Source organism: Helianthus annuus, chromosome 3 (assembly GCF_002127325.2).
Source record: "Helianthus annuus cultivar XRQ/B chromosome 3, HanXRQr2.0-SUNRISE, whole genome shotgun sequence".
In the NCBI taxonomy this organism is placed as follows: Eukaryota; Viridiplantae; Streptophyta; class Magnoliopsida; order Asterales; family Asteraceae; genus Helianthus; species Helianthus annuus.
Genome location: NC_035435.2, coordinates 146,955,268 through 147,027,356, shown reverse-complemented (window position 1 = coordinate 147,027,356; position 72,089 = coordinate 146,955,268). Strand labels below are relative to the sequence as shown.

The window sequence follows — 72,089 nt, the reverse complement described above, 5'->3', positions numbered from 1 at the left end:
GACATCGGGCGGGTCAAAAGTTGGATCCATATGATGCGATGAACCCAATGGGTAACCCAACGTGCCATCCTGGTGAGGCGGAGGAAATTTCTCACTTTTGCTTTTTGCATTTGCGTGTGTAATTAACCGTCGTCTCTGCAAAATAACACATTCAAGATATGATTAATTTAAGAAAATGAGACAAATAAACATTTATATAACGGTAAAAGTAGTTTCGTAATTCGCATACATCAATGTTTACTTGGAGCTCAGCATTGGCTTCGGGAGCAGGCATAGCCCTTGCATGTCTTTCACGCGTGCGACTCTTCTTCGCTCCGTCAGCATTGCTTCTACCAGCAGCTCTCAATCTACCAAAATAATATTCAACCAACTAATTAATTATTTTTTATTTATTATGGTTTGTTGGATGCTTTTACATAAACCGAACGTTCATGAACAGCTCGTGAACCTGTTCAGCGGGAAGTTCGTTTATTTAATAAACGTACGAACATGAACACAATTTTTTGTTCATTTAATTAAACGAATGAACCTGAACACACGTTTTGTTCGTTCATTTATGTTCATGAACGTCCGTTTATGTCCGTTTATTTACATTTGTTCGTATGTGTTCGTTTCAATTTAAATACATAAGTAGTTATGTTTATTAAAATATTAAACATAAAATGAACTTTCTAACTACTTATATAAATATAACAAAATGATAATTGGTTTTCTAGTAATAAAAAAGGTTTTTTCAATGGAATTTATCGTAGTTAAGCACTAATCTATATAAAAAATTGCTTTATGATCGTTTATGTTTAGTGAATAGTGTTCATTTATGTTTCTTCAATTATGTTCAACTGTGTTGTTTATTGTTTGTTAAATTATGTACATTTAAGTTTGTTTATGTTTGTTCACATTCATTTACTGTTTGTTTAGGTTTTAAATGAACGAACATAAACGAACACGAACATGCCCATTTTCTTAATAAACGAACATGAACAAAAAAAAGTGTTCGATCATATATTCGTGTTCGGTTAAAGTTAAATGAACAAACACGAACATCCCTTTGTTCATGTTCGTTCAGTTCATTTACAGGCCTACTTTTACATTACCTTCTAGCTTCTTCATCACGTAATTTTGCATCCATCTCCTTGGTAGGTGGATATTTAGGAAGGCTTGAAGGATCACACGCATAAGGCTTTGTCGTAAAGAACTGTATAAAAATAAATTATGTTACATTCGTTTCAAGAATTCAAATTGATAATTAATGAAAATGTCTTACTTCACTTCTCAAAGCAGCTGTTGCGGTTTGACGATCTGCAGGATCGATTGCAAGAAGGGTATCAATCAATGGCAATGATGATGGTGGGAAATTTTTAAACGTTTCTGCTATGCATCGTTTATACGCCTGTTGCGGCTTAAAAATGGTGGCATGTGGCAACTTTGACTTTTTCCAATATTCGTCAGAAGGTGAACCACATAGCTTAAAAATCTTGTGAAGCTGCTCTACCTGATTGCAAAAAATACGAATGACAAAAAAAAAAAAAAAAAAAAAAAAAAAAAAAAAAACTCAAAAACCACAATTTAAAAAAAATTACAAAAATTGCAATTTACGTCCTTTAAGTGTAATTTTGTTACTTAAAGGACAACGCCTGCAATTAAGCTCAAACTTAAAGGACGTAAATTGCAATTTACTCAAAAAAATTGAATTACCTCGGTACGACCAGGCATAATAGGCTTTCCGGCCAATAACTCTGCTAAAATGCACCCTGCGCTCCATAAGTCAACACCGACACCATAATCGGTGGCTCCAAGAAGCAGCTCGGGTGGTCGGTACCACAATGTAACCACCCGGCTAGTCATCGGCTGCTTATGGTTAGGATCAAAAAACGACGCCAGCCCGAAATCAGCTATCTTCAAACTCCCACCATTGTCAAGTAAAAGATTTGACCCTTTTATATCCCGATGCAACACATGTCGAGTGTGACAGTGTTCCAGCCCAGATAACAATTGATGCATATAACACTTGACCTAAAATATTCATAAACGTATTACACACAAAAAAAAAAAAAGATATATCCATTAAATAATTTTGAAAAAAAAAATATTATTAACTGACCTGAGGTTCGGTGAACTTGATTGTAGGACTAGCAGCAAGTCCAGCTAAATCGTGTTCCATGTATTCAAAAACGAGATATAAACTACAAGACATTCTTGATGTCACCAGGCCTTCCAATTTTACAACATTTGGATGATCTAAACGGCGTAATATTAGAATCTCTCGGGCCATGAATTTTACACTTTCGGGCTCTAAATTGTCGAACCGAACCTTTTTTAATGCGACTATTTTTCCTGTCATCGTGTCTTTAGCTTTGTACACGTTGCTGTACGTGCCTTGCCCAATCTAAACATCACAATTTACAAACCGCAACATTAGTATTATTTGATCATTACAAAATCAAAGTTTAAACAACTGTAAAAGTAATGAACTATATTTTAACTGAATCTTGTAATTACAATGGAGGAAAGAAACCGAAAACAAACCCTAGAAAAACCTAACTCGAGCCCGTGTGCTAAAGACAAATAAACCATAATTATGCAATACTAATAATCTATTAGTCACGAGTACTTACCTTGTTGATTTTCTCAAAAGTATCCGCGCGCCGAGGGATCCAACCGTTGATCGCCTCACCAGCAACAGCCGACAGCCAAGCGGGCCAACCGGCAGCCACCTGTTCACCATGAATATTCTTACTAGGATTGCTCAACCTAGGGTTCGGTTTCGACCGCCTTCTCTCACCTCTAGACCTCACACTCCCATCTTTCCCCACTTTTTCGACCGCCCCATTTTGCGCTTCACCGCCGGGTCCACCGCCATTGTTTCCGCCATCAACGTTTGCCGTCGAAGCCCTCTCTCTCCTTCCAGACTCAACATTTGCATCCCTGTCTCTCTCTCTTCTTTTATCAGCTACAAGTTCAGAACTTGGTGGCCCAGAAGATGAAATCTCTTTCCCAAACACACAACCCATCTATTATCCCAAACTTTATAAACCCTAACCCTCATTTCTCATGACATTTCCAGTTAGTTTCAGCTCTCACACACCCTGAAAAACAAAAACATATATGTATATATATCAAATCAAGAAAACCCAAGAAACCAATGATTTGGGGGGAAAATATTACCAACAACAGAGTGGAATTCAGGAGCAATAAATGAAGAATAATAATGGGGTTTTGGTAAAGATGATGAAGAACAAAGCTTTATTTCTCTTTTTTGCCCAAGAAAGCAGGGGCAGCAATGATTCAGAGGGTCAAACATGAACAAAAACAAAAGGGGAATAAATAAAACAAGAAACTTTAATTTGTGCTTTATGAAACAAGGTTGATTGAAGGAGATCTAAAAGAGGGGGTTGTTTGTAACTTACTGATGAGTGAATCTGTAGAAACAGATGTTGATCTGTGCTGCTCAATCACTCAAATCGGAATATGCGGTTTTTCAAGATTTTCTTCTGTAAAGTTTTCTTCACCAACCCTGTAAAAAAAACTTGAAATGATACCTAAACCCTCCACCTTTTTAGTCTCCATTTTACCTCAATTATTTTTTCTATAAAAAAAAAAAAAAAAATTGGAGTTAATTACACAAATGGGTTGTGTGGTTTATACATAGTTTCGTCTTTGGGTACTAAATTTTTTTTAACAGGTTTAGGTTTTATGGTTTCACTTTTGTAACACATTTGGGTACTAACACCAAAATTAGTTAATTAATGACTAAAATACCTTTGCATTTTTTTTAAGTTTATCAATTTAACACATTTGGATACTAACAACTAATTTTATTTAAGTTTAAATCAATTTTACAAAATCTTTTTATTTTTTTTATTTTCATCTTTTTATTATATCTCTTAATTAACATAAAGTCTATTAACTTTTTTTTATTTTCATATTTTTATTAAATTTCTTATTTAACATAAAATCTACTTGTTACACCAGTATTTTTTTAAATAGATTTTTTAAATAAAATCTACTAGCTATATAGTTTTATGTAAATTAAATTGCTTACTCGTTTTAAATAATGTAAACCTTACTCGTTTTCAATTTTGGATATATATGATTGATAATAATAATAATAATAATAATAATAATAATAATAATAATAAATATCTTTCATGTAAAAAAAATTAAGCCATTTTTAACTCGTTTTTTTTTTTATTTACATTTTACTATTTTAGAAAGATATTTAATTTATATAAAATCTACTAGTTGCATCAGTAAAATCTACTAGCTATATAGTTTTATGTAAATTAAATATCTTTTTTACAAAAAAAAACGAGTTAAAAAAAAGGCTTAATTTTTTTTAATTTTATCTAAAATACCTAGCTATATAGTTTTATCTAAAATACCTAGCTATATAGTTTTATGTAAATTAAATATCTTTCTAAAATAGTAAAATGTAAATGAACAAAAAACCGAGTTAAAAAAAGGCTTAAATTTTTTTACATGAAAGATATTTATTATTATCAATCATTTCAATCCAAAATTGAAAACAAGTAATGTTTACATTATTTAAAACGAGTAAGAAATTTAATTTACATAAAGCTAATAGCTAGTAGATTTTATTTAAAAAAAATCTATTTAAAAAAAAATACTGGTGTAACAAGTAGATTTTATGTTAAATAAGAAATTTAATAAAAATATGAAAATAAAAATAAATAAATAGATTTTATGTTAATTAAGAGATATAATAAAAAGATGAAAATAAAAAAAATAAATAGATTGTGTAAAATTGATTTAGACTTAAATAAAATTAGGTGTTAGTACCCAAATGTGTTACATTGATAAACTTAAAAAAATGCAAGGGTATTTTAGTCATTAATTAACTAATTTTGGTGTTAGTACCCAAATGTGTTACAAAATTGAAACCATAAAACCTAAACCTGTTAAAAAAAAGTTAGTATCCAAAGGCGAAATTAGGTATAAACCACAGGACCCATTTGTGTAATTAACTCAAAATTTTGAAAACATGATGAAGGGATGGAAAAAAACCGATTTTATCTTGGCTCACACACCCCTATAATGTTATCTTCGTATCCCTAATGTATGGGGGCCATATAATCTTACACGGCTCGTATAAAATTTTGTTGCACAAAAATAAATGCAATTGAATGTTTTTTTTTGTATACGGATCGTATAACATTATACGAGCCATATACAGTTGTATCGAGTAATATAATGTTATACGGCCAAATGTGTTTATTTTGTGAGGTTTTGGGTTTTTATGATCTGTATACGAGCCTTATAATATTAGACGACCCGTAAATAAGGTTTTTTTGTGTAAAACCAAAAAAACCGTTTAATAAGTTTTAGTAATTCTTTATATAGCGTTTTCAGTTTGGAAAAATGAGCGAATAGATATCATAGGCAACCTAAATCCACGAATTCAAAAATGAGCGAATAGATATCATAGTCAACCTAAATCCACGAATTCATGCATCTTATATTTATCAACGATGTTCTGATATCGAGTTATACGTTCCTTGGTAAAGTTTTCCCAGCTCCCTACCGATGTATGGTGTGTGGGTTGTCGCCAGAACCATGCCGATGTCCGTCTGTTAACTACCGGATGGAGAACTTTCTTGAACCTAAAAAAGCTTGTTGTTGGTTATTCCATCGTGTTAATGCGAGCAGATAACGGTGAATTTTACGTCGGAATTAGACATGCTAAAAGAGCGGGAATCGGTGGGAATAAGTTGATTAACAGAGGATTCATCGCTTATAAGTTGGTTTACGGGAACCGTTTCTAGCTAGGGTTTGTTGGGTTGTTTGTAGCTAGGGTTCAGAATGTTTGAAGTTTTATTATAAACACCTTTGTGAAAGTTATCAACTTTTGGGTCAAGTGAAGCAATGAATGGAGGAATATATTTTACTTATTTTATGTTTAATTAATATATGAAGCATATTATATAAGTTCTTAGATGGTGCTTGTAAGGTTTAATTGTTTTGAATCCCAACGCTTCTCCTTGCATTCCTCATCATTTTCTGAATTCAAGTTCATTAAGAAGTAATGACTGCTGACTAATTGCAAGATTGTTTGTTGGGCTTCCAATGCTCACACAGAGTGACAGACAACGCTGATCTGGAATTGGAGAACCGTTGTGGGTGGTAGTTACTCAGTCCTCTTCCGCCTTGGTAGGTGTTACCATATCATGTCGCCTTGATAGTTGTTACCATATCCATTATCCCCTTGGCAGTTGTTACCATATCATGTCGCCTTGGTAGTTGTTACCATATCCATTATAAGATATTACCATCTGTTATTATCAACACCTATTTTTTAAAGAGATAATGATTAGACCAATGATTAATTATAATTCCCCTAATATCAGGCACATGGTTTACCGTGGAATGCATTCTTAAGCTTGATAGCAGCTATTGCATTTGTAAACTTTACAAAAGCAAACCCAACATTGAATCAACTCCTACAATCCCAAAAGGATCTGAATAACCGATACAACCCATTTATATCGAGTTATAATTTTTTTTGGTCGTTTAGCATATTATACGATTATTTTTTGATTGTATATGGTCTATATACAATCTGTATTAATTTTTATCTACTCGTATACTCAATACACAAGCAATGTTTTATGTCTTGTATACGGGTCGTATAACGTTATACAACCCATATACAATTAACCAACTTTTTTTCTTTTTTTTTTAATTTAATGTATGTGGAATTGACGAAAACGCAGTAACGTTGAGGATTTAGAACTACGAACTTTGTTTGAGTTAGTTAATATTACACCAATATTATAATGTTTTGACTATTTAATGTTTCTTGATTTGGGTTTACAAAATGTTTTGACTGTTTAATGTTTCTTGATTATGGTTTACAGTCTCCTTCCAAGTTGTTCCTTTGACTTTATTTGACCATTTGCGATAAAATAACTCATTATGTATAACCAAAGACAAATATTCAAACTCTTACGTGATGTCACAACACTATCCGCTCAACATTCCTCTGAAACACGTATCCATGATCCTTGCCTCATCAAATCACAAGGGTGCTTAGATTATGATACAAACAGTATGCCGTTTGTAGTTGGTACTAATCCCAACAACTTTGAATTTCAAATCATGTGGAAAACTAATGTATCTATGTTTGTTTGCAATCGTGTTTCCACATCGAAACGTAAGGTTATATTACTAGTTTTTTTTTTTTTTGAGAATATTTTTCCTTCATATAACCAGAAAACTTGCTAAGTTACATCAAAACAGAAGGTAGACTAGCAACAACCAGAAAACTAGTTTAAATTATTTTTCAGTTTAGACAGTATACTTTTTGCACCGAAAGTCAAAATTTTTAAAACATTGTTAAATTACACAAAACAAATAAAAATATTATCTATAATTTCAAAAACTTAAATCGTTTATTGTGTGATAATCGTATAATATAATTTTTAATATCGTATATTGTTGAGATTAAAAAAAAGATACTCGTATTGACATGTTACACAACCGTTGACCTGTTTAGGGTGTTCGGTGTGGTGTCGGCAAAGGGTGCGGCAAAGGGTGTTGTCGCGCGGCAAACACCGCCGCCAACCTTTTGCCGACGCGGTATGATGAATGGATCGGGGAAGGCATGTCGCTGCGGTGAAGGGGAGGAAGGAGAGAGATATGGTTGCGGTGAAGGGAGGAAGGAGAGAGAGGGTAGTGTGGGGTGGGGTTCATTCCAATCTCAACCAATCGCACCTTTTTCCTTTTATTTTTGAGTAAACTTCCTTTTTGCTCCCTATGGTTTGGTCACTTTAACGGTTTTGCCTCAAACCTTTCAAAATAGCCATTTTACTCCCTGATCTTTGAAGGCCTTCATGATTTTGCTCCCTGCCCCTAACTCCATCCAAAGTATTCGTTAAGTAAAAGGGCATTTCAGTAATTTTATAAATGTAAGTATTAAATTATTTGTTATTAATTCCTAAAATCAATTTGTTTATTGATAAATCTATTTTTGTCTGTTATGTATCATCAAACCCATTCTTCATTCAAAAAAGAAAATCAAACCACCAGTACATCACCATTCATCACCTACAACCTATCCCTTCCCTCTGCTGCTAATCGACTACCACCACTGCCATTTCCACCAAACCGCCATCACCATTACCACCAGCCCGCCACCGCCATCACCACCAGTCCTCAACCACCATCGCAAACTCCACAGATCTGGCCACCACCACAACCTTGGTTCGAAACCCTAGATCCAGTTGAGAGGCTGCCACCGGCGCATTCATCTGTTTTGGTGAAACTGTTGGCAGATCAGACGCATTCATCTATAAGAATCTCCTCACGTTTTCATCAATTTTGTTGAATTTCTACAATTTTATATGTTCATATCGCAATGCTCGTTGAAGTTAGATCTAGATTACATTCGTCGTTGATTTTAGTTCGTTTTTCTGGATCGGTGTTTCGATTAGGACTTTGAATGTTGTTTAGGCTTGATTTGGAAGTTTAATTCGGAAAATGTGAGGTTATTAGGTTAGGTTTATTGTGAATTTATGAGAGTTTGTGAAGATTTAGCATAGGAAACGAATGTAATGATTTGAGCTCCGTTTTGGTGAGTGTATAGAGTAGAAATTTGTTTAGATGCGAGTTATTCGGATGAAATTGTTAGATATGAGTTTGAGGAATGTATCGTCTTATTCGTGGAGTTATTGTGTGAAATTAGATGGTGTTTCATTGGCAAATAGCTGATTGATGTATTGTGATTTTCATTAGTGTTGCAGGCCTGAAGCAAGTATACATTATTTAAGACGTGTTTTAGCGTGAAAACAATAATATTGCAGGATAATCCTGTATGTTAAGAGAGAGAAGATGAAACTGTATTGTTATTATATATATAAGGGTTAATGGATTTAAACACCCTCAACTATTGCCATTTGGCCGCTGGCACTGTCAACTTTGACTTTGGCTTACACCACTCTTAACTTGACACATTGTTTGTCATGACACCCCCTCGTTAAATAATCACTAACCTGGTTAGTAAAATTAGCCTACGTGTCAATTTAAGCTGATGTGACATGTATGACGTGTCATACATGATCTAATGTGGAACATTACCCATGATCATCATTAAAAAAATAAAACAAAAGAAAATTAAAAAAGAATAAAAATATATAAACCAATCTGCACTCAATTTCCGATTCATATAATAAACTTGCTGAAAACCAATTGTAACACCCTTACCAATATTTAACGGTTTTCTTATAAATTAAGACTAAAAATGTGTATTTATGATTACACATACTAATGAAAATACGGGTTTATTTAAATCTTTACTTAGCATTGAAACAATACAACAAAATGTGATTTAATTCGTTGTTCAACACAACAACGTAATAACGTGCGGAAGCTTAAACTTGATCGTGTTCGGTTCTTCGTTAAGCTTGATCATCCTCCGGTACTGTAAATATACCTACAATCCATAAAACATGAATTGAATCAGTCATACGTAGTTTAAAACGTGTCAAAACGAATCTCGGAAGCGGAACTGATTAAAATACAAATTTTTCGACGAAGCTGGGTTCCGTCGCGCCACGCGCCGGCGCCATGTTGCTCTCTCGCGTGGCGCCGGGGAGGCACTTTTCCAGCAAGTCTGCAACTGGGACCTGCATTTTCACCTATGCCAGTTTTTACGGAAACGACCATAACTTCTTCGTTATTGATCCGTTTTATGCGATTCTTTTTCCTACGCGTTCGTAATTTAATTCTCCATCTAATGGAGTTAAAATTCAACATTCAAACTAATAAAATTCTAAATCTTTAAGCGTTCGGCTTATTATTTAAAATCAATATTTTGACCCGCTTGTATTTAAGACCTCCAAACTTGTTTCTAGATAATCACAAATCATAAACCAAAGTATTTAACTCAAAATCTCTGTCTTGGATTCATAACTTTTGTGAATTACGTGGCAAACACCCAAGTTACGCGCGTAATTCATTTTGATCCGTTTAGGGGATCTTTTATGCATTTTGGTCTATAACTAGCTCTTTTCTTTTCATACTTTATAATTCCACATCTAAATATCTGCCTATGTTCCACCACAACTATTTTTGTGGTGGATTTAGCATAACTAACCTATTATCCCAAATTTACCCATCGGTTGGTCATTTTACGCAAATGACCATTTTTGTGCATTTGACCCACGAATGTGTATTCCTATAACTTTTATTCATATTTAATGATTCCATAATCTTAATGCAAGTTCCTAAACAACCCCTATGGGTCGTTTGCCCAATATACCCTTCAAGGGTGTTTTGGTCAACTTTAGTCCCTCACTTTACGACGAAGGACTTCCGCTAAATATTTGATCAAGAATTGTATGTTTAACTAAAAGCTTATTTATGCGTACCTGATGTGTGTAAAATGCAACATATAAATTACATCAAATGAGGCATAAAACTAACCCTTTTTAAGTACTAATGTTGGGAAAAGTTTATTTTTGTCTTCCTTTTGTATTTTCAGGATTAAATGAGCTCAAATTAACAAAAGAAGCAAAAAGACAGCTAAATCTAACATAAATACAAGAAAGGGAACAAAAGTGGACTGCCTGACCCCTCGACAACATCCTCCCAAGCAAAACAGAGAAGGCAGAAGACTGAACACGCCCCGTGCTCAGCGAGCACGGGGTCGTGCCCAAGAAGCAGCATAAAAGGCAAACCTGTAGAAGCTTCTATTGCTCACCACGGGGCCGTGCCCAGTGAACACGGGGGTGTGGCCAAAATACTACAGGCGCATTAATTGTAATTGCGAATTACAATTAATGAAGAGAGATAGTGTCAGACGGGCACGGGGCCGTGCCCAGGCTTCTGTTCAGCCTATAAATAGGAGTGCTTGGAGCCATTGCAACTCATCCCTTGGCACACCACCTCTCTCACACTTCATCCACCACCCACCACCATCACAACACCATCATCCACCACCATCATCCATTGTCCATCATAGAGTGTGTGAGTCGTCTCGGGATCCAAGATTGATCGTAAGAGTTCTTGACAATCAAGGCCATGTTTGCCTAAGTCTCTTACATCACTTGGTGAAGACAAGTGTTTAGTATAATACTTTTTATTTTTAATCTTTTGCACTTCTTAATTGGTTTTGTATTAATGACTTTAATAACTAGTTTCTTATGTTGAAGGTGATTCTTCCTTATCGTTTGTCCGTGGTATCTTGGCATTATTTTACTGTCTATATAAAATAAAAGATTTTCACCATTCATATCTCCACGGTCTATATGGATGTATGTTGGCTACCTGGTCGGGGGTTAAAGGAACGGTTTGGTAAGGGTCTTGCCCTTGTTCAGCGTTTAGAGGTCCTGCAAGGGACCTGGGTCAAATTTAGTAGGACCTCCTTCAATAACCAAAGGTATTGGATGGCGGGGGTCCAAACTCTTTGATCCCCTCATAAGTTAACTACTATTAATACTATAACCCGGCTATTTAGGATTGTATCCCTGCTGACTCAGACTACTTAGTCGAGGGTAACGTCACCTCCAAAAGAGGGGCCTACCATAATTTTCATTAATAACTTAATTAATTATCTTTCAATAATCCGACCCTTTAGGATTGTATCCTTGCTGACTCAAACTACTGGGTTGAGGGTAACGTCGCCTTCAAAAGAGGGGCCTACTACAATAACTAAGATAATCTCTTAAACAAGTGCAAAAGTGCGAAAATAATCAAAGGTTATACTAACACACGAGTCGGATCCAAGTGATTCATCTTGTCTATCTGTTTTTATTTTTATCTTATTTTTCAGCATTTAGTTAGTTTTATTTTTTTTAGTTTAAAATCTTTTTCTAACATTTTGATTTGATTAGACGTTGAGGATAAACCGGTAATAAAAGCTCTTGTGTCCTTGGACGACCTCGGTATCTTACCAACACTATACTAGGTCCACGATGGGTGCACTTGCCCATATGTGTGTTTAGTGTTAGTAAATATCGTGTTTTATAAATTTAAAACTTGGCTAAATTGTAAAAATGGCTTAAAATATATACCTAAAATAATATACACACTTACGCACATCAGTACCTGGCTCGGGTCAAAGTATTGACCCGTTTACATAACTTTTGCTTTAAATCTTTCTATTTAAAGCAACGCAAGCTTATGTTATTTCTTGTGACTACAAAACTAAATAAGCGATTGTCAAATGTTATTGTCAAATGTTATTGTCAAATGGTGTTAACAACACCATTTGACCCATTTAGTCTAATTGACCATTTGTCCCTATGAGATGGTATTTAATTACCATTTCATCCCTTTAAACCTACCCCGATTTTCCCTTGAACTCGTTTTACTTAAAACCGTTTTTATTTATTCGTCATTAGATGACTAATTTACCATTTTACCCCTTTTACCATAATTCATGATTTCTTACCATTTTCCCTCGTTCTGACTCTCATTGAATCGTGTTGGAACATCATATACCAACCACTTAGTAGCATTCATATACAATACTTGTATTTAAGTAATTTGTAAATAATGTAAATGGGCGTAAGCTTTACTTACCTCGCATCCAAATTACGCTTTTCTTTTCCTTCTTAAATTCGTTTAACCCGCTTCCTTCCCCAAGCTTCCACCTAGCTTGTTACGCGTCAAACTATCATCATCGTTTTCAAGGTGGTTAGTTAAATCATAATTTAAGACGATTATTCCACCTTATGCATTTTATATCCAAAATTATCATTCATCGTTTTCCAGGTCAGTTTGACTTTTTAAGAGTCAAACGCCCATTCGTGTATGAAATGCATAATCAAATCCATCAACTAGTTTAGGCATTCCTTAATTATCCGGTAGGCGTTATCTCTTGGCCACCGTTTTAACCAATGTTCTAACCAAATTTATTATATTTTCAACACTCTAACTAGTTCAAGCGATTATCATGACTAGTTTATTCATTCATTTTTGCAAGAACTAAGGGTTCTCCTTTATAAGTGAGACCCGTTTCATCATACTATTTAGCATCCATCCGAACCCTTAATAAAATCAAGTTTCTTCATATGATCTAGTATATAACACAATTTCATTTATCTATTTATATGAACAAAATTACCAATTTCATCACTACATTCAAGACCCATTTCGAATCATGTATGGTTAAGTTCTCAAACTTGAAATTTGTTTAAGTACCTTGCTTTTACTATCGAATATGATGATTCTAATCACTAGTTAGGCACTAACATCATCATATTACAAAACCCACTTAGCTCATGCTTGATTAGTTGACTAATCACTAGTTTATGGCACAAATTCAACAAGTTTGCACCTAGGGTTTTGTTTCTAGTCTTATACTCACATCAATTTCACTAAAACATTAAATTTTCATACAAGAATCTCATTCATACATGATTATCAAAATCTCAAAATGTCACCAAATCATAAATTTCGACATACCTTATGATTCCCTTGACTTGGTGATCGTTTATATACTTTCAAATCCGAATTTGGCCTTCGATTGATCCTTTAATTTGAAGATTTGGAGGAAACTAGGGTTTCACCCTCTTTTGTCTCCTGGAGATCGATGCACACACACACACACACTAAGTGTGTGTTATGTTAATAATTTTATTAATTAAAATTCTTGTTTCCTTTTTACGGTTTTGGTCCCTCAAGTTTAACTCTAATTATTTGGAGCTACAACTCCATGTTTTGTTACTTATTTACACTTTACTAACTAGGTTAATCACTCCTAGTTAACTTAGTGGGTTTGGGGAAATCATGACCCGTTTCATTTTAAGTTCCGTTAACTCGGGCCTTTTATGAACTTTATTTCCTCAAAGCTTTTATTCTCTTTTATCTAATATTAGGTTTATTTATTTAAATCCTAATATTTACCGGGTTAATCTTTACCACTAACGGCATTTTACCCGCTCTTTAGTATTAACATGGTTTAATTACCAATCCCGATTTCGGGGTGTTACAAGTCTACCCCCCTTAAAGAGGTTTCGTCCCCGAAACCTTCTTTATGTAGTCCGTTGATTAAACTAAACGAACTTAACTTCGTTTTCAAGGTTTTCCTTATTTTCGGTCTATAGTTATCATTTGTATTGACGTGTGCGTCTTTCATGTGTATGGCCTCATGGGCCGTAACTTTTATCATGTATTTCTTATCTTTGGCGTCTATTTGACCAAGTTGTCATTTGATCACCCGGTCACTAAATCTTTCAATATGTTTACTTCACGCTAATCTTATATTGATGAGCGCTTTACATAGTTTCTAACCTTATTTTGACTCCGATTGGTTTTATCGGCTAGACTAATTAGTCGCCTTCACTTCATACCCCGTCACCCGGGTATACTATTTTTCCATCATCGGCTTTATATGTGTTTAAGATTTTCTAAATCACCTCATACCACTTATCTTTTGTTAAAACGTTGCTTTTGACTAAAAACTAAATTTTCTAGTTTACGTTTCCTCTTTGTCTTACATTTTTCTCTCATTTCTAGGAATGTTACTTCCGAGGATCCATTCCTTTCCGTTATTATTTAATGCGGGGAATTATAACTAATTCCCACGCTTAACCCATATGACCCGTAGGTTCTTTCACTTAGCCTCGTAGGCTGTTTATTTATATCTTCACAATTTTACCCCTTTTAAGGTGAGACCCCTACAATTCGTTTCTTTCTATTTGTAACCCGAAGGTCTTTTTGGTCCTGTTAGACTTTAACACTACTTATAATCTCGTAGGTTATGATGATCCTGTAGACCATCTTTTATTCGAGTCTTTATTCAACTGTATATATATATATATATATATATATTTATGGTGTCAAGGTACCCCTTTTTTGTTTAGAGTCATTTATTTCCGCTTTTGTATTTCATTTTACCTAGACCGTAGTCTAAAGCTACATTCGTTTTTCTTTTGAATTATTCTTCCGACTCTATGACTTCTCCGTCATTTACACGTCGGTTTGTTCTTCGCTTACCGTTATCCGATTCATACCTATATTTTTTACAGCCCGTCACCCGGGTTCTCTATCTTAATGTTTTTAACTCTCCAGTTTCCCTGGTTTACGCTATTCCTTTTTATGCTTACCCTTAACCCTTTATATAGATTTGTTAACGTCTCGCGCTTTTATTTATTTGGTTTGCGCTTACTTACGTTAGCAAGCGTTATTCTTTGTTTAATGGCTATTTTGAAAGGTTTGGGGCAAAACCGTTAAAGTGACCAAACCACAGGGAACAAAACAGAAGTTTACTCTTTATTTTTTTTAAAGTTTACCACTTCAACAAATGTCTAAACCATTGCCAACACTTTTCACCAAAGTTTAAACTCTTTTCACTGATTGACGTAGCACACTCTGATTGGTTGATTTTTTAGTTTGCCACTCTTAAGTGTTTAACCACTCCTTACACCCTCATGACTAATAGTTTACCATTTTGATTTCTTAAAAACGAAGTAGTATAAATAAAATTAAGATATCTAAAGTCATATTTGGAATTGACATTGACATACTTGAATAGAAAGAAAACCAAACACTGAAACAAGTGGACCAACAAGCTCGACTTTTCAAAAGCAAAAGGATCAAAAATCAACCACTAGCCCAGACCATTTACACATTGTGCGGGTCCTTCTCGGGTCAACCCACAAAACAAAGTTGAATTTACCCGATTACCCGAATCATCACACTTTCCAGCTTTGAATTTGGCAGCAATTTGCCCATTTTATTCCTTAAAATCCTACTACATATGTCAAAACATACATTCAGAATTGACCATTGAAAAAACATAAAGTGGGGGCTCAAAAAACATATAGAATATGTACCAGCCATGTCACCCGGCACAAAATAACAAATGATATAAAATATATAAATAAATAAAAAATAACAATCCACGTAAATTTCATTTTATTTTTTCCCGCTTGCGGTGTGCGCATATAATGCATATATATGTTGATGTTTGGGTGACAAAAGTGAAATAACACTAATTTTAACGTTATTTTACTACTGTCATGAAAATAAGGGCATGTTTAGCTAAGCTTATTTAAGTTAAAAAGGACTTTTGGGAAAAGTACTTATTGACTTATGACTTTTTGAAAAGGAGTTTAAAAAAAAAAAGTGTTTGGATTAGCTTATGGGGTGGGAAAAGCCAATAAGTTGTTTTTTAAAAAGTGTTTGGCTTAGCTTATTGATGTAAAATGACTAAAAGCTAATAAGTCAATAAGTTAGTTCAAAAAGTCACAACATTCTAACTTTTCAAAAATGATTTTTTGATGACTTTTTCTCCTTCTTAAAAAGTCATTTTAAAAAGGACTTTTACATTTGCCAAACACTAAAACTCCTTATTGGCTTTTTGATTAAGTCAACAAGTTGGTTGGAAAAGCTTAGCCAAACATGCCCTAACATTAAAAGCGGGGACGGTTAATCATGTATAATGTGGTGGCATTGATATCCGAAAGACACGGGGCACTAATTGGTCTGACCCGATTGCTGAATGATATGTGTCTTAGGTCCATGGCTTGATGCAAAGCTACTATGGATCCGGGAGTCTCATTGGAAGTAGCCTCTTTATTTCTACGGAGTAGCCTTTTTATTCTTACGGAGGTTGTCTACATCTTGCCCTTCTCAGACCCTATCTTAGCTTTGCTATTGGTGAGATTTACCGAGTATGATGTTGATGATGATATATAACATTTGTGGGCAGCTTTCTTGTTTGGTTTTATCACTTTCAACTATCGGGTATTGACCGCTGCTACACTCAACTATTACTTTGACTCTCACCACTCCCAACTTAACATTTTGTGTGTTGTGTCACTCTGGTTGAGTGATTTTTGGCTCTCCTTTTGTCTTTTAAAAGAAGATTCACCTACAATCATTAGTAATTCACAAAGTGTTAGCCTAATATCACCAATATCGAGTACATTTCGTTATAAATTCAAGTTGGTTTACGTTTTGGAGTAAACTTTTATTAGTAATGAGTCAAGTCAAATATAATACGTTTTCGTGCTTATTTTTATTTGCGTTTTCAGTTGGTCTGAGTTTTGACATAAATTTTGTTCAGAAACGAGTCGAGTAAAATATTTGACGGTATAAATTCGAGTTACTTTAAGTTTTGATGTCGTCGCAATGCATGACAGGCCAAAATATGAGTTAAATTAATGTTTAGTGTCATGATAAACAGTGAGTTAATAATATTTTATTATTATTATTATTATTATTATTATTATTAAAACTGTTTATGTTTTTTATTATTTTAATATTATAAGTAATTTTGAGCAATTTATAACTTACGATATTCTATAAAATTCTGAATACGTCCTTGCTATGTGTCTATTTTTGTCTACTCTCGATATAATTTTTTTCGAAACCCAGGCGTGAGTAGTAATGTACAAGTAATACAAGCACAAATTTACATTTTATCAAAGCTATCTTACATTTAGTTTGTTTTTTATATTTTTTATAAATTGACGTTTACCATTTTCGTTATTCTAATAACATAATGTAATGCTTTAAAAATTTTTAGGATACCGTTGTGACATGCTTAATTTTATCTACGTTTTGACAAAATATTTGTTCAAAATCAAACGGATCAAATATGATTTAGAGTTGTTATTTTTTCTCATGACGAACCGAACTGACATCATCTGAACAACTTCAGTAGTATTCGTTTTTATGGTTTTTGAGATATAATTATTATTATTATTATTATTATTATTATTATTCTCTTTCAGTTGCTATATATGTAAACATTTTATTATTTAGGTTAGCTAGAATATATGTGAAACCAGTGGCAGACCCATGATTTAGTTTCTGAGGTTAATCAGGGGATTTGACCGAACTTTTAAGGAGGACGATTGAGATTTTTACTTAGGGGCTGTTTGGCTAAGCTTTTCAAAATGACTTATTTGCTTATTTGCCTTCTGAAAAGCAAATAAGCAAATAAGTCATTTTGAAAAGCTCCATTTTAAAGCTTTTCAAAACAGCTTATTGACTTATTTGCTTTTCAGAAAAGCAAATAAGCAAATAAGTCATTTTGAAAAGCTTAGCCAAACAGCCCCTTAAAGTTACAATTTTTTTTTTTTTTTTTTTTTTTTTGTGAAGTAGTAAGTAAAGGTCCGCCCATGCGGGGAACTACTAGTAAGAAATAAGAAATAATAACACAATAGTAAATGTCTTTATTATTATTATTATACCTAAGGATCTGGTGACAAGTCTAAGTCTGAATCTTGAGGCTTTGGAGAGGGCCCTTGGCCTTGAAGGAAGGAACTTTTATCATCACCAACAAGCTCACCAGTTAGTTAATTGGTTGCTTTACACAAGTTTAATTAGATGAAATATATTTCCTTTCTCTTGCTGACATTTCTGTAAAAAATAAAAATTATTATATAACTAGTTGATAAGCAAGCCTCTTTCATGACAGGTTGTTGCACAATATAATTCATGAGCTTTTTTTAACAAAAGTTGACTAAATAAAGTCAAGTTGGAACTATGCCATAGCATTCAAGTCTTCAAATACACCATTGACTTCTTTTTAAACTTTTGTTTTGGCGTTGACTTGGGAAACAACAACTGCATCTAGATGTTCACCTCCATGGTAAGTAGAAGATCATGGGAGTTTATTTTGATTTTCATCAATAAAACTTCTCATCATATGCAGACATAACAATTGTGATCCCTAACCTGCAATTTATGAACTAAAAATATAACATAAGTTCATTAAAATGAAAAATGGAATAAATTTCGATTTGCTACGTAACGCAGAGTAACACAGTCACAGTCATTGATTCCTTCCTTTCAAAAAATGTAATAAATTAACATAGATTTTATAGATAAACAGGGCCGGCCCTGAGAATTCATGTACCATGTTCGAGCTCGAAAAAACGTGCCCTTAGGCCTTAACGAAATTGGGTATTGGGCTCACTAAAGGTCTAAACCTAATGCCAATGGGCTAATAACTAATCTAAACCATAAAAATAGTTTTGTAAGTGGGCCTTTGTTGGTGTTTGTTTGGGTATACCCTATTAATTTATTTATTTTTACCTACACATATCGGAGTTTTTTAAAAAATAATGTGCCCTTCGAAATATCAGACCCTGGCCGGTGGTCCTCCCCGCCCACCTTTAGAGCAGGCCATGTAGATAAATCACAAATTTAGAACCTAAACCGAAACAAATATATGAATCTGAATGTACATGCACTTAAACAAAATCAACTCTTTGCTTACTAATATCCAGACAGACATGGCATGACAAACAACTTCTACGAAAATCCTCCTTTTGAAGACAATTATTGTGCATTTTTGTACAAATCAAAAGGCTATTTCCAGAACCACATGATTACCTCCATTCATCTTATTAGACTGATTATCAATATCGCTACTATTAACTTTCAAAAGATCAACTTTCAACGAATCATTTCCCCACTGAACCACCCATACTGTTGTTATCTGACCCATTATTCTACATAGTTTCAAACATCCTTTTGACTTAACTGTGTCATCACACTCGGGTATTAATCTAAATTACCACAAAAGAATCAAACAATACCTTGACATCAACCGCAAAGTGCTCTGAAGAAAAGGATGTGTCATGTGTGTATCAAAACAATGATTCATCACCGCTACGCCGACAACAATTTCCCCACCTCCGTCATCTCGGTAACCCTAACAAATCGCTCATCATAGTTCACATTAAAAATACAAACAACACGTTTCATACAAATCGAATAAAAAAACGAAAAACCACAAAGTTCCCTGGCGCAATAGCATCTTATAATTTGATGTTATTTGGTTTAATATTCATTTATGAAACCCAGATTACATAAAGTCTCCCTTGCAACTAGCATGGACAAATTTGTCAAAAAGATTCCCTTACAAACTTCAACACTACGCAACCACTGTTTCCTCGTGCTTACCACTCCACACAAACACAGGCGGCGCGTCTAACCACGTCCGGCAGATCCGCCGCCCTGCTCCACTCTTCCTCGCCGGAATCATAAACCAACACCAACGCTTCTTTAACACCTCTAGTGCTCCGCCCACTCCTCCTCAACAAATCATCAATACAACCCATTATTTGTATCAACACAACCATCTCCCCCACCCCTACACAACCAAACCTCACCGTCCCATCCAGCCGAATTTGCATCGGCAGCGGCGGACTCTTCAACCTACGCCACTCTCCAAACCCCACGCCGCGGCTTCCGTTAAACCTCCAAAACGAAAGCTCAACCGCGTGGCTAGCGAGAATGTAAATATAATCCCCCGCGGAGCATGCGGCCACCATGCATCCTCCGCCAGGGACTGCACGGCTCCTCAGCCACCTACGGGCCTCTACGTCATACAAGTCCATGGAGCTAGCGTACACGTGCGCGCCACTCCCCGTAGAGGCGCGTGGGATATTGTGAGGCGTGCCGCCTACTTTTAATCCACCAATCACGTACAACACCCCATCTACAGCCGCACCAATGCAGCCATACCGCATCCTCGGCGCGTGGGACACCACTCTCCAGGAGTTCGTTTTCGGGTCGTACTCCTCAACTGCCGCCGAGCGTGTAGATCCGCCCGCAGCGTAGATTTTTCCGGCAACAACCGCAAGCGCGAATTTCTTCCTCATGACGGACATTTTGGATCTGGGTGTGACCGACCCGGTCCACGCGTCACACCGGAGCACCGTCGTTTTACCGATAATGTAGATCCAGTGGCCAATCGCCGCGAGGCGAGCGTGTGAAGACATCACGGGTGAAACGACGTCGTCGTCGTAGTTATTAAACTTTAAAGTAGTTGTCTTCCAGCGACTATCATGTCCTAGTTTATAATTGGCGGCAAACAAGCCGGAATCGGAAAAGGAGACGACAAATACGGCTAAATGGAGAAGGCGGCGGCAGCGGCGGAGGTGGTAGAATTGGGAGGATTGGATTAAGTCCGACCAGCGACGGCAGACAGAGGAAATTGAGGGTAGGGATGATTGATCGACACAGGAAAGAATCTCAAGAAGGACGTCGTTTGGGAGAGAGGATATTGTGGTGGTGGTTGGCGGTGGCGGAGAGAAATGAAGGGATGGATCTGGTCGTGTGTCCGGGAAACATGATTTCATTAGCCATGAGAAGTGCCGAGAATTGCAGTTGTCGTCGGATGATGACATTGTTACATATTAACATTCAACAAGGAGTAGGAGTAGAAACAAAAACATGGATTGGATTGGATAATCAATCACTTCACTTTTGTTCTTATTTATTACTAGTACCAATACCAATAAAGGGCTTGTTTCTTCAAGAGGGGTAAAAAAGTCAAACATATGTTTGTTTAATGTTTTTTTTTTTTTTTTTGTAGGATTTAATTTAATTTAAAAATATGTTCAATATTCTTTCGTATAATCAAGAAAATAAATCAGCCTCTTAGGGGTTGTTAAAACTTGAGAGTTAAAACTATGAGTTTAAATAAGATGTAAATAGAAAGAGAAATTTAGAAGAACCTAAAACAATAGAATAGAATTACACATGGTTAGATATTAGAATAACATAATAGTTATTGTGGCCAAGCATGTCTATAACTCTATATCATTCATTACACCACACCCTGAAATATGAGTAACATTCAAACTAAAGCAAAACATATTGAAAAGGGATGATGATGATAAACATTTGCAAAGATGTCAGCGTATTGTGAGCATGATGGAACGGATGCTGGCCTATCGCTATTTTCTCACGGACAAAGTAGATACCAATCACAACATGTTTTGTGCATTTGTTGTACGAAAGGCAAACGAGGTTGACATGTAAATAGCAATTAAACATTAATAACTCCCTCAAGTGGATGATACATAGTTGCAGTATAGTGTGACTCTCAAGAATCATGCATATATACATTAAAAAGAGAAACGATAGAGAGGGAACGGGAGAGAGAGAGAGGGATAGCGATAGAGGTAAAAAATCAAAAAGAGAAGTAGGTCCATGGGATCCGTGGCAACAGCCACGTTCATCACGCACCAGCCCTGTGGGGGGTGGTGTTCGTGTGCCTCCACCTCCATGACCCTCCCCCGCTCCCCACACCTAGCAGCCTTAGAAGAGAAAACTTCCCCAAATAAAAGGATGTAATATTGCGGGCCTAAAACAAAGGCTTGCGAGTTGATCATAGGGGTGTTTTTAATGGTAAGGTTTGGTGTATTTGACACCAATGTTTGTATATTTTTCTACTTTAAAAAGGAACCTAAACCTTAGTCCTTTAGGATACCATGGAGCATATCTATATTTATATTCTATAAAACTTTACATATTAACACAAAGAATATTATCAACACGAAGAGCGAACTACTCGTGGACTTACGTGGGTATCCTCCCAGTAAGCTCAAGTGTCATTTTCCAACAAAAACCGAGGTAAATGACCTAAATTCACACATCTTAAATCAATTTAACGATATAGAAAACAAAACAAAACAAAAAAGCCTTAACCTTATCAAAATTTAATACGTTACAAACACCATGACTTCTAAACAATCATCGTTGCAAAAAACGACTTTTCTTTCCAATCACATTGAAATCCAAGTTGGAAAATATTGACACAAAACAGTTACAAAGTCGGAATAGTTTTCTGGCAATATGTACTATGTATAGGTACAACAAACACTCTAAATTTTTTACCATCGATTAGCTTGATTCATTAGAAGCAGTTTTTAGTTGATCATCTACTTCTTCTGTAGTAGAAGTAAGCGGGCGGATTGGCTTCTTGAACTGCACCAAGATCATCGTCATGTTGTCACATCCCTCTCCCATAGATGTTGATGGTGCCAAACATCTATCAAACACTTTCTCACATATGGTTGAAAGTTTATTTTCCTGCAAATGTTTTACGGTTATAACTTCACAGTTTATAACAACTGTAATAATGTCAAAACCTATGCAGTTAATGCGGTAATATATCGGATATCGCTCAAGGTCTGATATTTGAGATATCGGTTATCTCGGTGAGATGGTGGGATATCGGTAATTTTAGTACCATGCAGAATTTACATATAGCAATTTAACACCAACAATTCAGTGATATATGGGTGATATCGGTCAAATATCAGTGATATATCGGTCAATATCGCCGATAATATCGGTACCGATATTTTACATGGGGACCAATAACCGATATTAACTGCATAGGTCAAAACGCAAGACTTAAGAGTTAAGACCAGATTTTAAAGGGGTGTTTGGATCAAGATATCATCATCATCATACTCAGTATATCCCACCAATAGCAAAGCTAAGGTAGGGTCTGAGGAGGGTAAGATGTAGACAGCCTTACCTCTACCCCGTAGGAATAGAGAGACTGCTTCCAGTGAGACCTTTGGATCAAGATAATTAGATGTAATTTAAAGGGCAACATGAGTTATCTCAAACTTACTGATATCAATTGCTCATGGATAAAATCCACCAACTCTTGGCTTGACATGCAATCCCTGAACACATGAAAGTAAAATAATGTAGTAATGATCCAAAAAGATTAAGAAAGAATAATTGCATGGCATAAATTATAGTGCCACTTCATATAAACCCTTACCAGATACCATCACATGCCAGCACAATAAACTCATCATCCTCACATAGCTCAAGCTAACAAAAAATAAAAATGCATGTCAAATAAAAATAATCCATAAAAAGTTGCATATTTAGTGTGCAGAGGGACTTACAGTGTTGACATCAGGATTAGCTGTTACCATCTGTTTTTCAGGTGACAAAAACTTGTTCTGTTTAAATTCCATGTCACCTGCACAACCATAGCTACAATATTAAAAAACAATTAATAAGATGAACCAATCTATCTATCTCTCTTTGTCTCACACACACATAGGCTTGTAAACGAACTGAACGTTCATGAACTGTTCGTGAACTCGTTCGGCGGGAAGTTCGTTTATTTAATAAATGAGCGAACAGGAACACAATCTTCTATTCATTTAATTAAATGAACGAACATGAATACATGTTTTGTTCGTTTATTTACTTTTGTTTATGTTCATTCATTTATCTTTGTTCGTTTATGTTAGTTTCAATTTAAATACATAAGTAGTTATATTTATATAAATGTTAAACATAAAAGGAACTTTCTACTACTTATCTAAATATAACTAATTGGTAATTGGACTTTTTTCGTAATAAAATGGGTTTTCCAATGGAAGTTATGGTAATTAATCACAAATTTATATAAAAAACATACTTTATGTTCATTTACGTTTAGTCAAATATGTTCATTTGTGTTCATTTATGTTTGTTCAACTATGTTTATTTGTGTCGTTTATTGTTTGTTCAATTATGTGCATTTACGTTCATGAATTGTTCGTTTAGGTTTTAAACGAACTAACATAAACGATCACGAACATGACCATTTTCTTAAAAAACGAACATGAACAAAAAAAATGTGTTCGGTTATATGTTCATGTTTGTTCAGTTCATTTCACAGTCAAAATAGATAGAATACCAATAGCTCTTGTAAGATTGAGACTGCCATTAACTCGTCCTGCATGAATGAATCCACCGGCTTTCAATATCCTATCCCTCTCAACCTCGAGCCCGGGCTTGTGATCTCTAGAAAGATTGTATGCCTGTAAAAATAGAAACAACAATGAGTAAATTTTTATTTTTAATCTACTAATAGCATACACGATATTTGAAGTAGACAAAAGAAAAAATAATCTTTTGATTAATAATACTATTACCTCTCCCTTTCTAGAAATTACACAACGAGAATCGCCAGCATTTGCAACAATGAGTTGATTGTTCCTCATGATTGCAACGCATGCTGTACATCCAGATGTCGGTCCTGCGAAATCGGAATGAGGCCCCTGTGAGGAATCAAAGAATTCAAAGACAATTCACGTTAAACCAGTAATAATAGAAGTAAAGAACTATAAATAGATAAATACAATTACTAAGATATCAGTACCTCCTCAAAAGCCCAGTCATCAACCTTATTACTTGCTTCACCTCTTGGAGACCAAATGAGACCCTCAATCACGCCTGTCAACTTGTTGAATTTATCTCCTAAAATAGATAACTCCCTCCATCCCCTTTGTCCACGCATCATTTCGTCCATTCTGCATCACACAACAAGATTAAGTTACAAGCTATAAGTTAACCACATACATACACCAAACGAATCATAATATATTTACAACGTATTTAAAAGAACCTTGTAAACGACTTTTGTACAGAAGTTTCAATATCACCACTAGAATATGCTTCATGCTTGACCACTTGTCGATGAAGATACTTCGCACAAAATTTAGCAACAACTTTACCTGATGTTAACATAGACAATTAATCCTTAAACCGTTAATACAACATTTGAAATATTTGTTGAGATATAACTACCATAACTTGATGGGTACTTAATAATTTATGATCCAAGTATCATCATCATACTCAGTAAATCCCACCAATAGCAAAGCTAAGGTAGGGTCTGAGGAGGGTAGATGTAGACAGCCTTACCTCTACCCCGTAGGAATAGAGAGGCTGCTTCCACTGAGACCCCCGGCTCGATTGTAGTTTTGTATCAAGCCTTGGACCTAAGACACATAACACTCAAACAATCGGGACAGAGACTGATTGGTGCATGTACCCCCGTGTCTTTCAGCTATCAACGTATCCAACATAGAATTTGAAAACGATAAAAGTTTTTAGTAAGCACCTCCATGGCCATCATATACACCAAAGAAAGATGTAGTGGAGTCAAGATCAGGAACTGCAGCATGCTACAAAACACAACCAAAAAGCCAATTGAAAACTATCAACATAAAAACTTCTAGTGACATTTTCTTGTCAGTTTCAATAATGTATACATTCAGAATTGATCACATGGATATAAATACACCTACAACATATAAACATATCGAAATGAAGTATTCTTGTTAACTGTTAAAATCAGTATCTACTCACAGAATCTTCCATGGTTGCACGCCAGCCTTGCATCGACGATAAACCGTATCGAACCCTCTCATTCTCACCATCTTCAGACTGCTTATCTGTTTTAGGAGTACTGAGATATGTACCCATGTTTTACCTATAATATAACCACAACACAATGGAGTTAAAGATCTTTAAAAGTAAAACCCCTTGTCAGTTTAATTAAAGATCAAGCTAAAGATGCTTTAAAACAAAAGATGATCAATTAACTGCAAACATTCTTGTTTCCATTTATAAAAAAAAAACAAACAACTCAATTACAAAAAAGGTCAAACATGGTCAACAAATGAATAGTTTCATATATGAAAATCGAACATCCATATATTCGAATCATGAAAAACAAAAAATTCCCCAAATTTCTATTTAAACCTAATTAACAAAATTCAAATTCAGAATTCGAAGAAGATCGATTGAACATTAACGGTGTGTGTATATATATCTAAAACAAGATCGTACTAGTTGAACTGATCCAGATTTACAGTGAAAGTTTGGGATATGAACTTACTGGAGATTGGATTGAAAGTTGAAGAATATTAAAAAGGCAGATTGGAGTGAAAGTTGAAAAAAAAAAAAAAAGAAAGAAATGAAATGAAGGGAAGGTACAAGAGTGTTGAAAAGTTGGTGGTACGGCTGGCGTGATGGGAGTGACATTTGTAGTTATCCATGGGATCCGGTTGACTTGGGGTCAAACTTTCAAACCACGAGCCATGGTTAAGGTTAAGTGAACCATGGGTTGGGACAGGCGGACTTGGGTTCTTCAACACATGTCGGTTCAAGTACGGACTTGGGTTGGGGAGAGAAATTTATAACTTTTGTAAGAGTTAAATTTCAATTTAGTCCCTATGGTTTAGGTCATTTTGTCATTTTAGTCTAAAAGTTTGAAATGTTGTCATTTTTATCCACTGAGTTAACTTTATCTATTTTTTCTGTTAACGAGAAGAGCAATTCGGTCATTTTATATGTAATTATATTAACTAGAAGGACAATTTGGCCATATAAAAGGACCGAATTGCCCTTCTCATTAACTTAAAAAATGGATGAAGTTAACCTAGTGGACTAAAATGATAACGTTTGAAACTATTTGGACTAAAATGACAACGTTTCAAACCTTTGTACTAAACTGCCAAAAGGGTCAAACCACAGGGACGAAAATGACATTTAACTCTTTGTAAAATTTTAAAAATTGTTTAGGTTTTAATATTTTGTACCAATAGTTTTGTTGTATTTATTTGTACAATAATAGTTTATTATAATAAGTAGTTTGACTGTAAAAAATAAATGTAAAAAGAAAGGTAACGATATTTTGTGATGAATGACTTGCATGACAAAAGTTTGTGGGTGGGATTTTGAAGGTGTTGGTGACGTATAAGTTGATTAGACGTGGTTTTTTTTATAAGTAACCACTAGGGCTGTTCTAAAACTCACGGCTCGTAGCTTGCTCGAATCTCGCTCGGATTTAGCTCGGAAAAAGCTCGCTCGATTTGGCTCGGCTTAAAAATGAGCCGAGCCGGCTCAGCTCGGTTAGAAAGTGAGCTAGCTCGGCTCGGCTCGTAACGAGCCGAGCTGGCTCGGTTCGGCTCGCTTTGTAGCTCGGCTCGGTTTAGCTCGAATTATTTTACTTATAATAAGTTTTAATTTTATATACATTATAATATATTACAAAAAAACTGATTATTATTTACATGTATATAGGTTTGTAATTTGATATTTATGGCATATTTAAAGATTGATTACCATACTAATGAACTAATATTGTATTTTATTGAAATTAAAACTTATTTTGCGTTGTTAAACTTGATTTTGGTTTGAATTGTATTAGGTTGTACTTATTTTGAATATATTCTTTTAAATTATTGAATAATATTTTACGCTATTAAATTTTAAGAGGTATATATTAGTTTTTTTTATAAAATCGAGCCAAACCAAGCCGAGCCGAGCTAGCTCGGTTTAAAACCAAGCCGAGCCCGAGCTTAGATTTTCAGCTCGGTTTCAAATCCGAGCCGAGCCGAGCCAGCTCGGTTTATAATCGAGCCGAGCCCGAGCTTGGCCTGGCTCGGCTCGGCTCGGCTCATGAACAGCCCTAGTAACCACATGTTGGCTTAAATTAGACCGTATAATTCAATAGTTTCGTTCAACTACCTTTTCAGTAAACTACTTGTCCATCCTCAACGTATTTGGTCGAATTCAATCTCTTTGAATACATCATTTACAACTAGGGTGGTTCACGAGCTGATCCGAGTCAAGCCAGGGCAAGCTCTGGCCCGGCTCAGCTCGGATTTGAAACCGAGCTGAAAATCTTAGCTCAAGCTCGGCTTGGTTTTTAACCGAGCCAGCTCGGTTCGGTTTGACTCGAATTTAAAAATAAATATTAATATATACCTTTAAAAATTCAATAGTCAAAGATATAATTCAAAATGAGTTATCCAAAATAAGTTCTAACCTTCTAAATTACAAGCCAAAGTCAATTCAATCAAATAAGAAATATGTTTCAAATTTTAACAAAATATAATACAAGTTTATTGACATCCTAATCAACCCCCAAATATATTAAGATATCTAACTACATACCTAAATATCTGTGAATAACCAATTTTCTATAGTATGTTATATGTATATTAAAATAAAGCATATTAAAAGTAAAATATTCTGAGCTTAAGCCGAGCCGAGCTAACAAGCGAGCCAAACCGAGCCAATTTGGCTCGTTACAAACCGAGCTGAGCTGAGATCACTTTCTAACCGAGCCATATCAAGTAAGTTTTTTCCAAACTAAATCTGAGCGAACTCTGAGTCGCGAGCTTTTTGGACAGTAACCTTAAATTACAACTACGCATACAAAAACATTTTCATAGCCTAGAGCACATCACCCCATTTCTGCCACCTACACTTAGATCTTACACGATTGCATAATTAGTCAAAGTCGATGTTGTTATTCATCCTCGGTTGCTTTTGTAGTGTTGGGGATTTTATAAGTCAATGGATATTCAGAGAGGCGTTTGATCACTTTCAGATCACATTACTTCAATAGTTCTTCCGAATAATTCAATCGAAAACAACTCTGAATTCGAGAACATAACTTAGTATGTGTGTATTGCAAAATCCGTATGAACCAGAGAATTCTATGACCAAAAACAACTACGAATTTTAGGGTCAGGGATGGGTGATTGCCACTAGGCAGTTATCTTATTTTAAAGAGTGAATTGCCAAAATCGTTCCTAAGGTTTGGGCATGTTTGTCATTTTCATCCAAAACAACTTTTTTGTACCATATGGTCCTTCACTTTTGAGATTTTTTGCCATTTTCATCCAAACGCCTAATTTGCTTTATTTTTTTTATCAAACATTTAGAAGAAAATGACAAAAAAATTCCAAATCTCAGGGACGATTTTGGCAAAAAAAAAAATTAGACGTTTGGATGAAAATAGCAAAAAAATCCCAAAAGTGAGGGACTATATGGTACAAAAAAGTTGTTTTGTATGAAATGACAAACATACCCAAACCTCAGGGACGATTTTGGCAATTTACTCTATTTCAAATAATAAAATGCCTCTAAAATTGCCATTATTTCCCATTTCGAAAATAGAGATATTTTCCGGAAAATAAATTTTCTAATGCAATTTCAGTAAAGCAATTTAATTAAAACTCGACCTCAGCCAGGTGCTACCGCCCCTTAGACCCTGCTCCCAGGGGCGTTTCCTCCTTGGAACCCCTATTCGGGGCTGCATCCGAACACTTGGAATTATAACCTCACAAGCGTGCACTTCTCATATCTCCTAACTTGTTCCATGTATATTATAATTCCCTTTAATCACCCAGTTAATCCCGATTACGCTAAAATATGTAACATGTATCACATTAATTTTCAACTTTTGTTGATCATGTATTTTTATGTTACATATGTTATTTTTTATATTAATAGAAATACATATATTAACATTGAACTAATTGACTGAATCAGTCATTAATTATTAACTAACTGTGTTGGCTAACGGCTAACAGCTTTGAGTAATTATGTTGACTTAGGTGCTCATCTATTCAAACAAACAGGATCAGATAAATAAAATAATTATTCATTTTGTCAATTATATTAGAAACAAATCAAACTATCTATACATATAATAAAATACATATAATAAAGTAAACCAATGTATGACACGTGTCATTCATTGGAGGCGTCTATTTTTTTGGTTTTCCCGCCTTTCTTTCATATTTATCTATCTTCTAACAATTTATCTTTTAATTTGTAGATAATATTAAATAGAAAAAATATTTTAATAATTGTAAATAATATATTAAATAGAAAAATGTTTATATGATAACTATAACCCTTTTATTGAAGTTTTAAAGGGTTTCACGCTTAATAAAGTAAACCAATGTGTGACACGTGTCATTCATTGGAGGCGTCTATTTTTTGGTTTTCCCGCATTTCTTTCATATTTATCTTCTAACAATTTATCTTTTAATTTGTAGATAATATTAAATAGAAAAATATTTTAATAATTGTAAATAATATATTAAATAGAAAAAATGTTTATCTGATAACTATAACCCTTTTAATGAAGTTTTAAAGGGTTTCACGCTTTTTTGCACCTGGTCTTTTGTGTTTTAAATCTTAGGATTTGGCTAAAACACACTTTGCCATTAATCACATAATTTTTTTGGATTTATTAAAAATTCATGACTATATTATATACTTATAAGCAGTGGCGGAACCAGAAATTTTACACTGGGGGGTCATAATAGAATTTCTTTTTAACGTTCACTAACATATATCAAGTATCTTTTACCATGTATAACAACTCGAGAACAAATCTAATATGTATTTATAGCATTTAAAAGTTTATTTCGATTAGTAAATCAACCTACAGTCATTTTTTTAACATATAATCTTTGAGTATATATGTTTGCATCAAATAAAATTAACAAAACAAAAAATTAATGCAAATAGCTATTTAGGAAAAACAAAACAGATTAGCAACAAACATATACCTTATTATATATTGTATGTAAATCGTTGTAAAATAAATCAATAAAACAAAAATAAACATTTGGTCACTTTTTCAACCTTTAATTTGATTTGACCACTCATAGTTTCATTGGTAACTTAAAATTTGAAAACAATTGATTAAAGAAATAATATTTGTGTATAAAGACTTTTCTCTTTCTCTTTTTTTCTGCACATCGTTTTCTTCTGCTTTTATCCACCCTGCTAACAGCCTCAACTAAAAAGCGATGTAACCGGATTTCTTTTATCATATCTCTTCACTTAATCAACTCTATAGGTATCAATGAGGGTCAAAACAAAGTAAACCAACTAAGCAAGAGGCATTCGTTAGTGAAAAGATCATGGAACAGGGGTTACCGGAGGGTTGCCGGGAGGATCGCCGGAGGGTCAGCTGAGACCCCTGACCCCCCTTCAGTTCCGCCTCTGCTTATAAGCTTGAATATATATGTCAAACTTAAAAATTATTCTTCAAAAATTCAGTAACATCTATACTCAATATATAGTGACACGTGTCATTTATTGAAGACACATATTTTTTAAGTTTTCCCGCTTTTCTTTCATATATATCTTCTAATAATTGTAAATAATGCTAAATAGAAAAATATTAATTGAATACAAAAAATATAGGATAACATCAAATGTATATCGATTACTTAAATGAGTATACAAATGTATGAGATTTTTTTACTATGTCTTTGATTTGCATTTACAAGAAATATTAATTATACAGGGTCGGCTCAACCATTTTAGAGGCCTAAAGCAAGTTTTAAAATCGGGGCCCTTCTTGCCTATTTTTTTTCTTATGACGGTCGATCGGCCTAAAGGAGATTCAGACCCACCCCCTTAAGGTACACAAATGACATGCGCGCCAACTGGGCTACAACCTTTTAATAACAAGGCTCATACCCATATAGTATATATATATTTTTTTTTTTAATCTTGAGGCCCTATACATTTGGTGGCCTGAGGCACAAGCCTCAAAATACTTGGGCTTGGGCCGGCCCTGTTATTATACAGTTTAAATTGTTCAACCCGTGTAACACACGAGGAACTAACCTAGTATCATTATATTTTAAGCTCAAGTAATATATTACAATATGATTTTATATTTTATATTAAGAAAAATACCGTGTAATGCACCGTTATAGTTATGTCAGAACAATTCACACATGTAGTCATAACAAGTGCTAGATTGTCACGTAATCATTACTATGTGTGTGAAATTGTTATAATAGTTTTATTTTATAATAATACTAGCTTAAGACCCCGTGTGTTACACGGGTGGCCTCAAAAAAATGTATTATTTAACGGTGTTTTCATAAATCTTTTATAGAAAAATTTGTTTCAGTATCTATACTATAATTTGAGACCGAAACTTACTTTAAAAACTTCTAGAAAAACAATAGAGTTTGGCTATAGATTGACAAACGTTGATGCACAATGAGTTGTGTACTATATAAAAAAAGAGGTTTCATCAAGATTATTCAAAGAAAAATTTGATCCGTTTTCTGGACTGGTTAAGAAGTGATAAATGTAACATTTATATGTATTCTAAGTAGAAATGCATATATCAAACGATTGTGTTTGATTTCAATGGAATCTTGACACCCCATTAGCCCATTTTGGTATCATCGCGAACTCATCAAGACACGCAACATAATTACTCAAACACAATAGTTTGATATATGCAAAACGCTAGTACTTAAGACTAAATAAATATAAATAAAAAACATATATTACTACTTTAGCCTTGTAAGTGGAAAATAACTAACTTGCAAAACGTTTAAAGAAATATATTCAGCTAACGAATATAGTCGAAATTACGACCTCAAATATATATAAATGAATTGGTGGATATAGTGTTTTTTTTTTACAAAGTTTAAAGATCATGAAGCAAAACACATATGAAGTATATACTTGTGCTAACGAAATATATTCAGCTTCAATATATCATGTCATCTAACAACACCATACCTATCATAGAAAAAATATGAAAAAAAATTTAGTAGGCTTTTATTTCTGTTAAATAATTTAATCAACAATGTAGTTAAATCCCTAGCAGCTTCTTCATCAGTTTTCACCAATAACTTTTCATCCTTCACAGAACTGTATCCTGTCCCAACTGGATTATCCTAATTTCCCACAAAATTATTAAAAAAATTAGTGCTTTATATTCATGTATAAATTATAAATTATAAATCTTGTAAATTTGCTACACATTTCATACCACAAATAAAAGATCTGCCTTTCTGAGCCATGTGAAGTTTCTTGGGTTACGATCCAATGGCCCCACCTCACCAAAGTTTCCTATTCCAACCCTTGAACCACCCTACATTTCATTCATCACAAAAAAAAAACAGCTATAACTTATAAAGATTATATCTTTATCCTCTCTATACAAACTATAAAATGAGTTTTTTTTAAATTTTTTATTAAAGATTTAAAATAAATACAGGCAGAAGTACTTACTGGTCCACCTTGCAAATTAGCCATGGCTTTTTTGGATCACGAACTCTGTATGGACTTTTGTAGTGCCACCAGAACATGTGTGAGAGTCGTCAATAACACTCAAGGCATACTATAAAAAACAAAACCTTTTAAACAACACATACACTTTCACTTTGTTCTTTAACATAGTATATAAACGATATCTGAGTTATGAGAGTCGTCAATAACACTCGAAAATTTATATAAAAACAAAATGTTTTAAAAAAAACAATCAAAACTTTATATAAAAAAAAAACCTTTTTGAAAAACACGTATGGAAACAAAGGAAAAAAAGGAACAAAACCATCGCCTGCAACTATTTTCTTTTTACTTTTTAATTTTTTTTATATCCGGTGCTAATTCGTTAATCTATGTTATGTGAAAACCAACATATAACTTTTTGATGTTCATATATTTAATGGGCAGCCCAATACCCCCAACCCAAAAGATAACGTCCCAAGGAGCAAACCTGAGTCTCGGCCTTCAACAGCAACACATTAGCCAGGCCCTTTTTATTCTGTTTAGCCTAGACCTTCAAACGCTCCTTCACACAGCATCTAACCCAAGACTGGGCCTTCAGCGGAGATAAGTAAATCCAACCCATATATAACACACATTGGGCCTTGACCCAACTGATCCAATGGGCTCATTTTGGTAGAGTACCTGACTGTTCAGCTGCAGAAGCAAACAATATTGCCAATCGGTGCAATCAAATCTAGCTTGATGCCACCAGCTCTCAATGTTTTGAGAGCATGTGAGATCCAATGACATAAGAGCGTGAGCCTTGAACAACCAGTTTGCAAGCATCCCAAAGGCCAATCATCCTCACCAAATCCAACCCAACCAGCCCTAACCCACACACACCAGCCCATGACCCACCCACCCACGCTCTAAACAGAGAAAGAAGTGAGGGTAAAATGGTAAATAGTTTTAGAGGTATATTAGCCTATGGAAAAAAAGATATGGAAACTTTATTTTAAATGTCCAAAAATCATCGCTTGCAACTTTCAAAAAAAAAAAAAAAAAAAGGAACAAAACCTATGGAAACAAACAGGGATGAAGATGTAACAGAAGAATCAAGAATATTAAACAACAAAGATCCAATCATCACATTATTCTACTGAAACCTATTAGATAAAACATCAATCTAGAAAAAAATACAGTAGGCAAAAGTTTTTTGAAGGTGTGTATAAACAGACAGCCGTCGATGCGAAACATGTAGAGAACCCACTTGACTACAAAAACACACATACACGTGGCACTATAGCTTAAGTTCCCGTGTGTTACACGGGTTGTATAAAGGATATGACGCAAACACCAAGCGGAAACAAAAATAATAAATTTGTGATATAATCAAAAGAATGCAACATCTGATTTACACCACTGTTCGGTTGGAACCGATTAGATTCGTTGTGACCGATAATGCTCTACCTTTGGAGGCATCTTTACCGTATCTCCCTCCCTGAATGTATCGCCAGAAACCTAAATTGATAGGGTTGACTCTTGCAATCCAAAAGATTATAGCAGTTATAGACTCACAGTTTATGGAGTGGCTGCGTAAATAAGAAGTGAAAAGCAAATGAGATGCTAATAATGGTGGTGGTTGTTCACGATTAGTTCCAGCTTAGCGATTTAGAAGTTTCTATGAAGATGTGAAAGAAATTTACCAAGATCTAAGGACAGAAAAGATCAAAGATGTTAATGTCAATGAATTTTCCCGTGGTATGACACATACCGGCTAGACTTGTTGGTGATTTCCTTTGCTTAATTTCAAATCTACCTAATTTGACACATCAAAAAAACAATTGGTTATGTTTAATCACTAAGGGGTTAAATGGGCCAAGTTAAATTATTTAACCAAAAAAAGATAACGGGTCAAAATTGTAAAGACGGTTTGGACCTGACACGTTTGGACCAGCACTAACATTACCCATTTTGACACAAACCACTTGCAAAAAAACAATATTTTGCAACCTCAAATGCTTATTTTTAGGTAAAGCAAAAAAAACATATACAACACAACTTAATTAAAACAAAAATTACTAAATAACTTACAGATTTAGTGTTAATGATGAGTGTTAATGCAGCTCAGCCACCTAAACTTCAAACTCTCATTGTTATCAGGACTTGCCTAATATGGTTGTCTTTTTGAGACCAAAAAGAAAGTTTTTTTTTTCCCAAATATATGTCTAATCGACCCATTAAAAGTAAACATGTCAAAATTGTCACCGAAGGATGAGCAACCTTCAGTCAACTCTTGGAGGTTTCTGCATGCCCACCAGTCCCCTGCCATATTTCATCAAGAAAAAAAATAATACGAAAATTATTGCCACATAGCATATTAAATTAACTTTCAAGTATCATTGAATTCTGTAACAAAATAATATGAGCAATGGAAGATTGTTTACCGTTTTATAGAAGAACAAAACCCGTAAGTTATTGTATATTATTGATCACATATTTATAGGTGTGTAGTAACGATAATAACAAAAGAAAGCAATCTGTGACAAAAATATTTTTTTCTAATATAATGAACTCGAAAAAACTACAATCAGTAGTATGTAGATGGTGGAGAAACAAATTGAAAAATAACAATGATGTGTAACAATTCATATTGATAGGACATAAATCATCATTTGGGATTAAAGCATGACATTTACCAACAACAAATCAAACACATAAACCCAGTAATGTAAAAGAAATTGAAAGGATGCTAATGAAAAAAAAGGAATTGTAACTTTGTATGCAATATGACACACCCATGTATCATACAACTGTTTTTTTTCCCAGTAGTTATTTGACAAATTATCCCCTACTAAAAAGCAAATTAGTGACCCATTACTCAAGATCCACTACTTTTTCTAATAAAACGTGACTTAATAAACAAACTGTGGCTGACCCGTTTGACCCGGCCCAGCTGCATAACTGTATCAAGTGGCCCGTTTGTTGAGCCCTCCAAGATTAATCCTTACAATATAATCATAACATTATACCACTAACACATCTTTTTCTTAATTTTATTTAAAAAAATCAACATATAAGCTTCACAAATATTGATATGGTCATCTTCAGCCTTATATTCATGTTTCAAAGGTAATAATTAGTGAAAATAAATATAATTAAAGATTAAACTGGTGCGTACCTGCAGGTATGAGAAGGGGAGGGAGGGGGAATTACTTGTCTAGAACCATGGTGAGAGAGGCAATGTTATTTATCAAACACCTGGAGTGCAAAAACACATATTTCAATTAAACAAAATACTATCAACATTTGCTATTTTCAACAGAACCCCTAGAATTACTTTCAAATCCGACATACATCACATAATTTGATATATGCATACATGTAGAACAGAAGAGTAAGCACTATATTGTATTGTGTATAAATAAACGTATTCTTGATATCACTCATGGGAATTTAGTAATTCCTTTTCTTGCCACCTAACCATTGAACCAATAATAACCAACACAATATAGTGTAAGCCCTAACAATCAACCACCAATGAGTAACATCAAATGATATCGCAGATTATCATTTAAAAAGCATTAAACAGAGGTTAATACCAACCACAAGTGAAACTTTCTGGTCCAGTGTCGTTCTGGTGTCTGAAACTCCTCCTTGATTCATCATATCACACCATAAGGTTCCTCCTGCTGAAAACAAAACATCAGTTAAAACCTCAAATTTTAATAAAAACGATGATAAATAATATGAAGAAAAACCCTAAGTAAATCGGCGGAAAGAAGAAATCAAATTTACGAACTTGTAGAGTCAATTCAGAAGGAAATAAGTGGTGGCGGACGATCTCTGGATTGGAAGGGGGCTGAAAAAGAAGAAATTTGATGGTGCGATGACATCAGTGCTGAAGCAATAGATGAAACAAACGACCCAGAGGATTGATTGAGAGCGATGACCTTCAAATCGACAACAAAGCCGCAGAGGAAGAAACCTAGGGTTTCTGTACTATGAAATGGGAAAGCAATCAGGAAAAATGAAAGATGTATTTGATTGAAGAGAGAGGCGGGGTGAAGAAACGTACGTGAGAAGGAGAATAGTGGAAAAGAGATTGGCGCCTAAGATGAATTCTCTGGCCAAAGAGAGTGTCCACATCACCCAATTGATTGGCTAAGAATAGGCCATGTGGCTAAGGAGAATTCTTTTAGTATAATAGATAGATTTTTAGTTTAGCGTAAAAAGTACACATCTTTAGTTCTTTACTATGCTTGAAAGAAGAAGGTTCAAACTCACTCGAGATCTCAGCATTTTCTAAAAACATTTACCTTAGACCATGTGTAGTGGGGCGTTTTTTCTTTTTAAATTTCAAAAAAAAAAAAAAAAAACGCTCAAAAACGCCTTCCCCCATTACATAGGGCGTTATTATGCAATTTTTTTGAAAAAAATGTTGAGCAGCATTTTATTTAAAACGCTCAACAAACAAGTGGTCCAAGTATGACATGTTTGACTGACCAATGGGAAGGGGCATTAGTGGTCCAAGTGTAATTTTTTTTTAATCATTTTTAATGATTGGAAGGGGCATTATTTGGGCATTATTCCCACTACGCCACTTTTGCAATAACGCCCCATGCTGACTAGACTGCCACGTGTCGGATAATGCCCCATGGTAGGGGCATTATTTTTCTTAACCACCACACCGGGTCTTAGTATTAAACTGATGTATATTATATATGTTTAAATTTGGGGAAAGGACTAAAGGAGTAACTTAAAATTAATGGTGTAAAGTAAAATAGTAGTACTAACATTTACCTTTATGAAAAATACAATTACCTTTTGTTGGTTTGAAGAGTTCCCCTTTTCATAGGTTATCAATACAAAGTTAATAGTTAAAACCGACTTTTAGACCGTTAATTTTACGAGTTCTTAAAACTTTGTAGGGTTTTGGTAGTGAGAGTAAAAACTTTTTCACATCTTTGATTTGTGATTTGTGATTTGTGAATAGAAAGATTTTACACTTGAACCAAAAAAGGTAAATCCACAAGTTCTATCTCTACCATTCTCTTCCAAATGTGTAGAATTCAAGGTGAACTGTTCCTTTGACGGTCTCGGTGAATCAATCTATATATTTTTCCCATAATTTGATTTGTTCATATATATGATACAAATAAAAGTAAACATATTAAAATTTGGGGTTTCTAAAATGTTAGACACTACTAAATGATTTAGCGGATAAGAGTGGTGAAAACGTAGTATGGGAGTGGGTCTGGTCTATACACCATTCATCCAGTCTCCATATTTATCATATTTTTGAAAGAAGGCCTTAAATTTAGTTCTTCTTTAATCTCTGAATAGGACAGGACGTCTATACATCATTCATTCAGTCTCGTAAATTCATTTATAAACTTTTAAAGTTAACACACTTTAAGATCCAATACACAAAGTTGCTTCTATTCAAGGTATAAGCATGGTAAATGTGATACTAAGCATGGCAAAACAAGTGAGTCGGGTCGGATACCAAGTCAAAACGACTTATGAGAAAAATAGGTTTGCGCAAAACGGGTCATTTAAAAAAATGTATCAAATCGGCTCGGGTGAAAACTTGGTCTAATAAAAATGGACGTGGTTTATAAGTCGTTTTAGAAAGAAGGAAAAAAGTATCAAAATTGATCTAAAAGCTATATTTTTCATGGTGGCTAGTAATGATGGGTAGGGGTCGCAGCAATAGCGACAACTATGGAGGTGGCGGAAGCAGCGGCGGCAATGGGTGGTGGTGGCGTCGGCCATGGTGATGGAGGTGGCAACGAAGGTGGAGGCAGCGGCGATGCCAATGTAGGAGGTGAAAACATTGTCTGTGACAAGGAAATGGTGGCGAACAACAATGGTCATATGTGGTGTTGAACTATTTGGAATCGAGTGAAGTTAGCATGTTTAGACCCATTGTATGGTTTAAGCAAGCACAAATTAACAAGTATATGAACTTTTTACCCAAAATCTCTTTGTATGAATAATAGGCCATGATTACCACACCCCTACGTGAGCCAAATACATCTAAATCATCTTATTCAGATATCCAAATATTATTGCAGAAAGATAACCAACAACGTAAATCCCACAAATAGCAAAGCTACTTATAGGGTCTGGGAAATATTGTAGAAAGATAAGATTATTTATATAATCATAATTAACTCAATGAAAGTTTTAGATTTTGCTAATGCGCATAGATCAACCCAAAATCCGTTTTAATCTTATACAAAGCTAATATGATATACTGATAGATGACCCAACTTGAAACAAACATTAGTTATAATCAGGGTGATTACAGCATATTCGAATTAAAGCTATAATCAGAGTATGAAAATTAAACTTAACTGAAAACTTGTCATCAAAATGTAGAGATCTTACATGACAAACATTGATTGAAATTTGCATCTCTCGAATTTGCTTAAAAAGACAGACTCGAATGAGCATTATGCCAGGTCAACGAGCCAGAATTATTGAGAGCGGAGTGACATACATGAATATTCCCATCAGTTTAATGGGCAAGCTTTCTCAAACTGCTGCTGCTCTTTGCGACATAATTCAAATTCATCAGTATTGTAGTACATGCAACCTGCATAAGCATCCATCTCTTTTGTGCACTTTTGATGGATATCTTTCAACCTGCACAGGAACAAAGTGTCTTAAGAAATTTCTGCTATTTAATAAAAATATATAAATCAAGAAACTAACTTCTAATAACCAAGCTAGTAATCGTTTCACTTGGCTAGTTACAGTGTCCAATCCATGAATGCAATCAAATTTTGTGACAAGTTCCACTCATTTACTTCTGAATGGCAGAATGGGTTTATATTATGATTTTCTCTAACGGGTCAAACATGTCAAATATATTAAACTAACTTGAGTGAATGTTAGGATTGAACACACACACGAAAGCAATAAACGACACGAAGATTTAAAGTGGTTCAGTCGGCTGACCTACGTCCACTATTATACTGCAACTATGGTTTCTTTATTATTCAGGTGCTCCGAAGAATTACAAGTACAATGATATCAATACATAGGGACTAATCTAGGGTTAGGAAACTTAATCCCCAAGTTAGGCCCAAGCCCACATAGAGATAACTAGGGCCTGCTAAATTAGAACCCTAATTTAAGTGCCAAATAAAAGACGTGTGGGCTGACCCAAGGCTAGGGCCAGCTGCCCTCCCTTGATCGGTCCTCCACAGCAATTCGCCCAACAGTGAAAACGGGTCAAGATCCGCCCAAAGTGTATTCGTATTACAAAAAACCCTCATAAATCATATTATTCAAAGGATTAGATTACTGCTGAAATAATACAACTTTTGCCATTATAACTGAAGCACTAGTTATAGTAAAAAAGTTCAAAGAAACTGCACAAAAGTGTTTCGGGCCAACCCAACGCACGCTAAAAAATCACCCATTTTGGCACGTTATCCAGCTTGCTCATTTTACCATCTCTAGTTTCGTTGTACACTTCATTTAGTTTATGTTGTCAGGCCTACTAAATTTCATAAGATGGTACAGAATTACTACCAAGTAAAACATGATTGACACAGCTGTCCATATTGTGTATAGATGTTTAAACATCTAAGGTATTTTAATATCGTGTATAGAATATAATGGTAGTCATACTGCAATATGTTTCATTCGCTCATGGATAGACTAAGACTAGGGGCGGCAATTCTTGACACGACCCGTTAACCCGACCCGAACCCGACACGAAAAAAACAGGTTTGGGTCGACTAACACGACCCGTTTAAAAAAACGGGTCAGGTTCGGGTTGACCCGTATTAAAAACAGGTCGGGTTCGGGTTGACCCGTATAAAAACAGGTTGACCCATTAACCCGTTTAACTATTTAGATAAAAAATCTTTTATATTTTTGTTTTTGTTTTTTCGGTTTCTATTTTACATGGTTAGTTATAATAATGTTAATTTTGACACATTATATTATTTATTTATCACATTCATATTCATCATTAAATATGTTATCGATAACCCGCTTAAAACCGAACAACTCGTTTATAAATCATCAACTTATATCACTCGTTTAAAAATATGGGTTAAACGGGTCAGGTTCGGGTTGACCCGGATTAATATGGGTCGGGTTAGGGTTGAAATCTTTGACCCGAATAATAATATGGGTCGGGTTCGGGTTGAACATTTCAACCCACCAACCCGTAACCCGTCAACCCGCAAACCCATCAACCCGACACGACTTGATTAATATGGGTCGGGTTAGGGTTGAAATCTAAGACGGATGCCTCCCATCACTATACGCATCGACTTTCACCCAAAATCTTTAGTTTAAAATTCCTACTGAAAAAAATCAGCAAAAAGCAATCCTTTGTATCGTCACAAGTAACCACCACAAGTGGCCTAGTGGTGGAGTGACTTGGATTCTCCAATGGAGACCCAAGTTCAATTCCCATTAGTGCCAATTTGGTGGCCATCGACACCCGCTTTAAAGCCGGACTGAGGACACTCGAGGTCTTGGGTTCGAAACATGTTTCTTACCCCTCTTTGATGGCTATGGGTATTTGCCGCCAGGGATCCTTGTCGGGTGGTGAACTGGGAAGGGAGATCCCTTCCGCGGTCAGGGGTACCGTGCAACTACCCTTTTTTTTGTATCGTCACAAGTAATAAGATTATCCGTTTTCTACCCCAAAAAAATATGTTCACTCATGGTCATCCAAACACTTCCAAGGCTTGTGAAAAACAAGAAAACCAGACCCGGAGAGTCTATGTCAAACCATAAAGGTATCATCCTAGACGAAAGAGTTTGGATGACTCCTGCTGAACCACAAATTCAGGTTGTTGCTGCATATATATCCCCTTCATCAAATTTGCATAATAAATGCATTCTTATTATCTAGTAGATGTTAAAGACAGAGTGATGAATTGGAGGAATAATAGCTAATGAGGTGGATGAATGTCATCTTGGCTATACAGATAATCCTTTAGCTACCAAACAGATTTTCAATTAAGCAAGTAAGCCATGTGGGTCTAGTTTAAAAGAATACAATCATTCGTACAATCGTACATAATATTCACACCGTGCATATATAAGAATCTGACTCCTCATTTATAACGACACTTTATATTATCAGTTGACGACCTTGAAGAAGTCAATCCAATTCACAATGGAGATCCTAGATATCAATCAAGCTTATTAGACTAGTTATATAGCTATTATATCTAGAAGGTATCCATGTGTAAATTATTCTCTATATATAGAGCCCCTATGTAACCCTATTTAACACAACCAACACATACATCAATATACAGTACCCCTGATTCAAAGAAGCTCAACAGAGAACAAAGGTGAGATGAAAATTTGAAAAAAAAAATATGAATGACATTATTATTATGATTTAGGATTAGGAGTCAAGGATGATTCATGAGAATTGAGCAATAATATATGATGATGGAAATTATGAAAAGTCAGTATACAAAAAGAAAGTCAACTATTTGCACAAGTTTGATAAACAAATACTATACAGGATACCACATCAATACATGCATGGCTGAAACTTAAGAATATCATCTTCATGTTTTAGGCCGTGAACAGACTTACAAAGTTGCAAAAGCAATGTGGAATGTTTTCCCTTTCAAACGGAATCGCATCCATTGTCATGGATGATAAAAGCATACCTTGTTGACGGTTGAAGAATCAACAAAATTTAAGTGCTAAGAAAGCTGCAGAAATTGTAAATAAAAAATGAAAGGACAAAGAGAAAGAAGCACTAGAAAGCTCTACAATTTCAGCCCAAACCCTGAAAATCTGAAATAAAGATATACTATGCATACGGAAACATGAAAACCAACTTAGTTGCAGATCTCAAATAAGGGCTACTAACAAATGCAGTGGCTGTTGGAACGTGTAGCTGTTTGTTTTCACAATTCTCTTTTTGCAGATTGGTAGATGTCAAGTGTGAACATTCCAATCAGTTGCTAGAATTACAACTAAATTAACTTATAAATTCTGTCAATATCTGTGTGCTGATACAGCATTGGGCAGTGGCTAACTCTATAACTCCCATAGCAATTTGAGCAAGTACTCGTAGGACTTCACACCAATGCATTAATGTCAGACACTTCAAAGAAACTGCATGCCTGCATTTATACTTTTCAAATCCCTAAAAAAGACTTGTAGAGTTGCACAACAAATGTAGAATGATTGCCTTCAAAACCTGACTTGAGTTGCTCATATTGAATCGCATTCATAGTCATGAGTTACGGATCGTAAAAACATTCCCTGTTCTCAACTTCCCGGTTATTAGGATGATAAGAGAACTGCGAAGCTTGTGAAAAGATTGATGGAGAAAGAGAAATAGAGACCCCTAAAATCTACATTCTACAACTTCCACTCCATATTCCTCTTGATCATACGGATTTACAATAACAAAGTAACAAACTTATTCACAAATCCCAAATAAGGCCTACTAAATAACACAGTAGTTTCATTCTTACACCTTAGATGCTATATGACGCTGAAATAAAAGGAGTTTGACACTCAAAACCTAATGAACAACAATAGAATCAAACCAACTTCATAACATACAATCTATTTCCATTTCCAGAGCAAAATCACCAATCAAAATATCAAACTTAACAACTGAAAAGATGCATACTTTATACTTACAATGACAATACACAACGAGTCACTTGTCTGCCTTTTTCAAGACATTTCTCAGGGTTAGGGTCATCCTTCTTGCACTTAAGAAAGGCAACATTTTCACCTCTGCATCTAATGGCGATGTGCTTCGACGCCGACATTAACACCGCCGACGTCGGAACAGGTTCTCCGGCAGCCTCTACTGAACTCGCCATCTCAATCCTGATCAAACAACAAACCCTATTTTAACACACAAATCGATTTGGAGTGAGATCCGATCGAAATTAACAGGAAAATAGATGATAATTTGAAGTGAAATAACATGTAAATGTAGATGTTATTGTTAAATTAGGGTTTACATACCTTGGTTCTTCAGTTTTAACCGGAAATTGATCAACAGATTCGATTCAGGGTAGCTGACAACAATGGGTGTGTTTTGAGTAAGTTACAAAAGATGTCCTATACTATGTCTTAACATGCAATATAGCCCCCAAACTTTTTTTATTCTTAAAATCAATGACGTGCCTCGCTTGTATGGAGGTATATATGTGTTGAGAAATACATGTGTTCAACCGTTTGTGTGTTAAGAAATATATGTGTTCATCAACCGTTCATGAACAATTACCGAATGAGATTTTATGTTAGTGTACGTTTTTTAAAGAAATGATCTTGTTCATGTTCGTTTGTATTTGTTTGTTAATTTTAGGCAACAAACAAAAACGAACGTTGATGAACACAAATGAGCACAAACTAATGTTCATGAACACAAATGGAAACAAACGAACAAAAACAACCGTTCATGAACATAATATATAATAAACTGGCTCTTATTAAATATTTTATTTGTCAGAATTTTGAAACAGTTAAACAAAATAAAAACTAAAAACACTAATGAATTATCGAACACAAACAAACACATAATAAACTGGCTCTTATTAAATATTTTATTTGTCAGAATTTTGAAACAATTAAACAAAATAAAAACTAAAAACACTAATGAATTATCAAACACAAACAAACACGTTACCGAACGTTCACGAACATAAATGAACGAACGCAATTGTTCATGTTCGTTCATTTAACTAAACAAACGAAATTTCTTTTCATGTTTGTTTGTTTAATAAACGAACGAACACAAACGAACTTCCCGCCGAATGGTTCAGGAACTATCCGCCAAACGTTTGGTTCGTTTGCAGCCCTAGCACAAGGTATCCAGGTGTATAACATATGTATATGGCATATATATTGATTTAAAAAGATGGAATGACCGATGAGATAGGAGAGTGGTTATAGAAGAGGTGGGGTGCATTTAGCATAAACGAATTTTTTTTTTTGAACAGTAGCATAAACGAATTAGTAATTCTGTAACTGGTTGGTCTATTTTTAGGAAAACATTAGTTAAAAACTAATAAGCATACATATTAAAGGATTTTATAAATAATTGAAAACAACCGAACTACTTAAACCAAAGCAAATCATTAGGTTCGATCGGTTTGAGGTTTATATGGTTCGATTCATGGTATGAAAACCAAATTTAATGGTTATGTTTGAAACCGATATTGTAACTTTTTTTCAGAATATTACATTCTTGAACCTCATTTATTAATTTTATTAATTTTAATACAACTAAGTATTCGAAAATTACAACATGCCTTTATTTTTATAGAACGTAACAACATACAAATATTAAATTCCCAAGGATGGAATATAAAAAAGAGAAATGTTCCATTTGACTGTAAGTGCGGTATGGTGGGGCGGGGTTGGGCTTGGGTTGGGACATGAGTTGACACGTGGCTTGGAGGTAGACATGGGCTGACCCACATTCAACACGGTATGGTGGGGCGGGGGTTTGGGGCGTGGGTTTGGTGGGCTTCGCTGGACTGACCCGCTGGGCTACTTGAATATTTTTTAAAACAACAAATTTAATTTTTTTAATATTTTAAATAAAGAAAATTAAAAAAAAAAATTCCTAACGTTTATATTTGCTTTTTATCTCTTCTCTCAAACCCAAGACTAGTTGTAACTCGTCACCCTCTAGGTGATCAATGAGCTGGGATAGAAATTTCAAATCATCCCGTTTTTGTTTCTGGGCATCTCTAGCTTCTTTGCTTCTTCGTATTTCGGCCCTTTGTTGTTGGAATACGTTGAATGTATCCAACTTGCATGAAATGCTATCCAACTGATCGCTGTATATTCCCCTACGTGACCCCGAACTCTCAGCTGAAGGCGATGCCGTACCAGATCTTGATTTTTGAGCACGCCCTTTTTGCGACATCTCTTCCATCCTCAGGCCGGTTTGGGCTTGGTGAATCATCCAAAAGGTCCTCAAACTCTTGATCTAGTGCATCAGATTGGGCTTGGGACGAGGCCCTTGACCTTTTGGAAGACGTGTTCGATTCGCTACCACTGGGGATATTCACCCACTTTGGATGGAACTTACAAATCTCCCAACAATGCATGAAACGGAAGTCGGTCCCCACATTTGATTTGAATGTGCCAATGCATTTGTCAGAATGTCGGCTTCGGTTTCACCACTTTTTGGGTTTTGCTTTGCTTTATTTAAAAAACAACTATATTTTGTAAGTTGCCCGCTAATCTCGCTCTACTTCGAGGATAAGCTATCGTTTTCACAATAAGTCTCCCTTCCCAATTCTTCATGGAATACTCTACTAACCGTTTCCCACAGGGCGGTTCGATGTTGAGAATTTTCTATTTTAATAAAAATAAAATTTAATATATTACAAAGTTATATAAAAAATAACCATTAATAAAAACAAAGTCTAAGAATACCTAAAGTTGCATGTTGAGATTGTTGACACCAAGCCCTCGCCAATGCAACTTCTTCAGCAACGACCCATTTTTGTTGTTTTCGTTTGACGGTTTCAAGTGCTTTATCCGCCTCGGTTTTTTTCTTATGACTTCTCTTTTTTATGGGGTTCGATGCGGAAGGAGCATCGTTGGATGGTTGAGTTTCGGGGATGGTTTCGGTTTGATAAAGGTCGATGGAGGTTGGTGAAATATTGATGAGCGATTGTGTAAACGGGGTAGGTATCGAATCGTCGGTGCGTGGGAAGTTAGTAAACACACGATTCCCAATATACGATGCATAACTCGCTTCAACGGGCATAGAAGAGTGTATGAAAAATGGACGAGGCATTGGACGATTGGGTGGTGGGCTAGGATTATTTTATTGGAATGCATACGGGTTGCTCGGGTCATAAGCACGGTTATAACGATTGGGTGGTGGGCTAGGATTATTTTCTTAGAAGATGATTATAGAAGATGTGGTTGAATATGGTAAAAAATGGAAGAAAAATGTGAGTTTTATAGTGAAAAAATATTTTTTTTTAACATAGCCGTTGGCCAACGGCTAGCCCAACTGTTGTTTTGGTTTGGCCATTGAGAGCCCGCCATGTCAGCTTGTCTAGACCAACCCACGCCCGGCTTGAAACCCAAACCCTAAGGGCCACGCCCCAACCCAAGCCCACCCGGGGTGACGACTTAGGCGTTTTCCCCCAACCCAAGCCCCATACCCCATAATCTAATATACAAAAATAGGACAATGAGTTAATCCAGATTCCAGAGTAACAAAAATACATCATAGAAATAAACCATTTGACATGATATACATACAGATGCAATGTGATTGTATTTACATATTACAATAAAGCTACAGTGCGGCATAATCACAAACGACATTTATCGTATTTTCAATGGAAGTTACAACTGATTAACCCGCCTAAGGTCCTTTTTTTTTCGCGCCCAAAAGTTTCATCAGCCTTTCGTAAAATGTCCAAAAATAATCACTTCCAAAACCTAGTACAACGCATGGATTTTTAAGCACTAGGTTATAGTGTTATACCATTATAACATCGCAATGTGTCGAAAAGAATTTGGCATCGTAATAATCACTTGAATCACTAGCCAAATTTAGGAATAAGAGTTCTTGTCCATGAGGACCCTTTATCAGATAAAAAACCCAATGTATGACTTGATAGATAGTTTAAACTTTTGACTATTATCACAACCTCAAATAAAGGAATCTACACAGATTTAAGTTTCATGTGTGTGTGATTTCATAACCAATGCATCTTGAATAAGAATCATATTCTATGAATATGATCCAAAAATCATTATCACCGGTTGATGTCCAAAGATAATACATAAAAATATAGATAGAATTACATTTACAACCTCTAGATATAGAGTAAAATTGAAGTTGTAGGCCAAAGACATAAATGCTTCATTTAACATGATGAGTGATATGAGAAGGACAGAATCATGACTAAGACGATGCATAGTTGTTGGAGTGAATAATGTCCCACCTTATGGCGTTTTGCGTCATGCGTCATGTGGCAGCCCAGTCAGCAATGAGGCATTATTGGGCGTTTTTACAAAATGAGTGTAGTGAGGATGTGGGACATTATGTTAAATGAGATGTAATATAATTAAATAAAACAAAAATCATTAAAAATCTTATTGGATAAAAAATAGGAAGATGGAAGGTGATTGGACAAAGAAAATGGGGGAAGGCGTGTTTTAAATCACGCTGGAGGGGCTTTTATTGCAAAATCACGCTGGATTGGCTTTTATTGCAAAATCACGCCCAAACACGCCCAGGGGGCGGTCGAGGGGCAATGTTGGGCGTTATTAGGGCTAAATTTTGAAAAAAAAAACACGCCCCACTACGCATGGTCTAATGGTGTAGTCAACTACTGATTTCATTAACGATAGAAAAATTATATAAGAATGGTAGGTAAACGGGCAACTACTGATATCGTCGGCCAGCTGTTGACGGATGTCGGAAAACGATGATTCAAGGACGGAGACAGTGGTGGAGAGAGCCATGGAGGTGACTTTGCGACCAACATCGAGTTGTTGAAATGGATGGGGAGGTAGGTTTTGTCAATTTTATTTATTTTTAATAAAAATGACATTTTAATATTTAGAGGCTGAGCTGGAATTAAATGAGATAAGATGACTTTATATTCTTTTTTTATTATATTAAAAACTATTGTGTGGTCCGTATTTGGTTTCCTTAACAACCACGGTAAAAGCCGTTTGTTTGATTGGTTTATCAAGATTAAAAAAAAAAAAAACATAAAATAAATCAAGGCATGACTCCCCATATTTGATATTTTTGTTGTTCGACTGAGAATGTTATTGTTAGAGCACCGGGGCGGTTACCTTTAACGCGTGATGGCAAATAGTATAACGCGTGGAAGTTTATTTCTCCCACCCCGCCTCATTTAGATAACGCGTTATATATTAACGAAAATCCATTTTCGTTATATTTTCAACGCGTGATGGTTTGGTTTTGTGAGTGGAATTGTTGGGGAAATTGTTGGGTGTGGTGATGAGTGATGACCACCCCCACTAAAAAAGGTTGTGAGTGATGGAAAAATGGTCGATGACATGGCGGAACTTGATTGGTGCTTGTGAGTGATAAATTCTATCACTAGTGAACCCCCCCCCCCCTCCCCTTAGATATGACAAATAGAGTGAAGTGCCAAAATGGTTACTGAGGTTTGGTCATTTTTGATATTTTAGTCTAAAACTCAAATCTTTTGAATCTGGGTACTTGTGGTTTCATTGTTGTCTAAAATAAAAAATTTGTCAAATTTTTTAGTTAGCATCCAATTTTTTTTTCTTTTTCCTTACTTTTAACGAATGGCAAAATGGTCTTTTAACGTTTCATTATAACAAATTAAAAAAATTCTTACCATTTTGCACTTTATTAAAAGAGAGGAAAAAGATAAAAAAAGTTAAATGTTAATTGAAAAATTTGATCAGTTTTGTTTTTGGATAAAAATGGTAACAAAATTAAAACCATAGGAATCCGGATTCAAAATATTTGAGTTTTTGACTAAAGTAGCAAAAGTGGCCAAACCGCAAAAAAATTTAGGTTTTGAACTAAAGTGACAAAAGTGACCAAATCTCAAGGATATTTCGACGGTTACTCATAACAAATATCTTTTTTGTATGGAAAGTTATTTTTAAAATGTAGTGATACGTACTCATCAAAAAGTCAGCTAATGAAGTCGGTTTTAGCAACCTTACTTTCCAGTTTAGCAGCCTTATTTTGACGGTTGAAATGCTGACTAATCTCAACATTTAGTTGTTTTTTTAGGGGGTGATTATCAGGGACGATCATTTGGTATCGGGTACAAGTTATATTGTATTTGTATCAATATATATTTTTTATTTTTTGGTAAAAGTACTGATACGGTATTGTATTTTCTGTACCGGTATATTAGAGACCGGTACTCATTTTCTCCATTTTTTGGTATCAGTCCGGTACCATGCTCGTCCCTAGAGATAATCTTACCATCTTGCAAGTTTGAGTAGTGAAGACTCATTATTTGTTGTAAGTGATTCGTGAATTTCAAGTAGGTTTTGAAACCCCAAATAAGATTGTGGAACTTAAGTACAAATTGTGGCATCTCATAGCTTAACGATGTTATATATGATTTTAAGTGTCTTAACTTAGCTTTTTGGAATAAAATCGACAAATAATAAATCAGACAATCATAGGTTAATAGGTAATTGACCGTAAGCTTCAATATCTATAAAAAAAAAACTAGATTTACTGAATACCGGAGAATATACATAAACAAAACAACAACACAACATTAGTTAAAATTCCAGCTAATTTAAGAAATTTTTACTTTATAATATTCAGCTGCTTTTTCTTATAAAGTAATTTTGATTATAGCTTGAATATTATTCTCTTAAAGTAAAATATAAGATTTTTTTTGGTATGAAACTTTATATTATTACAATAACACTAAAAAAACCTATTACAATATGAGGTTCACTTAAATCGCATTTTAATACCCTATCAAAATATTATGGGGTATTCGGCTTTAATAATCCTAACTAGACGACATTGGCCATTGCCAGTCTCACCTTTGAATATTCCCCATACCAATCCCACCTTTCGCTTATTTTTCCTCCAATGGTCCTTAGTTAAAAAAAACTTGACGGAGTTAAGTTTTTTTTTTTTGAATTACAAGCTGACATTTTAGGGCTTTTGATCAGAACAAGGATATAAATCGAATGATGTAAAACTTACCTTGAAATTGTGCTCCAAACGATGGAAACGGTGCTTCAATTCGGGTGTTTAAACTTTCAATTAGCAAAAGTCAAGTCGTTTGGAGCACTGTTTCGAGCTAAGTTTTACATCAATAGACTCGTATCCTCGTTCTGATCCAAAGCCCTAATACGTCAGTTTGTAATTCAGAAAAAAAAAAAAAAAAACTTAACTTTGTTAAGGTTTTTTTAGCTGAGGACCGGTGGAGGAAAAATAGGTGAAAGGTGAGACTGACATGAGAAATATTCAAAGAAGATAAAACTGATAATGACCAATGACATCTAGTTGTGGTTATTACAGGTCAATTTCCCAAATATTATTGAAGTCCCCCATTAATATACAAAGCATAAATTGTTGAAATTGCTAGTTACATGAATATAATTTTATAATTGTTGCTTTTGAAAGGGATAACATAGAAAACTAGATTGTAACATAGTTTAATATTTTACTAAAATATTCTTGTTTAAGAATATATTATAAATGATGTGACTGCTTAAAACCCACATTATATTTTAAGCTCAACGTTTATCGTATATGTTTAGCGACCCAAGCTACAAACACCTTAAAAGAGAATACAAGTGGAAAATTATAAAAAGGTAACCTAGTAATAAAAAAAAGATTGTATATTTCACCATGTTTAACTTTTATTTTTATACATGCGTCACGAGTACGAACTCAAAAGTAATAATTAAAATTTCCAATCTTAGTTTAAAAAAATATATATAATGACAATATTATAACCGTTGTATTTGCTCTTTAATACTAATAATAAAATTACAACTTATTTTTACGGCCAACGAATACTATAAAAGCCCGGTCACCCGTGCAAACTCATTGGCGAAAGACCATCCATGCCATGCGCAAACAGACAACGTTGGTGGCTAGACCTGCCCACCATTCCAGAGGAAACCCATCACCTAAAGACCCACTATGGTAAAACCTCTAACCCAATTAGAAAGTATTACTTCAAGTGAGACTCTAATACATAACCTCTACATTAGAAGACCATAAGATACCTCCTCCCAAACCAATTAATCTAGGACTCATTTTCAATAATAAAATAACAACTAGTAATAATAAAGATCATAACATGTAACTACAAATAACTATAGCATTAACTAGTAATAAATAACCCACAAATATTGATGACATTATATAAATGTGAATCTATATATTCTTTTTAGCATCTACTATACTTTTCGTTTCTTAGGCTATGAGGTGTGGAGGCTTCATGGGGCTCTATCCCTGCCATGTCACCATCCATCACCACACCCTTCAAGTGAAGAGGGGGGCGCCATTGATGGGGCTCCATCATGGTAACCATGTATAGCGCCTATGGCTTGGATATGAACCAATGATTTTTTTTTTTTAATTTTATTTTGTTTAACAAGGGCTTCATCCACACCATGTAAATTAAAGAGGAGCTCCATAGATGAGGTGGATCCTAGGTGGACTTGATAAAGCCCCATGGGGCTCCATCCACACCTCATAGCCTTACTGTTTCAGCTTACAACACTACAAACACATATGAGCAAAAACTAAATTATGTATATTGTATAACATTTCTCATTTTCAAATCACTGTAGCGAAGGTTTGGGTTTTTTTTCTTTGTTTTCATTCTTTTATGTTTTTTCCTATTTTTTAGTTTTTTCTTTTTCTACCTTTAACTTTTAGCATTGTTACTTACACCCTTTAGTTTTATAAAAACTTTATAAAATGTCATTTTGACCACCTCAAGTTGTACATGCTTATTTTTAATATAAAATGTTTACGTTCTTCGGTTGGTCTACGTTTTGACAATACGTTTTTGAGCTTATTTTTATGTATATTTTTAATTGTTCTGCGTTTTGTCATATATAATACATTTTCACTAAACGGTTCGAGTTACTTTACGTTTCAACGCTGCTGCAACATGAGATATCGTTTTTTAACTTAAAAAATGCTATTTTCTTACATGCTTTATTTAAGTACATTTCGTTGTAAATACAAGTGGTTTACGATGTTTTAACGTATTTTTTTCTCGGTAATAAGTGAGATGAAATATAATACGCTTCCATGCTTATTTAATGTATATTTCAGTTGGTCTTCTTTCTTTTTGACATAAGTTTTACTTGGAAACAAATTGGGTTAGATAATTGACGATAAAAATTCGAATTACTTTAAGATTTGATGTCGCCGCAACGCACGACGAGTCAAAATACTAACAAACCACATCAACAAAAATCGTAAAAAAAATTAGCAAAAATATTTCATTTGATAAAGCATGCCACGTTATATTGCATGCACGCGTACACCCACGCGCCTCCACCGCGCGTCTAAACCTTCTCACTTTCGTCTCGTAAACGGACCAGACCCGATCTCCCTTCACTCAACTCATATTTAAACAACTTTTTTTTTTGTTATTATATATTTTTTTTTTACTTTTTTCCTCCACAAAACAAAACCCTCTACTCTTTCAATTGTTTTTCTCCATTTGGGTTCTCTGCTGCAGCTGACGATTCACCCTCAACAACTCGCTCCAAACTCAGGTAAAACCCGGTTCATGCTTCACGTTTTGCATGTTTCATCTTCATAACATAATAAAGCAACAACCTTTCTAACTCATGATGTTGTTAAGACTCTTCTTGCATCATAAGCAACCATCTTGCTTTGTTTCCATGTGGGGTTTCAGCTTCAAGATTGTATTTTGGTTTGAAACGACGATTTAGATGTCGTTTCAGTTGTATGTTGTCTTGTTTGATGGATTCACATTGGGATTTTGTAGTTTTGTACTACTCGAGTTGTTGGATACTTAGATTCTTGTTTTGGGAAACTGTAGTTTGTTGTATGATTTATTGAGGTTAATGTGGTTGTTGCTTTAAGCAAGTTTCTACATGTTCTGGCCTTGTTTTGCCCTCTAATTTGCTTTAACTTTTGTTGATGGTTGAAAATGGAGTTACTGTTCGAGTGTTGGTTTGATGGGATCACATTAGGATCCTAAAGTTGGTTTCTTTTTCGCTTTGTTGTCGACTGTCGTGTGGATTTGTTAGTTTGTCTTGCTTTGTTTTATTGTAGGGGTTTAGCGTACAGATTGTATTTGGGCTGTGTTGGTTTGAAACTACGAATTAGACGTTTCGTCTGATGGATTCACACTGCGATTTTGTGGTTTTGTACTACCCGAGTTGCTAGTTTGTTGATTTGTTGTGGTATTGGTGTGTTTCTTGCTGTTATTTGTGTTGCTATTTTGTATGTATTCTTCATTTCTTTGTGTGGTTAAACCTTGTGGTTCATTTGGTGTTATTTTGTATGCTTACGGTAACTTGATAAAAGTGAAGAATCCTTTGGGAAATATTAATTAGGTCCCAATGTTACGAAAGTAGTAGGTTTGAACTGAAAAATGTTTGTAACTTGTAAGTCTTGAAACAGATAGAGTATCTTCTTTATGCAGCTTGTGTTCGGTTCTTCTTTCTTCGGTCTTTTATGTTTTAATAAAAATTATTGTATTTTTTTGTTTATTCATAAACTTGTGTCTGCAACTCTGCATACAAATGTGCTTGCCATCGACACATATTCTCTTTTTGACTGTTGCAGTCAATGCAGTGACAGATGCAATTTGTTGTTATGTGTATATTGTAAAATGTTTGATCGATTTTGTTTGATATTATATAATGTGTGCAGATAAGTTGGAACCAAATGGACCACAACGATGATTGCAACAGTGACCCTTCAGAAACTTATGCATACGGTCTCTACGGGCCTTTCGAAAATCTTTATCGTGTCGGTGATGAATACCAGACCAACATCCCACCATTGGTTACAAGCACCGAGTATCTCGGTTCCATCAAGAACCCCTTTATCGAGGACGAAAAACCGAAGGCTGGATCACCGTTTGATTTCTTAATAGGATTAGATATACCAGTGGTTTGGATCAATCAAGTAAAGATGGAAGACAATGTGGATTCAACACCTGATGTTTCATCAGAAATCAAGAGCGTAAAAATTAATAATTTTCTTGTTCCGGGGTGCGTTATGGAATCATGGAGTGAAATGGAGAAGGGTAGTTTTGTCCTTGGGTTGTATATTTTCGACAAGGATTTTGTTCGGTTGAAGAGATTTATGGAGAGCAAAAAGATGGGGGATGTGATGTCGTATTACTATGGTAAATTCTACAGGTCGGATGAGTATAAACAATGGTCGGAATGTAGAAAAAGTAGAGGCAAAAGGTGTGTATTGGGGCAAAGATTATTTAGTGGATTGAGACAACAAGAATTTCTTTGTCGTTTGGTTCCCCGTGTATCTCAAGAATGTCAGGATTCACTTATGGAGGTACATTAATTAGAAATTACATTATGATACTTGTTTTATACGTTCCTTGTTTGTTTGTTTGTTTGAATTCTGTTTAACTGATTTAGTATAATATGCCCGAAGACTTTTTGATAATCGGATCTGCTCTTGCATGAGATATTTGAACCTGTTAGTTCATACATGTGTTGGTTACTTCATGTTATTGTTAATTATCGACACTTAGACTATATTAGGGTTATCCGTAATCAGGGGTAGGCCATTAGCTGAGCCCATTAGAATTAGGGTTTATATTTTGTCTATAAATAAGTAAGTAGTTAATGCGGTAAAAAATCGGATATCGGTCAAGAAATCGGTTATGCGGTGGGATATCGATAATTTTACTATCATGCAAAATTTATAAATATAGCAATTTAACACTAACAATTCAGTATATTCTCCTACCATTAACAAGTTAACCTTTTGCAACTTGCAAAACACTAACGCTCTGTTCCCGAGTTAACTTACCGAGGGATAAGAAAAGAAATTAAAAGTGAGAAAGGAAACGATGAGAACGGGAAAAAAAGACGTCTTTCCCACCGTTTCCTCCCAAATTGGGAGGAAAGAAAAATTAAAGAATTTAGGCTAGTTTTCCTTTCATTTCCTTTCTTTTCCTTCCCTAAATGAAACTCGGGAACACGACATGTTTTATTTTCCTTTCTTTTCCTTCCTTAAATGAAACTCTAGAACACAAAATATTTTTACTTTCTTTTTGTTTCATTTCCTTTCCTTCCGTTAGTAAACTCTGGAACACAGTGTAACAGTTGTAGCAAGTAGGAACTGATTAAGACTTAAAACACTAACATTTAACAATTAAGACTTAAAACACTAATAGCAACAATAAGAAGAAAGACAAATGGTAGAACTAAGAAGAAAGATACTGATATCGGGAAAATTGGTGATATATCGTATCTAATGCTTGATGCCTTGAAAGACAATGATCGCATAAAATAGGAGATGCGGCATAGGTCTCTGGTGAACTTTAAATGTTCAAGATACGCGGTGAAAAGCCCATTATAGATTCTAAAAGTTTCAATAAATAAATCGAAAGGGTAGATGGTATTACTTATTGAAGCATTTGCTATACAAGGAAGAAAAAATATTAGCTAACATGAAAAAACAGATGTGTAAATTAGAAAACAGATCAAACGCATCACTTGCAAAAAAAATCTGGCTAAGAATGGGTCTAAACGGGTGAACAATGGGCTGGTCAAAAACTCATTTGTGGAGTAAAAGGGGCAGATTAGTCAACCACTGGCACTTTTAAGGCTCTAAGTCTCCAACCACTACAACAATGTACCCATGACCACCTACCGACTACCGCTGTCCACTATTGCAACAAAAAAACTCAAAAAGAAAAGAGAGAAGGAAAACAAAAAATAATTGATTTGGAACTCATATATTCAAAGGTTTGGTCTCTTTTATTATTGAAACCAAAGATCTTATTTTTGTTTTGTAACAATTTTTTCAGGTTTCTAGGACATTTGGAGACTCAAAGATATCACTAGAACAATACGTTACCTCCATAAAAACTTTAATCGGGATGAAACTGTTCATCGATGCAGTGGCAATTGGAAAAGGTAAGCAAGATTTAACAGCAAACGCTGTTGAACCCACAAAACAAAACCAAGCAATACACATTCGCCCCGAAATCCCAACCGGAAAAGCTTGTTCCGCACTCACTTCAACAGAAATTATCAAATTCCTTACCGGTGATTATCGGTTAAGCAAAGCGCGATCCAGTGATTTATTCTGGGAAGCAGTTTGGCCCAGATTGCTTGCACGCGGGTGGCACTCAGAACAACCAAACGGGTACAATTATGCCATAAACGGGAGGCATTCTTTGGTGTTCTTGATGCCAGGTGTGAAAAAGTTTTCAAGAAAACTAGTCAAAGGGGAAGCGTATTTGGATTCTGTTACCGATGTTTTGAATAAAGTAGCATCTGACCCGCAACTTCTCGAACTTGATAATGAACAAAACGGCGTGAGTGAAATGAAAATCGACGAAGACGAAGAAGAAGACGAGGAAGAAGAAAACGAGTTTTTCGGGAAACGGAAAAGCCATTGTTATCTTCAACCTCGAGCTCCGAATCTGAATCACGGGAACGTTTTAATGAAGTTTACTGTGGTTGATACGAGTTTACGATGTGGAAAAATCTTTAGGGTTAGAGAATTGGATGCCATGAAGTTGGGTTTAAGATCTCTTTCTGATGAAATTCGTAGCGAGTTGGTTTCTAGCGATGATTCAGACGGTGAAAACTTGTTTCTTGTGGATCGAGAAACAAATGCTAACGGTCAAAAGCCTGCTAAGAAACAGAAAACATCGGGTGAACTGAAGATTCTTGAAAAAAGACATGTGAAGACTGTTAACGGTTTAGATTCGGTCACAACGAAAGCCAAAACGAGCAGGAAATCAAACCAAGAAAACGCAGTACATCATGCGAAAAGACGTAGGAGATTAACCGCATGCATTCGTGTAGATTCGAAGGCTGGCTCTAGCTTGGATTCTCACGCGGGCTCGTCATCTCAGGCTAATAATAATAATAATCACAAATTGTCATCCAATTTAAGTTTTACGTCAAGATGCAGCTCAATCGACACTGAAGAACAAAATCAGCCTCACTCGATGAATTTAATAGATCTAAATTATCCCCATGTTAATTCCGAATTTGAAAATGGTGACTTTGTGACCGAAGTTAAAGACGAAAGAAACGAGCCGGGCCCACAGAAACAATCTGAAACTATTGTGGGTCCCAGGGAGCAAGAAAACGGTGGTTCAAGAAGGCAGGGTACGAGAAACAGGCCACCAACAGCTAGAGCATTAGAAGCTTTTGCTAACGGGTTTTTGACTATTAATAGCAGGAAAAAGAGTAGGGAAGAAATGAAATCGAGAAGTTTCAAACATACCGTTGGTGAAGTTGGGGTTATAAGTGAGTGTAGTACGGGTGATGCTTCTTCGGCTGTAAGAGGATATGATGAAAATGGTGAAGTTGAGAAATAGTCGAAAACAACATTCGTGTACATGTTGCAGAGTGGGGTAACGTCATCAAGATTCGATTTTGATGATGACCCATGAAGAGAAATTGGTTTGAGATTTGACCCTGGTTCAGGTTGGATTAGATTTGGTTATACCGTTGACTTTTTCTTTCCTTTTTTTATAATCTTTGACCTATTTGAATGAGAATCAGGTATATGTAGGTGAACTTTATTGTCTTGTTGTTCATATTACTGTTCTGTAACTATTTGGAAGCATGATTGGAATTATTATAAACTGATAATCATGTGGGGAGGAGTTTGACTTTGACCTTGAATCTTGCATGAAAAATGGACTTTGTGAACATTAATCTAGAATTGAGCCTAGCAATAATGGATAGTTGAACATAAAAAATATGGTATTGTGTTGCATTAGGCATTGTTAACTAGAGAGTAGAGATGCATAAACAGGACTAGGGTGGAAACGAATTCTTTGTACCAGGCTAGAACCTATCCCGGTTTGAACTGTTCTAGCCTGGTCCTAAGCACAGTTTGAACCGTACTGAAATGAAGTTTTAATTCATACATATACAATACAAACATGTTTTAAAGAAATTATAATAGATTTGTCAAGTGTATGCCTCTTAATGGAAGGATGTGGTTGGTGCATATGTTTGTATGTATATTAAAGAAATTAGCTTTTGCTTAAACAACAAAGCTTAAGTAGAAGTTGAACATGCTGATATGAGTTATACGGAGTTTGTAGGTTTATATAATGTTTAACTGAATTGTGTATATAATTGTTTGTTTAATTTCAATATTTAATAGACAAGGTTGTCAAGTCCCAGTCGATACTCAAACGAACATAAAATTATGGCTAACTCCCGCAATATGGTGTTTCTTCGTTGTCGTATAAAACATATGGTGCAACCTTGTCAACTATATCATATGTTGAGGTTAAATACACCGTCACAAACATCATGCGACAAATGCACCTAGTAAAGATAAGTCACTAGCTTATGATCCTAAACATACAATATTGCGAACCATTACCAGTATGTGTGATAAGGAATGTATATCCGACTCAATATTCAACCAATTTGCTTACATATATTACAACCTTTGAGATCACTGGAACATTAATATCAATGCAAATACCAAGGGAGAAGTAGTTCATAGATAAACTTATCATCACTCACGTGAATAATTATTAGTCCGTACATCACAACCCAATTGTACCGATATCGATACCGAGAAGATTAACATGGACCATTGTGACACCCTAGACAAATCCCACATTAGCCGTGGACAGGAGAGATTCTTGGTTCATAAGACATTCCCCGCCTCTTATATCATTAACGCGTTTTGGGCTTAGTTGGTTGTGGAGCACATAAAAACTCCTCAATTAAGCGTAAGGTAACGGACTCTCTAAATATCTCTATCTTATATGTATTTAACTCTTACATAGATAATCAATATTAGTTAGCAAAAAGGTTTATCATTTATGTATCGTGGCAGTTCAACGTGGATCGCTCGAGAAGCATTTACGTGGACTAGCCAAGTTTCGCGTATGTAATGTAAGCAACATATACACGTGCATCATTTAACAACACCGCACAAACTAAAAAATGGGTCAGGCATTTCGTCGAGCATCTGGCAGGATCCGTGCCCCTGCACCTCCATCTTCACCTTCTCAACTCAATAAGCCACTTGATCGCACCCAACCAGCCGCCTCCGTTGATAACAAGGTTCCCGTCGGTGGTAACGTTGACCCTAGCTCCGGTAACCGGCTTTCTCATCCCAATTCTTACTTGCTTTCTACTGGAATGAATGCATAGTTAGACATTGCGATCAATTTTGAAAACTTGTGCCTCAATACATTGACTCCTTAATATTGAACCATACTAATGCCTTAGAAAGCGTTCTGAATATATCATTTATAGCGTATCATAGAGAAAAAGCAATTTGGTTTGATAGGTAGGGTTTAGATTTCTGTGAACTTGTTAGGGTTTTTTGTTCTAAAATTTTTAATTTTATGATATAGCTTTTGGGGAAGATATAATGCTTGTTGAATAATGTGCCAAACAGGTGATCTTCATGTGCTACACCTCTTCTAGGTAGGTTAAAAGTGTGTTTCAGTAGATTTTTAAGCAATAAAGCATGGAAATTAAACCTCAGTGTGGTTGCCATGGTGCCATAACTGGTTTTGGCCGCAGTGGCGAAGCTTGAGATTTCCGACGGGGGTTCGAAAACGTATATACCCAAAAATTTCTATAGAACCAGGGGGTCGAAAACGTATATACCCAAAAATTTCTATACGAAAACCACATATATTACACTACTGAGCGAAAAGTTCGGGGTCCCCCCTCGCCCCTTCTAACCTGCGCCAATGTTTGGCCGGTGCTAATATTTATAAGTTATTTACAAATTGAGTAGCTGATCCATACACCTAGTACTGATGTTAAAGCTGCATAGTGCAGATAGCTATTTTGTTCAAACTTCAAAGTTTTAAGTCTGTTTCTGAGGTTTCTAAGTGACGCAACTTCATCTCTTAAATTTGGATTTAGCCTGCAAATTCTGGGAGCTTAACATGTTACTTAATAAGTCAGTCATGTTTGACGCTTCTCATCCGTAATCTCTTGCATTATTTTGACAGATGGTCAACCAAGAAACACTCTGGATGATGTTCCCGAAGAGCGTGATTCTGAATATGATGCTATGCTTAGCAAGATGGTTGGCAGAATTCAAACAAAACCTGGTGGCAAATTGGAGATGGGTGAGGTGAGTTGACCAACTTGTTTGATAGATTCATGTAATTAAATGTTGCTGTATGTCTTATCTCTTTTCATGAATCATGATAATGTTCTTAATACGGAAACTTCTGTATCCAGTCGATGCATAGATTCAGATCATATAGGTGATGGAAATGTGATTAGATAGTCGGAAACTATTTTAGAACATCTCTTAGCTTAAATACTCCATACTCGGACTTTTGCTAGAATCATATTTATCATTAATTCTTGTTATCTTCAGTACAATTTAAAGCTTTGTTGTGTCGTCATTATAAGAATGACTAGTACTTATTTCCTTATATATAGGCTGCAATTCAATGCTGATTGAGTGGATAATATATTGCTTTCTAATAGAATGTAATTACTTTTCCAAGGTGTTGTAGTTTTAAAGTTTCATAATTCGATCTTTTCCAAGTGAAAGTTCAGTCTCCAAAGTTATAAGTTATATGAGTACATAAGTAATATGATATCTAGTGAGAATCATAAACGATCCTGTAGTACTCCCCATACCTTGGTCTTTAACGAATATTATTTTTCGACATCACTAAAATAATAAGAAAAACTCTCGAATACTGTTTGTACAGGCTTTCGTGGTGGACAAGTACAAAAGACCCATGCCAAAATTGAGAAACACAACTGCAGAAACTGGCAGATACGAACAAAGACCCGCTCCCCCAGGAACCCTAAATGTGGCCCAGCTTCGCCACATCATCCTTCTGTATCAAGGTAAGGCTGATGATCACAACGGGCCTATGGATGTCAACCAAATAGCAGAAAAATTCAAAGTTGATGTTGCTCAGGTTCAACGGGCTGTGCAGTTTCTTTCTATGCCTCCGGAATATTTCAATAAACAGAAAAAAGATCCAAGATAACTTCACTCAACCTTATATCAGTTATTGTTATAGCAGCAATGAGTGTGATTTTACAGGGATGACAAACTTTTCTAGACGGTTGACCCGGAACTTGTAGCATTATACTTGGTCGTCGCGGATACATGCATCTTCATATTTTAAATAATTTTTTTTTTTTTTGAAAAATTTGATGTTCTTGCTACAGTTTGGTTTCTGTAGATCATTTTGAGTATGCTGCGAGGTTTACAGTTGAATAACACATTAGTTGATGTGTTGTATGGTTTGTTAATTGGATTTAATGGTTTCTAGTCTAAACGTGAACCTGTTTTGCTTGATGATTTCTTGGTTCTTTTATTGAAACTATATTCATATATACAAAACATGGCGTCTAACTGACATACTATAACGTTGGGTAGTGTGGTGTAGCAACATCAGCGTCATGTATGAGCCACATAAGCGATGTGCTTTATCGTTAACTTGTACGGTATATGATAACACTCTCTTTAAAGCCCCAATATATATAAAGAAATAAAAAGAAATTAGAAAGAAATGAATATGATTTGTTAAATATATGTGGGCCACATATATTTGCCGTTAAAAAAAAAATGTGGGCCACATCACCATCCTTATAATGCTCGCAAGCAATTTTGATTGGTTGGACTTTCTCTTGACCAATCAATTTTCTTTTTTGTATTTCCAGAACCCACAAATATTATACCGCTACTCTATAACTTGACCAATCAATTTTTTTTTTATTTTTCAAAGCGTAAATTACAAGTTTGCCCTTTATATTTGTACCAAATTGCAGACGGTGTCCTTTACCTTTAAATTTTACGAGTTTGTCCTTAACGTTTCAAAATCCTGCACGTTATGTCCTTTAGCCCTAACTCAGTCATATTTTTTTGTTAAATATGGTCATGTGCATTACACATGAGGGTATTCTTGTCATTTTACATCTTCAGGGACTATTGAGTAAAATAACTTATATTAAGGGATTAAATATGTAAAAAGATTAAAGAATAAAATATAAATAAAAAAACCTAATTAATATTTATATTTTATATGGGACCCACCACCCACCCTACCCACTAGGGATGTGCAACCGTTAACCGAAACCGAATCGAAAACCGACAAAACCGAACCGAAATTAACCGAAACCGAATTAACCGAAAGTTGGTTAACGGATATATTTTTTTACCATCGGTTAACCAAAATTAACCGAACCGAACCGAATCATTTATTTCTTTATATATTTCTAGCTTTTATACCTCTATTTCATGTATTTCATGTTTTATACTTTCATTTCATGTAATAATACCTCTATTTCATTTATTTATGTCTTCATTTCATTTATTTAAACATCTATTCATGCATTTATATCTCCATTTCATTTATTTATACATCCATTTCATGTATTTATACATCTATTTTATGTATTTATACCTCAATTACATGTATTTCTAAGAAAAAAATTAGCCCTTGTTTGAATTGGTTATTAACCGAAAATTAACGGACCGAAAACCGACAAATTAACCGAATTAACCGAACCGATGACTTCGATTATGGTTACTATTAATGCTAATAACCGAACCGAACCGTGCACACCCCTACTACCCACTTCACCTTCCCCACTCTAAACCACCCACCACCATCTCTACCTTTCACCACCGCCACCATCTACCCATCGCCCCCAATTTGTAATTTACTATCTTCCCCATTGACTTTCTGATTGCCGCACCTCCCATTTTTATATAAACTAGGTTTTTTCCCCGCGCTATGCGGCGGGATTTTAGTCGTTTTCTCGGTGTTACGTGGCGTGACTTTGATTGTTATCGGTTTCGATAATACCAATACCCTAAATCCTAACCAGAAAACGAATATCGATACAGGTTCCGATAATACCAATACCCTAAACCCTAATAAAAAAGCTAAACCCATTTAACTTTTTTTTACAAAAAAAAAAAAAAAAAAAAAAAAAATCTTGTTGCAAAAATGAAAAATCCTAAAGTTTAGTATGCTAATAAAAAGCTCAACCATAAAAGAACAAAAAAAATTATTGCTCTTAATTGTTTGTTTTATGGGTATTTGGATATAGTATCGTACCGTATAGAACACTTTCGGCATCGGTAATAATTTCGGTAGAACCGACATCAGTATGAACATCGGTTGGTTAGTATAGCAATACTACCGATCTTGTAATGACAAAACATTTCTAGAATTAAAATAATATCATTAATTATATATAAATAGATTTAGTTTAAATTAAAAAAAAACTTTAAGGAAATATATGGATAAAAGAATGATAATAGAAGTTAACCATGTTAAATAAAATAAAACTCGTCTTTATAACATGTTAGTTATTAGTCTGGCTAATGGGTTGTTGTTGTACTGGTTGAACCCGTGTTTGATTCTCATTATCATCAGCTTCCTTTTGTCAACTAAAAAAAAGAAGCAAAACCGGTAGAGTCAAGTTTAGAACCCAAGTCCCCAAGGTTGTAATCAAGAACACCAACCACCAAATTGTTATTACATTTTTCAGCTTTAAACTTATTAATATTGAAAAATGAAACCACTAAAAGGAAAAACACTATTCATCATCCATCACCACATATATATATATATATATATATATATATATATATATATATAGGACAAAGATCCGTTAGGAACCACCCCTTATTGCGAGAACCGCGAGAACCAATGTGAACACTTGGCAAAATTGTAATTATGTGGTACTTATTATAAAACACGCGCCCCGCTGTTTCATAACTCTGTTCACGATTAATAGTTAGGGTTTCATTCATCAGATCAGAACTTTGTATACATCGACGACGGTGGCCGACGACGTTCACATATCTCACCGGAGTTCACGACGGTGGCATCCGGTCACGGTGTTTTCAGCGGCATTCACAACGACAACCCACCATTTACACCCTCTACATGGCATCCTCTGATTCATCAATTGTCAATTATCACACATCTGATGTTCCTCATACATTTTATGATAATCCTCCTCATATCTACATGGCATCATCTGATTCATTAAGTGTCGATTCTCACACATATGATGTTCCTCCTCATACATTATCTGGTATTCCTCCTCATATACATCTGATGCTGTTCTAAATTGTGATCTGGTTTGTGTCCTAGGGTTAATTTTGAGTTCTACTTTTCGTGTGTATGCGTTAGGAACAAGCTATGAATTGGTCATGATCTAAGTTGTTCTTATGAGTTTCCATGAGTGTAAGGTAGGTAAAAGTAAAGTAGAATGAAAGAGGAGCCAGTTGAAGCTTGCTTACGTAGCCGATTTCGTATGGTGATCTGCCAGTATTTGTGTTAACCGAGGTTTTTAAGAACGTACTGATAGTTAGGTATGGAGTAGACTGTTATATAATCTTTTAGTTCTTCATCTGCAAGTAGTCTTGTGGTATTCTGGCATAGACGATGAGTTCACGGACTTAATAAGATCATTGTCGATATATTTTTTCGTTTTGCAGTTTTTAGCTAATTGCATATGGTGATCTTCCTTGATTTGTGTTTACCAAGGTTTTAAACTTTTAAGAATCTACTGAAAAATAGCTATTGAGAAGACTATTATATAATCTTTTAGTTCTTCATCTGCAAGTAATTTTGTGGTATTCCGGCGTAGAAGATGAGATCATGTACTGGTTAAGATCTTTGTCGATATATCTTTTTAATTTGCATGTTGTAGATACTCTGTAAATATTATATTAAATGATATGCACATATGCATTATATTTACTGTAAATGATCTTGTATTAAATTATATGCACATGTGCATTATATTGATTGTAAATGATATTGTATTAAATTATATGCACATGTGCATTATGTTGAAAATTAGAATATATAATTGATGTATGTATTCTGAATAAGTGCCTTATAGATAACTATCCAATTATGTACAGAATGGCAGCAAACAAAGGGTCTTGGGTGGCGGACAACTACAAAAAAAAATAGGGGAGGTCACTGTGTGAGATTGGCAATGGAATAATAAGTCGACAACCGGGGAGGCATGGGTGTATTATATGCAGCAAAGTCGCAGAAGAAGTTTGAATCGATCTCTCGCTTGGGATATATCGATTCTCAAAAGCACCGTATATCTAACCATTCTCGTTCATCTACTCCTGGTAAGAAATGATTGATATACGGATATACCAATTTCAGGTTATTATAATATTAAGTTTTGCAAGTTCTAAAATTTTACTTTCTATGTAGGTGGATGTTTGCGTCTTGTTCCAACGAAAGAGGTAGTTGAGTATGTGACCAAACTGCTTTTAGATTCACGTGTCAAGACCTACAGGAACATACAGAATATGCCGACGTTTATATTAGACAAGAGGGAACGAATGGGCTCTAGGTTTATTTCGGATAATGGATTAGTGGAGGACCCTATTGATGTTGAAAAGCAAAGGGCCGTTGTCAATCTATGGACCGAAGAAGATAGACAAATGTTCTTAGATAATTATGCTTTGTTTGGCAAAAACTTCAAAAAGATTGCATCTTTTTTTCAACACAAAACAGTTGCTGAATGTGTTGAGTTCTATTACAAGAATCACAAGTCTGGGAGTTTCCAAAAAACAAAGAAGAATTCAAAATTTTGCGAAAGGGAAGTCGTGTGATGTTAATACTAACAGTACGTGTTTGGTGACTCATGGGAAAAGACCCAATCGGGAAACGGGGGCCACTTCTCTCGACATGCTCGGTGCTGCTTCAGCAATGGTTGCTAATGTGAATGAACGGTCGAATGATTTTACTATCTATTGTAACGAGCAGGAAACCGTTGCAGCCGATGTGTTGGCTGGGATTTGCGGGTCGATATCATCAGAAGCTTTGGGTTCTTGCATTACCAGTTCAGTTGACCACCCGAAATTGGGTCGTTCTTCGCTAAACGATGTTGATGAGCTGAGGAGACTTGTTCGGATGACAGTTGTGGGGAAGATACGAATGTTGGAGTTGAACCTACGGCATCATCCTAATTTGTTATCAATTATGTATTACATGTAATTATTTGTGATTTTATTATTACCCACTTAAAATAATGTAATTTTATTACTACCCATTTAACTTACAATATTAATATTAATGCCTAACTTACAATATGCACATGTGCATACATATCGACCAGTTGTATCTAACAGTTGACTCATCTTGTTTATTGATATACCATTGTTTATTATTATACATGTTACTAATATTAATATAAAACCCCGTTTGTTATACCTTATATATAACTATACCCATTTGTAATACATTACATATTACACTGTACGTTATATAACTTTATGCACATGTGCATACCCATCATTTAATTTATTAACCAACATAATATAACATATTTTAACAATCGTGCACATCTATAACACATTATATATTACTAACACACATTTAATCATTACTAACATTTATTACCAACCATCTTGTTAGTTTAGCCATTTTAATGCACATGTGCATAAACGACAACAACCAATACGAACTCCAAACATCGATTATATCAGCTAAAATACCAACTAATTACGATATCAACTACTATACCAGTTGTTGTCAACCAAATGTATTAGTGTCATAATAGACCACTTCCAACCACATTTAACCAAAACTATAAACGACATCATAACAAAGTACCATCTGACGTGTTAAAACAAACAAAACAAAACAAAAAGTACTAGTTTCATTAACATAAATCACCAACAAAACAGAAATACTATATGTTCCTAAAGTTAATAGCCTGTTGTGTTAACTCGTACCCTCAAACTTATCCTCATTCTTCCATTTATCAAGCATATTCCAACATTTTTCTTGTTTCATCGCCTCTTTGTCTATCGTTTTCCGCATTTTTTTCATCTCTCAAACCACGTGTTTTCTCTTTTGCAAGTTCCATAACAGTTTCCTTGTACATGTTTGCATCTGATAATAACAGTTTTGTTGATATCTTCATCCTCAAGTTTTTCAGCTGCATGTCTTGAATATCTTTCCGCGTACTAAAATCGCTTTCAAACTTGACATCGCTCCATTTGTACATCTCCATGTGTTGAAATTTTCTTTTCCAACTTTCGTTCCATTGCAATTCTGCAATGAACATGTGCATATACGTTAAATACCTTAATAATCTAGTATGACAAATTATGCGCATGCGCATAGTAACATGTTTTGTCATATTATGCACATGTGCATATATGTATATATCACACCACACTATCTTGTTACCACATTCTAACATAAAATAATCAAATATTATAACCTTTTTGTTTACCATGCATATACTTTTCCGTTGTGACTGCGTCTTACAATGATGACCCTTCGTCCCTCGACTTTAATACAAATATAACTTTTTTCATTTTCTTTTCCAACTTTTTTTCCATTGCAATTCTGCAATGAACATGTGCATATACGTTAAATACCTTAATAATCTAGTATGACAAATTATGCGCATGCGCATAGTAACATGTTTTTGTCAGTTTATGCACATGTGCATATATGTATATATCACATCACAATATCTTGTTACCACATTCTAACATAAAATAATCAAATATTCTAACCTTTTTGTTTACCATGCATATACTTTTCTGTTATGCATATACTTTTCCGTTGTGACTGCGTCTTACAATGATGACCCTTCGTCCCTCGACTTTAATACAAATATAACTTTTTTTCATTTTCTTTTCCAACTTTCTTTCCATTGCAATTCTGTAATGAACATGTGCATATACGTTAAATACCTTAATAATCTAGTATGACAAATTATGCGCATGCGCATAGTAACATGTTTTGTCAGTTTATGCACATGTGCATATATGTATATATCACACCACAATATCTTGTTACCACATTCTAACATAAAATAATCAAATATTCTAACCTTTTTGTTTACCATGCATATACTTTTCCGTTATGCATATACTTTTCCGTTATGCATATACTTTTCCGTTGTGACTGCGTCTTACAATGATGACCCTTTGTCCCTCGACTTTAATACAAATATAACTTTTTTTCATTTTCTTTTCCAACTTTCTTTCCATTGCAATTCTGCAATGAACATGTGCATATACGTTAAATACCCTAATAATCTAGTATGACAAATTATGCGCATGCGCATATTAACATGTTTTGTCAGTTTATGCACATGTGCATATATGTATATATCACACCACAATATCTTGTTACCACATTCTAACATAAAATACATTGTGCATAACTATTCACATGTTACTATAAAATATGCACATGTGCATATTAAATTAATATCACAATCTTTGCACATGTTCATAACTATATATCACACAAACTTACCTTAATAACAATACTAATATTAACAGTAAGTTCTCAATACTTTCTAACCTTTTTGCTTAACAACCGCATGCTCGTCTTCTGTCGCATCAGGCATTCTTTTTGACCCTTCATCTCTCGGCTTCAGTAGAAACGTAACTTTCTTTGTTTTTTTTTTTTTCATTTTACTGCATACAATGAGAATGTATATTAACACTAACACACGCGCATAACTATAACTAAGCAACTATAATTATGCACATGTGCATACACACAACTATTAAACAATTTATCAATATATACACATGTTAACACATTGACCCGACAAAAACAAATTCGGTTACAAATTATAAACATACTTTATCATGTTATGCACATGTGCATTCTAACACGTTATGCACATGTGCATACCAATCAAGCATAGATATGAACCAAAACTATAAGTATAAACATAAGTTATCACATTATGCACATGTGCATTCCAAATCAAACACAAACACATATGCACACTACACGAACAAACAAACACAAACACATATGCACAACATCGGCTGTAATCTACACGAACAAACATTAAAACCTTCAGTCTGTTCAACCAAAATACCCCTGGAACTTTTACCGCAGGACCAAATGAATAACTGATGCGGCCAGCTGTTAACAGCCATACACAAGCATTTTAAGGCTATATTAAGATCCAGCAGCATCATAAATTCAGCACTATGCTTTAGGCTCACACTTTGCAGACGTACAAACAGTAGGTATGTTATCCGGTGCACCATTAACATAATACTCACAACATGCATCAAACTACCAGCATTAACGATAGACCCTACATGTATGCAGCTGACTAACCCGGAGATCAACAACTCGGGAAGTAAATACGGATCCCAAAAGCACAGACAGTAAACCCAGTAGCCAGTACCTCGGACATACAATAAAGAGTGGATGTAATATAACTATGCACATGTGCATACATACAACAACATTATGCACATGTGCATTCCAAAAAAAACACAAACATATAATCGCAACAATATTATGCACATGTGCATTCTAAAACAAACAGAAACACATAATCGTATTTACATGCGGATTTAATATAAATATGCACATGTGCATACATACAACAATATTATGCACATGTGCACTCCAAATCAAAACACAAACACTAACTACACGATGAACCGACCTGCATAAAAAATGTAGAGAAGACGAAAAGAGATTACCTGAATTCTCGCTGGAACACCGATTCAAGTCTCTGATTCAAGTCTCTGACTTCAAGAGCACCTTCAAGTGTCCCATTCTATATCTAGATCGGTCGATTCAAGTCAATGACGTTGCGGTTGTTCAAGATAACATTCAAGTGTCACATTCTGTATCTAGATCGGTCGACGAGAGACACTGGTACCCTCGCCGGAACCCTAGACACACAGTAGTCATGGTCACCACCACCAGACCATCACCACCGCCGACTTATGCCCCGCCGTGGAACCCGTGAACGCCGACTGCCGCTCCACCGTTAAATCCGTGAACGGTCGATGAGATACGAACGGACCCGTGAAATTTGTGGGATCGACCGTTGTTTACTGCCGTGAGAACCACCGTACACTCTTGTGCGCCGCCTGTATGCCGCCGTGAACAGCCGTGATCCCTCAATGTGTCGCTGCTGATGATGCAGATTGTGGTTTGGGAATGAATGAATTGAACTTGAGAAACCCTAAAACAGGGGACGTGTCTTATGTTAAAGTTCAATATAATTACAATATATGCCACCGTGTGTTTTTTTGGTATAATTCAATATATTTACAATTTTGCCATGTGTTCACATTGGTTCTCGCGGTTCTCGCAATAAAGGTGGTTCTCGCATGAACCCCTCCCTATATATATATATATATATATATATATATATATATATATATATATATATATATATATATATATATATAATGGGTGCTCAAAATTTGTGAGAAACACATTTGATCTTGAGGGCCCATAACATTTTATTCCCGTATAGATGTATGAAAATTATCAACTAAAAAAAATCTTTGTAAACATTGTTAAGAACCCCATTCTAAAACAGTAACTCAATCCATACATAATCACATATCAACTACAATAGTAACTAAAGCTAAAAGCCTACCACAAACCCAAATTTCAAACCAATCATTTAATCCATAAAATCCTAATATCAACAACCACAGTTGACCAAAACAGAGTCACCCCAAATCCCAAATTAAACCCACTAATTCAACCAATTAACCCGCAACAGGTGCAGCATCGTTCGTTTTTTAACACCGCCAATTGGAATCCACACCCCTTCTAAGAACGAGAATGTGAGCCGTATATAGTTCGTTTTTCCGGCAAAGAACCGCTAATCGAAACCCACACAGGTGCAGCATTGTGTACCTGATGATGTCGTCGTTAACTACCGGTTCTTTTTTCCGGCAGAGAAGGTGTGAATGTGGTGGTGTTATGGTGGTGTGGAGGTGTGAATGTCTATGGTGGTGGTGCAGAGAATAACGTGAAAAAGAGAGAAAGGAGAAGAAAGGGTGGGTAGCTGGGTAAAAGTTTTTTTTTCTAAATATTAATTATGTTTTTTATTTATATCTTATTATTTAATCTTTTTACAAACTTAATCCCTTAATATAAGTTATTTACTCAATAGTCCCTGAAGATGTAAAATTACAATAATACCCTCATGTGCAACATGTGCAAGGCACATGACCATATTTAACAAAAAAAATATGACTGAGTTAGGGATAGAGGACATAACGTGCA

At 35.0% G+C, this 72,089-nt stretch overlaps 6 protein-coding genes and 1 long non-coding RNA gene across 19 annotated transcripts in view; 2 read left to right on the top strand and 5 right to left on the bottom strand.

Annotated features, from left to right (window-relative positions):
- LOC110929954 (probable serine/threonine-protein kinase At1g54610) overlaps positions 1-3,554 on the bottom strand; it is a 4,269-nt gene extending 715 nt beyond the window's left edge. Inside the window, exons 1-9 of one of the 2 annotated variants that reach the window (XM_022173151.2) lie at positions 3,408-3,532; positions 3,166-3,251; positions 2,616-3,086; positions 2,102-2,386; positions 1,696-2,013; positions 1,265-1,492; positions 1,095-1,195; positions 230-347; positions 1-135 (exon numbers count right to left, since the gene is read on the bottom strand). The exon at positions 1-135 is cut by the window's left edge and continues 715 nt beyond it. In XM_022173151.2, the coding sequence (XP_022028843.1) occupies positions 1-135; positions 230-347; positions 1,095-1,195; positions 1,265-1,492; positions 1,696-2,013; positions 2,102-2,386; positions 2,616-3,011 (1,581 nt within the window). In that variant the 5' untranslated portion in view covers positions 3,012-3,086; positions 3,166-3,251; positions 3,408-3,532. Of the gene's footprint in view, positions 136-229; positions 348-1,094; positions 1,196-1,264; positions 1,493-1,695; positions 2,014-2,101; positions 2,387-2,615; positions 3,087-3,165; positions 3,252-3,407 lie in introns of both variants that reach the window. The other variant, XM_022173152.2, reaches the window with a different exon arrangement.
- A 15,987-nt stretch (positions 3,555-19,541) lies between these two features.
- LOC110929952 (F-box/kelch-repeat protein At5g26960) lies at positions 19,542-21,265 on the bottom strand. The gene has a single exon (XM_022173148.2). It carries the CDS (start codon positions 21,111-21,113, stop codon positions 19,881-19,883), a length of 1,233 nt encoding a protein of 410 aa, XP_022028840.1. The 5' UTR covers positions 21,114-21,265; the 3' UTR covers positions 19,542-19,880.
- Positions 21,266-22,400: 1,135 nt separating this feature from the next.
- Positions 22,401-26,685, bottom strand: LOC110929953 (probable protein phosphatase 2C 21). 2 transcript variants are annotated; one of them, XM_022173149.2, is made up of 11 exons: positions 26,417-26,685; positions 25,885-26,008; positions 25,637-25,700; positions 25,139-25,247; positions 24,893-25,043; positions 24,666-24,791; positions 24,428-24,551; positions 23,643-23,719; positions 23,513-23,565; positions 23,357-23,411; positions 22,401-22,803 (listed from the first exon to the last, which is right to left on the bottom strand). In XM_022173149.2, the coding sequence occupies exons 2-11, from the start codon at positions 25,999-26,001 to the stop codon at positions 22,615-22,617; spliced, it is 1,065 nt and encodes a 354-aa protein (XP_022028841.1). In that variant the 5' UTR covers positions 26,002-26,008; positions 26,417-26,685; the 3' UTR covers positions 22,401-22,614. The 2 variants fall into 2 exon arrangements, with proteins under 2 accessions (XP_022028841.1, XP_022028842.1); XM_022173150.2 differs by having other exon boundaries at positions 22,402-22,803; positions 26,368-26,532.
- A 6,023-nt stretch (positions 26,686-32,708) lies between these two features.
- LOC110929951 lies at positions 32,709-37,541 on the bottom strand. Of its 10 annotated transcripts, none has more exons than XR_004888563.1 (9): positions 37,163-37,541; positions 36,963-37,052; positions 35,808-36,621; positions 35,455-35,685; positions 35,067-35,179; positions 33,869-34,952; positions 33,382-33,490; positions 33,140-33,241; positions 32,709-33,044 (listed from the first exon to the last, which is right to left on the bottom strand). It is a non-coding gene; the product is annotated as an uncharacterized LOC110929951 (long non-coding RNA). The 10 variants fall into 10 exon arrangements; XR_004888565.1 differs by having other exon boundaries at positions 35,644-35,685; positions 36,542-36,621; positions 37,163-37,530; XR_002587545.2 differs by having other exon boundaries at positions 35,067-35,175; positions 36,542-36,621; positions 36,967-37,052; positions 37,163-37,530.
- A 2,079-nt stretch (positions 37,542-39,620) lies between these two features.
- Positions 39,621-44,494, bottom strand: LOC110929950 (NADH dehydrogenase [ubiquinone] 1 alpha subcomplex subunit 8-B). 2 transcript variants are annotated; one of them, XM_022173146.2, is made up of 3 exons: positions 44,356-44,494; positions 44,020-44,214; positions 39,621-40,014 (listed from the first exon to the last, which is right to left on the bottom strand). In XM_022173146.2, exons 2-3 carry the CDS (start codon positions 44,205-44,207, stop codon positions 39,882-39,884), a joined length of 321 nt encoding a protein of 106 aa, XP_022028838.1. In that variant the 5' UTR covers positions 44,208-44,214; positions 44,356-44,494; the 3' UTR covers positions 39,621-39,881. The 2 variants fall into 2 exon arrangements, with proteins under 2 accessions (XP_022028838.1, XP_022028839.1); XM_022173147.2 differs by having other exon boundaries at positions 44,020-44,232; positions 44,356-44,484.
- A 9,000-nt stretch (positions 44,495-53,494) lies between these two features.
- On the top strand, positions 53,495-58,709 carry LOC110929949. The gene is made up of 3 exons (XM_022173145.2): positions 53,495-53,613; positions 54,743-55,390; positions 56,877-58,709. Exons 2-3 carry the CDS (start codon positions 54,758-54,760, stop codon positions 58,404-58,406), a joined length of 2,163 nt encoding a protein of 720 aa, XP_022028837.1. The 5' UTR covers positions 53,495-53,613; positions 54,743-54,757; the 3' UTR covers positions 58,407-58,709.
- Positions 58,710-59,894: 1,185 nt separating this feature from the next.
- On the top strand, positions 59,895-62,359 carry LOC110929948. The gene is made up of 3 exons (XM_022173144.2): positions 59,895-60,160; positions 61,035-61,159; positions 61,755-62,359. Exons 1-3 carry the CDS (start codon positions 60,007-60,009, stop codon positions 62,040-62,042), a joined length of 567 nt encoding a protein of 188 aa, XP_022028836.1. The 5' UTR covers positions 59,895-60,006; the 3' UTR covers positions 62,043-62,359.
- Positions 62,360-72,089: the final 9,730 nt, after the last annotated feature.

Bases quoted from the DNA above. Each gene is read 5' to 3' on its own strand.
- LOC110929950 (XM_022173146.2), bottom strand. From the start codon at position 44,207: ATGGCGAGTTCAGTAGAGGCTGCCGGAGAACCTGTTCCGACGTCGGCG. The intron at 40,015-44,019 runs GTAAGTATAAAG...GTTCCTGTGCAG, and splicing joins ACTCGTTGTGTATTGTCATT to GTTGAAAGATATCCATCAAA.
- LOC110929948 (XM_022173144.2), top strand. From the start codon at position 60,007: ATGGGTCAGGCATTTCGTCGAGCATCTGGCAGGATCCGTGCCCCTGCA. The intron at 60,161-61,034 runs GTAACCGGCTTT...TTATTTTGACAG, and splicing joins TAACGTTGACCCTAGCTCCG to ATGGTCAACCAAGAAACACT. The intron at 61,160-61,754 runs GTGAGTTGACCA...CTGTTTGTACAG, and splicing joins GCAAATTGGAGATGGGTGAG to GCTTTCGTGGTGGACAAGTA.
- LOC110929952 (XM_022173148.2), bottom strand. From the start codon at position 21,113: ATGTCATCATCCGACGACAACTGCAATTCTCGGCACTTCTCATGGCTA.
- LOC110929949 (XM_022173145.2), top strand. From the start codon at position 54,758: ATGGACCACAACGATGATTGCAACAGTGACCCTTCAGAAACTTATGCA. The intron at 55,391-56,876 runs GTACATTAATTA...CAATTTTTTCAG, and splicing joins GTCAGGATTCACTTATGGAG to GTTTCTAGGACATTTGGAGA.
- LOC110929953 (XM_022173149.2), bottom strand. From the start codon at position 26,001: ATGGGTACATATCTCAGTACTCCTAAAACAGATAAGCAGTCTGAAGAT. The intron at 25,701-25,884 runs GTGAGTAGATAC...TGTGTTTTGTAG, and splicing joins GTGCAACCATGGAAGATTCT to CATGCTGCAGTTCCTGATCT. The intron at 25,248-25,636 runs GTGCTTACTAAA...TGTTAACATCAG, and splicing joins TGTATATGATGGCCATGGAG to GTAAAGTTGTTGCTAAATTT.